Below are 70773 nucleotides of genomic sequence, written 5' to 3' on the forward strand. Positions count from 1 at the left end.
ACCGACATTACAGGTGGAGCCGTGTCAATATAAAAAACCGACCACAATTGATCAAGTCGTGCAAAACAAAACAGATTTCAATCTGAAAACAGAACATTTAATATATGTTTTTGGTCAAAGTTGGCTTCACCACTAAAAAAGGAAATTAAATTTAAAGAAAATATTAATTCAGTTGGGAATTACATGCGTCATATTATTATATTTAGAGGTTAATATGCAAACCGTAAGGTCACTACCCGTTTATCAAAAAATCAAAAGTGAAGGGAAAAGTGATACAGATTTTCATATTGATGATTACGCTGACATTCTGCTAACGGCCCTGCATGAAAACCTAGATGACAATAAATATATTCAATTTCCTAACGGTAGAGTTTTAGTGTATCGTTTTTGCAAAAATATTATAAATAGTATAGTGCCGAAAGGAAATAAAATAAAAATATTTTTTGATGCAACCAGTTCACTGGTACGTCCTTACGTTACAGAAAAGGGCCGTCGTGTATATTACTATGCTGGAGTTGTAAATGTGAAAGGACAAATAATCCCTACTTTTGAAATAATCTCTTCCATGCACGATGCCGTAACAATCTCTTCCTTTTTATGTCATTTTAAAAAATTTGTCATTGCAAGGTGTCATCGAAAATGGCCTATAATTTCTGAAATTGTGACGTATTGGAGCTTTGCTTTAATCACAGGTGTTTGTCTCGCTCTCAATAATATGTCGCTATATGCGTATTTAAAGGTATGTTATAAATATGTGTGCGATCAAGACCAGAGCATACGCGACATTATTATTTTAAGAACATGTGCCGCTTATTTCATGAAAACGATGTCAAATTACCTACATAAAGGAAAAATTAATAAAAACTGCTAAGGTATAATATAGGACATGGTCGGTGTATTAATACAAAGTCGAAATGTTCAAGAACTAACTGCCCATTTTAGAAGCTTTTTAATTGTAGTAATTAGTCCTGTAATTAACAGTGAAACAATTCAACATTTGAAATTGCTTACTAAATTTAACTTGCAATATTTAAAATTAGATGAATTTGACATAATTAATAACAAGGATGAAGAAGACGTCGATACTATCACAGCTTCTTATGCAGATACACCATTTTATAAACATTTTCATCAAATTTATACTGAAGTTGAGAACACAGTCCCAAAATGGAATAAGGATAGTGATGAGAAAAATAGTCTGCAATGTATCCCATTTGGCTAGTTAAGAACAGAAGTGATCCAATTAAAATTTTGTTATTATTGATATAATAAGCAAAACGTGTTTTTACGATTATTAAAACTGAGGCAATATATTTTTGATACAATATGTTAAATTATGATAGGTACTAACTCATAATATCTTTACTAGTGTGAAGGTAGATTGCATTGTAGGTAAAAGCTGAGGTGTATTGAACTCGGGTAAAATATATGGAAATTCATGGTATCCTCATTAGTAGATTAAATATTCAAGAAACAATGGGTGAAGCTTTTGATTTAAAAGTAGCTGGTAGTTTACTGCCGTCGATGGACGGAAATGAGGATACCACGAAAAAGTTGATTGATGGTATAAGTTATATTCAGATATGGTAAAAGTTGAAGACCGTCTGTTAATAAATTTCATATTAAAAACTCGACTCTCTGAAAATGCAAAAATTCGGTTAAATAGTACTTATACATCGGTAGGAGACGTTAGGTCTAGCGATCTAAGAGCTAATTTTGTTACACAAAAGTGTGCGGTAGTTTTATCTAACCAACTAATTGAATAACCGAAATATCAGCTCCCGTATCATTTAAAAAATAAAATTTAGTTTGTCGAAACCTGTATTTGTTTTTTGACAATTGTTTTTGTGAGAGTTGTGTTTGTAAAATTTGAATGAAATGTTGATAAAATATACACCAAGAGCCCTGAATCAGAGCTATAGAAACTGGTCGATTTCTGGAATTTGAAGGAGATTTACGTGAGTATCGACAATGTTAGCAAAAATTAGATCGCATAAAGGTAGTCTTGTTAAGGGTTACGGTGTTTTGACGGTTGATTTAAATCACTAAAGGCACCCTCTAAATCATTCTAAAGTTGCAACAATTTCGGAAGTGCCCATCGGAGTCAAATCACCCCCAAAGTCTGTGTCGCGCTATGTACGTATGGAATGCAAATTTTTTTCTCGAAAACCGGTAAAAGTTATGGTGTTTTGAAAATTGATAAAAATACTTAGGAGTGTGTTCTACTATGTGGTAGAATTTGGCGTAATTCGAAACCATCCCTTTTTCGGGGGTGGGGGTAGAACATTTTTTTACCAAATGAGGATATTAAGTTGTTCTTGATGGTTAAATTGTCCCGTATGTGAAATTTAGTGACCCAAACCGTACTGGTTACGAAATTATGAATGTTTTAAATTTATGGTTAAGATTTATGGATAACTTAAAACTAAATCGTTTCTTATTTCCTATAAATAAAGTCGGTATGGTTTTTATAGTTTAACAAATATTTTATTTTAGTGGTTTCTGTAACAACACTTAAAAACATTAAATACGTCAAAACATTATTTGAAAGGTTTAAAATGGGTACGGCTGGAGAATGTATACTTGTAACAATAACAATAATAATGCTTTTAACCGGAATTGCAATGGCTGTTTGCGTCTTTATGGTTGTGGATAAAGCAAAACCAGCGACCGAAAAATCTTTCACTGAACCAAGTTTCGGAAAAATTAAACCAAGGCTTGGAAATGATTTTGAAAGTCCCTCAAGAGAAACTGAAGAAAGTGCTATACACAAGGATGGAAAAAATCCGAGTATTTTAACACGAACGGTTCTCTCCCCGAAAGGTTTAACTATCATGGATTTGTACAAAGAATGCGGATGTCCACCAGAAGCGGCGTTAGATTATCGATATTCATCGAGGATGGAACGCGCTGAAAAACGGTCTGGATTTTTAGGCATTCTTAACGTCAAAGCATTCCAAGATAATTTAAAGAACCACAAAATATTCAAAAATAAAACTCAAAAGAATTTGAAAAGTTTTATTAAAAATCTTTAACAATATATCAATGTATTAATAATCAAAACATGTTAAATGTTAGAGTTTAGTTTAAGAGTGTTGATGAAGTTTAAAATTTTCTTAATAAACATCGATTGATAAAAAATATTTGTATTTAAGAATTGATATTTCAAGAACTAAATGATATTTTAGAAAACGGCTTTTTAAGCTTATAATTACATTAATAAACTCTGATGATTTCGAAGCGATTTATTAAAATCTTGGTCGTTATAATATAGTAAATGTGGAAATCCTGGGAATCGACCATACAAGGGCATTAAAACAAAGTTGTCATTTTTTCCTTTAACAGAGCTTTCGGAATAATTTTATTCCTTCTTCAGGACAAAACTAATCAATTAAAACAATACAAAGGCCAAGACTTACAATTAAAGAAGAATTAAAATTGAACAATACTTACAAATGGAAGCATAAATAACCAAATACATAACGTAAACCTGGATACTCAGTTTAACACTTCAATACTCAAAAATATGATAGTAAACAAATACATTATCAAAGTTACAAAAATTAAGCACAAAATAACGTAAAACTACAATTTAAAATTATAACCGTCTAAATTATAAAGTTCGGCACGAGCCACGTTAAAAGTTGAAAAAACCAGATTTACATGTAAGAACCAAAGGAACAAGGAAGGGAAAAAACTATCTTTATTTCAGAAAAATAACAAAAGGTGGCGTCGGAAATATGAAACATTACAATTCCAAATTTAATAACAAAAACAATAAAATGAATTATGTCTAAAACTGTACAAATATCAAAAAAGCCAAATAAGTTAAAAAAAGCAACAACTAGAGTTATCTCTGGAGTTGTTACTGGAAGACCAATTATTAGTAACTAGAAAAGCATATACAGAAGCATATACAGAACTTAAATTTTCAGTATCCGTTCTAAAATTCACCGATCCAACTGACCTATTAATATAAACCATTTCTAGAAAGAGTCTCTTATTGTAATTCAATTCCTTTTCAAGGATAGAGATATTGTCAAAATCAAAGTGATGTCCTTCCTTAACGTGATGCGCAACTAAAGCACTCTTTCTTTCTTGGCGTGCTTGACAATCTCTCTTATGCTGGTTGATATAATAATAATAATAATGTTTATTAATCTGATAAGACGTATGTACAATTAGAAAAAATAACAATAAAATTATAACAAGGCAGTTCCGATTAAAGAGGGTCATGTCAGGTTGGCCAAGTGACCAAGGCCCTTGGTCACTTGACCTTTGTCGGACTGTTTTTCAATGACCCTCAGCAAAATAATAAGACAAAAGGTGAAAAAAAAATAATTGAACACTTACATATAACAAGCGTATACAGGTGTCCCGTTAAGCGTACGGAGCGGCTGTATCTCTAGAACGGTAAGGCCTAGAGGTTTGGGAAAAAAATCCTTATAAGCAAAGTGACCAAGAGAAATAGCTGGAAATTATTTTGAAGTTCGTAATTCTACCGCTAGGGGGCGTAGCTGCCATTGAGAAACATAAAGTTCCCGCTATCTCAGAAACTTAGACGATGAGCTATAACTTTGACAACATCATTTAATAGCTTGGATAATACCGCATCACTTTTGTTTTGCGATATTTCTCATATCTGTCATGATAAGGGAGGGGGAGGCCAATGCGTTTTCATATGTTTACATTTTAATATCTCCTAGACCATTCAACCGATTTGAATATTTTCGGTGTTGTTTGAAAGAGCATTTTATGCTCTTTTTAAAGATATTTTCAGTAAGACCGTCTGCTTTAAAACAAATGAGCTAGAGGACGTTATCTGCAGCGATTACATATTTTTGTGATTTTTGAAGAAAAGTTAAATGGAACGATACTATTTACCTCACAGACCCTTAGTCACCTTAAAATTTGCTAAATTTTAGTGAAAACCGCATCTCGATATCGCCACCCGTTCTCGAGTTATAGAAGAAAATGTTAAAAACTCGAGTGCCATCAATCGGATCCAGTTACCTCATCGAGAAAAACAAATCACATAACCATGGTAACTGTAAACATGTCATTTACTAACGTAGAAGCGTATGATAGAGCGTATGATGATTTATTTTCAATGTTTCGAATACGATGCAATTGCATGGCAAAAATGTGCAATGTAATTACGACAAAGAAAGACATTTTTCTCTAGAAGTGTTTTTAAGATTGACTTAGCGATTACGGAAAACTGGCAACGTGTAGCCCATTCAGACAACTCTATGAATTCGTAAATCACATTGGTGCGCAATGTGATCCCACATAATCTGGGAACTCCGAAAACAATTGTCCACAAGAGTTCTCAAAAGAATAATATCTCCACCACGTTGTTTTACATCACGCCTTAACTGATACCGATTATGATAACAGATTGAACTATTACCATTGACTTTTAAATATGATTTGGGCAAATTCAAACCTTTTATCACAAATGCTATGGATGCATGAAGCATCTGTCTACAAGCTGATGTAACCTTGCATAATATGCATTCTTGGTTCGAGCAAAACCCATATTGCTTTCACCCCTTTATCTATTGGGTAGACTAAACGACCTGACTTTTCAAGAAAAACCAATAACCAGGGAAAATATGACAAAACACTAAATACCAGTAGAAACGTGTCCAGGGCCGAGACTTAAGCAGCGCTTTTTTTTCGTCGAAACTAGATTAAATAAATGCATCGAGGTTTATGGAAGGCATTTCGCACATTAGTGAGTTATTTTTGCCAAAAATTTAAGTTATTCTAAGTGTTTATTTTGTTTTATTATCATTGATGTTTCATTGATCCGTTGGCTTTTCAATACGCCTCAAAAGTAGTTTTGAAGCAGTTCTAAGCTTGGATAAAGTGTGAAGGAAGGTTCTAGATAATAAAATTTTTGTTCTCTCTTATTTGTTTCCTAATGTAACTTGATCCGATTAAGATATACGAATTTTTAACATTTTCTTTTATAGTTCGAGAATGGATGGAGATATCGAGATGCGGTTTTCACTAATATTTAGCAAATTTTATGGTGGTTAACGGTCTGCGAAGTAAATAGTACCGTTCCATTTAACTTTTTTTCAAAAATCACAAAAACATGTAACCGCTGCAGATAACGCCCTCTAGCTTATTTGTTTTAAACCAAGCGGGCTTACTGAAAATATCTTTTAAAAGAGCATAAAATGCTCTTTCAAACAAGACCAAAAATATTCAAATCGGTTGAATGGCCCAGGAGATATTAAAATGTAAACATTTGAAAACGCATTGGCCTCCCCCTCCCTTATTATGAGAGATATGAGAAATATTGCAAAACAAAAACGATGCGGTATTATCCAAGCTACTAAATGATGTTGTCAACGTTATAGCTCATCGTCTAACTTTCTAAGATAGCGGGAATTTTATGTTTCTCAATGGCAGTTACGCCCCCTAGCGGTCGAATTACGAACTTCAAAATAATTTCCAGCTATTTCTCTTGGTCACTTTGCTTATAAGGATTTTTTTCCCAAACCTCTAGGCTTTACCGTTCTAGAGATACAGCCGCTCCGTACGCTTAACGGGACACCCTGTATATGTATATACTGTTATTAGACGCGTAGAGAGGATGACACCAACAACTGGCTGTAATCCGAAACCACGAAAGAGATAAACAGTAAAAAGTATAAAGACACGTACAAATCTATTGTTTATTCAGTTATTAATCAACCTCTTAATAACCCGCATCGTAATTCGTTAAAATTGTAATTCGTAGTTACTTTAAACTTCTATGTATTGTTTTCTGAAAATGAAACTTTTTTTAAAAGCAAACCAACGCGGTCAGTTATTGTAATTATATATATATATATATATATATATATATATATATAAATCTCAATCGCTGCCAGCACCCAATCCTCCCCCCGGCTATGAAACCATTTCAAAATAAACAAAGAAGAAGAGTGCTCAGTTAACTTGTCGCCCATTTAAATAAGTCCTAACCCTTGCCGTATATAAAGGAGACTTTTTATAATTTTTGAATTTTAGCGGTGTGAACGCTGTCAAGACAGGAGTGATATATTACGTCATCGTAATTGAAGATGGACAACACCAAGGTATCGCACATGCGTTCTAAGGTTCTGATTCAAAACATATCTGTTGTTGTAAAGCAACTTAATGTAGAGTAAGCTCTGCGTAGAAGGGACCGAACATGCCCTTCAAAGCGAATCCGCTTATCAAAGCAGATACCCAACTTTCTTACATTTTCCCCAAAGCTAAAACGACTTCCACCCATCACCAATTGCAAGTTAGTTTTTACAAACTCAGCCGAAGCTCTATCCCCAAAAATCATAACCGACGACTTACTAGAATTAATGCATAGACAATTGCCAGTAAGTTCTTCAACCTTAACTAAGTCATGATTAATTTTGCTTTCAGCATCTTCCATATCACATAGTTTAAAAGAGTAGAGCAGTTGAGTATCATCAGCATAAAAGTATGGCATACAGTGATCCAAAACATTAGCGAACCCAATTGTAGATATCAGATACAACAGAGGACCCAAAATAGAGCCCTGTGGGACACCCGATATAACATCTGCAGTATTGGGTGTACCACCATTAAGTTTAACCACCTGCTTTCGTCCAGACAAATAACTTTGTACTAAATGAATGGAACCTAAAGATAAACCTATATAATGGAGCGCAGCCACTAGAGTATCATGATGTATTCTATCAAAGGCCTTAGAAAAATCCGAAAGTGTTAAGATAGTAACCCGTTTGTCGTCAATTGAAAAATCATGCCGGAAATAAAAACTTACCGCAATCTAAAAAAATTAATATGCAAGCGTTTGACTCGGACCTTGAAAATTTGCCTTTTGGGTTAATATATGACTTGTCTGATGTTAATGTGAAGGTTAATTACTTTAATAATTTAATTATATCCCTGTTTGACAGGTACGCACCTAACATTACTATCAGTTGGTCTAAAAAGCCTGCACCCTGGTTGTTTCCAGATCTCAAGGAGATGATGAAGATCCAGGATCGAGCTCTTTAAAAGTACAAGTCCACTAAATCTGCAAATGATCTCGATAGAATGCATTAAAAAATAGATGCTTTGAATTCTAACACTTTGGCACTGCCGAACTGTTTGAATGATGTTGAAGCAATAAATGATCACTTCATTCAGACGTCGGTGTGGACTACTGTGGTAAGTCAAGATCTACTAAGTCATTATCTACACAATAAAAAATGTAATGACGATGTGGAGTTTGAATTTACGCCAGTTGAGGAGTACGTTGTGGTGAAATATTTACTCGAGATTAAGTCGATGGCAGTGGGCTCGGTTGGTATATCTATACATATGTTGCGATTGTGTTGCCCATTCATTTTTCCATTCGTTACACATATAGTCAATTTTTGCTTGAAGAACTCAGTATTTCCATCGTGTTGGAAAACGGCACTAGCGACACCATTGCCAAAGAAGACATTGCCCAAGACATAATGAATTGAGACCAATTAGTATTTTGCCGGCAATATCAAAGGTAATTGAAAAAATAATGCATTTCCAAATAAGTTTATTCTTGAACAAGTATGGTATCCTGCCACATACACAATCTGTCTTCCGAAAGCATTTCAGTTGCGAGACGACGCTGATGCATATCGTGGATGATTGTTTAAGAGCATGTGATAAAAACTATCTGACTACATTAGTAACTTTGGATTATTCCAAGGCATTTGACAGAGTAAATCATAAAATTTTAGTATCGTTATTACACTATATAGGTTTCAGTTCTCACTCTCAAGCGTTGATATCGAGCTATTTGAATGATAGGTGTCTTCATAGGGCACGGTAAATGTGCCCTTCGCACTGCCACAGGTCTCCTCACGGGATACTGTAAAGTAAATAAGCACCTTCAAAACATGAAGCTTGCTGACTCCCCTCTCTGTCGAGCCTGTGAACAGGATGACGAGACGGTTAAACACATCTTGTGTTATTGCCCCTCTCTGACCGACCTCAGAATGAGGACCTTCGGGGAGGAATGGCCAACCACAGATGACATCAGGAATGCACCTCTAGGAGCTGTCCTAGCCTTTGGTAAATCCTTAGGCTGGTTGATGTGACCAGAGTGTGTAATGGGAGGATGCACAAGGGGCCCAATGGGCCCTAAGTGTGGCGTGCGGTTTTGCATGCACTCCCCAATCCATACATACATGATAGGTGTCAAATTGAACAATGTATTGTCCACACCAAAACAACTTCAAGCCGGAGTTCCACAAGGTTCAATACTGGGGCCTCTTTTATATTGTATATATACCTGTAATTTTCTTTGAACATTATCAAACTCCGAGGTGCACTTCTACGCAGACGACTCGCAAATTTATTTATCGTTTCCTCCTGAAAATATAACCTCGGCTAGGTTAACGCTTGAGAGTGATATACGTATTGATTGACATATCCATAGAACATTGCTTGAGTATAAACCCAGACAAGTCTATGGTGATGCTCTTTGGGAGACAAAAAGCACGTATGCTAGCTCTTTCTTTCTTCATAAATATTAACAAGAAACCAATAAAGGTCAGTAACACCTCTCGCAACTTGGGTTTAATGCTTGATAGCGATTTAAGATTCCGTGAACATATTACTAATAAAGTTGGGAAATCGTTTGCTGCTCTGAAAATGATATATGCTAGTAGATATTTGTTGACGACATCAAATAAGATAAGATTATGCGACAGTTTAATACTTAGTAATTTTGATTATAGTAGTACTGTATATGGTCCTTGTCTTGATACTGATACGGCATGTCAAATACAGCGTGTACAAAATTCCTGTTTACGAATGATTTATAAACTTATTCGACGAGAACATGTTTCTCATATGTTACAGGTTGCTGGCTGGTTAAACATGGCTAATAGAAGAAAGTTTAGATTGCTTACTTTTTATCATAAACTTTTAATGTTGCGAGAACCACGTTATTTAAGTGATAAAATAAGGTTCAGAACGGATATCCACAATCTAAATGTTAGAAATAAGGGCCTAATTTTTCCTCCGCAGCATACAACAGCACTATTTCAAAGATCATTTACTTTCACCCCTGCAATCCCCTACCGGGAACTTTGAAATCGGCACCACCAGCGGTATTTGCACGCAACTTGAGATCTATTTTATTCAGTGAACAGACTTTGTTATGATGAGTGAGCACTATAATTAAAATTTTAACGTAAGATGTAGGCAAGATATAGAAAAGGGAATATTTTTGTTTTGTTTTTCCGTATTATAGATTAGTTTTCTTTAGTTATTTTTAGTTTATAACTCTTTGTCTTTTGGTTTTATTTTTAAGAATATTTGTTTTTTTTTCATTTGTTTATTAATTTTGTGTTTTTTTTTGTTTATGTTTGTATATAAAACAGGGTTGAGTGGAAGAGAAGGACTTAGGTCCTTAACTACGCCCTGTATACTTATACTTTCATTATTAAGTTATAGATAATGTAATGATTTCAATTAATACAAGGCATTATTATTATTATTATTAAGTCTGACCGCCATGACCCTCTCACAAACCTTGGATAATATAGGCAATATACTAATTGGCCTCAAGTCCCCCCAATTCATGAGGTTACGGCTAGATAAGAATGGAGAAGTAGTTCCTATATATGAACCATCGCAATTGCTACATGAGATCTTAATTTTTTGTCCTTGGGTCCAAAATTTGGTTGGTACCTGATACGACTTCGATTTCGGTTCTCAAATTGCTTGCAGAGGTTGAATTAGTTATTAAGCTGGCCCCTAAATGCGAACAAAATGTAAAGAGGGCACGTTGCACCAAGTTCTGTATATGCCTTTCTAGTTACTAATAATTGGTCCTCCAGTAACAACTCCAGAGATAACTCTAGTTGTTGCCTATCCGAGGTTATGTATCATCGGAGTTGGCCATTAATTAAAGAAGAAACTGCTCGTTTTCCCATACAAAGTACTCGAATTTCGGGGGCAATTGAGGGAAAAACAAATAAAATTAGTTATCATTTATCATTAGAATTTAAGATAGGTGATTTGAATACGTGTGACGACTTATGAACACAAAAAAAAAGGAACGATATAGTCGATTAGCAGTTTAATAACTAACGCAGGTCCTCGGCCGGCCCAGTGAAGACGGGTAGGGTTATTTATAAGGCGCCACACAGTTAACCCTGCGTTGTCCACGAACTGTGACGTGAGGTGGTAAAATGATGCTATCGACACAAGTGGACACAAACACAAAAAAAAATAACAAAACAAAAAAAAGTTCGAGATATTTTAAGTTGCAAAAAAAAAATATTTATTCGGTAAAAAAAAAATAATAATAATGTAAATAAAAAAATATTATTATGATATACGTAAGAAAAAAAATGTTGTTGTCCAACGAACGTGAAGCAACAAAAAAAGAAACGAATTGTTGGCGTACCAAAAAAAAAAAAAAATTGTAATAAATGACCAAAACAACTACGCAAAAGAAAATAATAAATTGAATTGAATTACGCGTACGACCCGTACCCCTGATATCAGTGTGGCGTCGAGAAAGAAAATAAAAAAAAACTAATTCGTGAAACAAAAAAAAAGTACGCCAAAATTTTACAATAAAAATTATTTTGTTTGATTTAACAGACAAAAATACTGAATATTCTCAATCTATGATAATTTAAAAATATAAAAAAAATATATTTAATTAATTTAATTGATTTAAGATTTAAAGAATTTAATTTAAATTGTACTAATTAATTGAACAAAAGCTCACCGGGAAGCGGTATATAACAAAAAAAAAAAACAAACGTTTAGGTCTGACCTTGTCTTGACCACGTGTAGACGATCCAAGCAAATTCTTCCAGCTCCAGCGACAATCTCCTCCGATTCAGGGAAAGGAAAACTTAATAGGTGGTGGCAATGCAACCTCGACCAAAATCCTCAAGGAAGAACCCCTCCGAAAAGGTAGAACTTCGAAAATGGATTGAAAATCTCACAAAATAACCAAACTTCTGTCTCGAAAATGTTACAGAAAGGTTGCCAAAATTTATGCTTTTCAATTAAAATCTCAGATCTTCGAGGTTTAGTCAGAAAAACTTAGAAAAGTTTCAAAATACGGTTTAATCCGGAGTAATCCGATAATTGGACGTGCAAAAACGTTACCAATAAGTTGCACAACACGTAGATGAATCCCAAAAATTTGGATTAGGAACCAATCACCACGCGAAAAATTCAAAATGGCTTTACCAAAAATCCTAACTCTACGTGCGTACACGTACTGATCTGACTTGAAAAGAGGAAGAGAAAATCTTACACAGACGATAAATATCCTCAAAAAATCACAAAAAATTGATACTTGCGCACAAGCAAGAATAACGAAAGAATTAACACCATCTTTTAGGGGAAACGAAGAAGTAAAATAAGTTTAGAGGAAAATAAATTGAAAATGAAAAAGGAAAATTATGAAAGGAGATCTTCGGAGAATTGTCGCTGAAAAGAAAAATTAATTAAACAAAAATTCAACAAAATAAACAAAAATAAACAAAATAAATCATCGCGAAATTTATGCAACTCAAAATACTCGATAACAAAATAAAATATCTAACCCAAAATAAAATTAAAACGAAGAATTAGGAAAGTAAAGGTTAAACACTCAAATGAAACATTAAGGAAAAATACAACCGTAACATTCCCCCCCTTACTTCAAGAAAGTTTACTCAGTAAACTTTTATCAACCTAGGAACTATCTAGTTCCTCCTCATCAATCAAACTACAAACGGCTGTCTCCAAATTAGGGATAAAGAGAGGAAATCAAAACAAACAACCCAACCCCCAAATATAACAACAAGATTTCGGAACCATCCACCTGGTCCACCACTTGCCCAAAGCCACCAGGTCTTCGGCAAATCGGCCGGAAGGATAAGAATAAAAATAATAAGAAAAAAATAATAAACAAAAGATTAGGGAGATTAATGTGGATTTGGCTACGTACGCGCAACGGCTACTCAAATCTCTTGCGTCCATAAACAAAAAAAAAATGGAAATCATAAGATAGTATAAAAAGAGAAGATTAGAAAAAGAACAATTAACAGGCCTACCCGGATTTACAATTGACCGCAGTCTTCAAGACCGGTAAAGGCGAAGAGATACCTAGAGAAGGTAGAAATGAAAAAGAAAATTATACAAAACAATACGGCTTACAAGAGATCGAGCCACGGTCACACAACGCTCCAAACCACACACCGCAAACCAAAATCCGTAAAACAGAACTCTTCGTGAAGCGAAGATATTCCAAAAACAAAAAAAAACGACTCTAAAAGGACAACAAAAAAAGGTTTATTACTACAATTAAGGATACAAAGTGGAAAAGGATTGGGAAAACAAAGAAGGGTTGATGATCCGAACCCACCCCTTACAAAAATAAGGCACCCCCACAATAGTAAACATAAATCCACCAAGTGGATTAACCAATGACAAACTACCAAATCAGAAAACGAGGATAAAGATGGATACGGAAACCAAACTGTACTCGTAAGTACCAAAAAGCTGAAGGCTACAATAATTTTCGTCCCAAACAAAAACTCAACGGGGACTACGAGGTTACAAACGTGCTGTACGTGCATGGGGACAAGGCGTAAAATTTTTTAAAAGTTATAATAAGCAAACACGGAGGGATATAAAAGGGGAATACTTAGGGCTGCACAAAACCCTTTACAAGTCTGAGTTGAAAATCAAACGAAAATAAGGAAATCTCAAAAGAAACTTCTTTAAATGACCCAAAATTCCTAAGAATAGCTTACAAACGGGAATGGAAACATCCGGTCTTCTGGCGTATTATAAGGCCCCAACCAGGTGAGCCAAATCATACAGAAAAACATACAAAAGTCTAACACCTAATACAATAAAAGAAAAGAAGGAATCTACCAAACTAATCCCGTAAGGCATAAAGTTATACAAAAAACTTCAACAAAAGATTGACCGCAGAATCCCCGAAAGAAATACTAATAAAAAAAAGAATCCAAAATAACTCCAAAAGAATCAAAACCAACGCGAATCAACCTAAAAGTGGTAACCTTCCTACTCAACAGGACAATCACAACCTACATAACCATCAAACAAAACAATTCAATCCTCATTTTCTGGGACATTGGAAGAAGGTTTCAAATCCTTAGCATGCCAAACACCCTTGACAACACCACGTTCATCCCTCAACTCATACGTCCATGGAGACACTCTACGATGAATATAAAATGGTCCTACAAACTTAGGTGCAAGTTTCGCGCTATAAAACTTAGCGGCATCGGAAAGGACAAAGTTTCTACGCCAAACAGGTTGATTTAACCAGTATTCAACATTACGTCGTCTAAGATTATAACTATTTTTCGATCTTTCAGCAGCTCTCCGAATCCTGACCTGAATATCCTTAAATAATTCCTGAAATTGATGAGCACGGGCATTAACATCCAACACACCCTGATTTGTATCTACCAACTGCTGAAAATCAGAACCACACAACACCATCTCACGACCATGGTTGACAAAATACGGAGTTACACCAGTGACCTCATGACGAGCGGTCCTAAGAGCACAAGCTATATGAGCAAGATGATCATCCCATACACGATGATTATCGGATACATAGGAAGCAAGCATTGTTTTAATAACACGATTCGTCCGTTCTATGGGATTAGCCTGAGGATGATAATGAGCATTAAACCGAATACGCACACCATAACGCTTCATCAGCTGACCAAATTCCCTGCTACGCATCTGAACACCGTTGTCACATATGAGAACCTGCGGAGCACCATATAAAAGAAATACATTCTCCTCGATAAGTCGACAGATCGCCGGGGCAGTAGCACGTCGAAGGGGAAAACACAAAGTGAATTTACTAAAATAATCGCCTATGACCAAAATAAAGGCATGTCCACGATTTGACCTGGGGAGAGGACCTACTAAGTCTAAAGATATCATCCTCCAGGGACGGTCTACCTCGGGCTGAGTCGCAAACAACCCTGCCGGCCGTTTCTGCTCGGGTTTAACAGCCAGACAAGTCTCACATCGCCGAACATAAGAGGCAACATCCGAGCGCATTTTCGGCCAATAACACTTCTGAGCTAAACGAAAATAGGTTTTGTAAATCCCCAAATGACCAGAAGTAGGGGCATCATGAACCGCTCGCAGTTTCTCTAACCTGTGTTCCTTAGGTATAACTAACTTCCAACTATCCCCACCATCCAAACCAGGAAACTTAGACTCAACATACTTATAGAGCTGACCGTCGGACACTCTCCAATTAGGAAATTTCAAAGGCTCACCTAAAACCGACTCATACACTCTTTTCCACCATTTGTCCTGAATCTGCTCAATCTGCACACAATCAACAATCGGAACTGCACGTGAAAGAGCATCGGGAACTACGTTATCCTTCCCCCTACGATGAATTATACGGAAGTCATACTGCTGTAATCTTACTGCCCAACGCGCTAAACGACCTACCGGATCCCTGAGATTCTGAAGCCAAGCAAGGGAAGCGTGATCAGTGATAACCTGAAACTGAACACCTTCGAGATAAGGACGCAACTTTTCGATAGCCCAAAGGACAGCGAGACACTCCCGTTCAGTCGTGGAATAATTACGCTCTGTACGCAAAAGGGACCGACTCAAATAACACACAACATGTTCCTCGCCATTGACAACCTGCGACAGAACCGCGCCAATACCGTAACCTGAAGCGTCAGTCTGAAGAATGAACGGCCGATCAAAGTCGGGGCAAGACAAAATAGGAGCAGAAATAAGTTTCTCCTTCAGAACTCGAAAAGAATCCTCACATTCCGGAGACCAGACAAATTTCCGGTTTTTCCTCAATAAATCCGTGATGGGAGCTGTATAGGTGGAAAACTGGGGAACAAACTTCCGATACCAAGACATCATACCAAGGATTCGACGCACTTCTCTGACATTTTTAGGAACAGGAAGCTCTATAATGGACTTAATCTTTTCCGGATCAACCTGAAGACCTCTACTGCTCACAACATAACCTAAGTACTTCAGTTCCGGGCGAACCCATTGACATTTCTCACGACTCACCGTGAGCCCAGCAACCCGAAGTCGTCTCAAAACCTCCCGCAACGTCTCGACATGTTCCTGGAACGTCGACGTAACCACCACAATATCGTCAAGATACACAAAAGCTCTCGGCTCCAAATCCGCTCCAATCACCTGATCAATAAGACGCTGCCAAGTAGCCGGCGCATTGTGGAGCCCAAACGGCATCCTCGTAAATTGGAAAAGACCCCTATTCGGAACAGTAAAAGCTGTAAATTTTTTGGAATTCTCGTCGACCGGAATTTGCCAGTAAGCAGACTTAATGTCCAGAGTGGATAGGTATTTCGCGTTTCTCAATTTATTTAGGGTGTCGGACACATATGGTATAGGGTAAGCATCACGCTCAGTGACGCCGTTGAGTCTACGGAAATCAACACAAAAACGAAAACTACCATCTTTTTTTTTAACTAACAGGATTGGACTACTCCAGGGACTATCTGATGGCTCTACAACACCTAAATCCAACATATTCTGAAGTTCCTCGTCAATGTGTCTCTGAACAATAGGATTTACAGGGTAGTAACGTTGTTTTATAGGTTCCGCGGAAGTACGAATCACATGTTTAACCAAGCTGGTACATCCCAAACCATTCCTTTGGCCCTTAAAATGATCATTAAGCATGTCGTCGAGTTGTCGTCTCTGCTCGTCGCTAAGACTCGATAAAGAATCAGTACTTTGCGCTTCGATGGAATCACAAAACGTCCACTCTCCGCTACGCAAATCAGGAACTATACCCATGGCTCGCCAGAAATCAACACCTAACACCAACTCATGTTCCACTCCAGGAACCACCAAGACATTCAAGATCCTCACTCTACCACGGAGTACAATCGGTAAAGAACAACTTCCCAACGACTCACATTTCTGACCATTCGCAACAGTACAGCAACCCCTTGCAGTATGCATCACTACTGCCACAGACTGTAAACGACTCCAACCAGATCTTCCCAAAATAGTACGCGACGCTCCACTATCCAACAATCCCTTAAACCCCTGACCTAAAATAACGACATCAAGATAAGGTCGCTCATCACCCCTTGCACTATCGACAATAAAACTCAAAACACTCTGCATACGGATATCAAGATCGGTCGATTTTGATGACTCATAGGAAGGACGACCATTCACTTCCGCCGATTCCCGTTTCCCGAACACGATGGACAACTCCTAATAGTAAAATCTAATTTTCCACACCCATAACACCTTTTCTGGAACCGTTCTGGACAAGAATTTTTCATATGACCCGCCTTACGACAGTTAAAACAAATAATGGATGAACGTGTTCTAACAGGCGATTGAATTGTCTCGCAGACCTTGTCGACCACTACAGTCGCCGAAGAACAACCCGGTGAAGAAATCACCTCCATACAGGCCAAATCGGTCTCCATCACCTTGGATCTCGCCGGAGGAGGATGATAGGTTTCCACAACCGCACGCTTATACTCTAATTGTCTACAAACACGGCGAAGTTCGTCTAATGATTTCACCTCCACCATAGCCAAATGATGTTGATAATACGGAGCAAGGTTTTTCAGGATTAACTTCAGTTTCACGGACTCACGCAACTCATGACCAGCCTGTTCCAACCGCTCGAAAAACACATTCATGACGGCTAAATACATGCCAATCGACTCACTCACACCTTGTGTACGTTGCCTAATTTCCTCGAAAAGTCGTTCCTCGTAATCGAAGGGCTGAAATTCCTCACGCAAAAGCTCGACCAATTCTTTCCAGTCGGAAACGCGCTTACGTGTAGACTGATACCACACCAAGGCCCTGCCACTAAATAAATCATACGCAGAAGCGAACAATTCACCCGCACAAACATTCCTAGCCACTCGAAGCTCCTCCACCTGAGATAAAAATGCACTGAGGGACAACCCCGAAGAAGAACCATCAAAAGTTAAACCCCATTTGGCCACCGGTATCGATTTCCTAGCTGGCGTAACCATCACACCAGAAGCACCACCTGAAACGTTTCGAGAATCAGTATCGTCGTCGTCGGAACCAGAACCTTCAGAACTCGTTGGCAATTCAATCGGCGAGAGATCCAAGACCCCACCAACTGCTGACGTACTACGTACGGAAACCGCTTTCGCTCGAGAATCCAGATCCGCTCGAAGCTTATGAAATTTAACCAATAATTGAGTTCGAGATGTTTTCTCGGTGTTCAAGGCCGGACGTGATCGCTCAATCCGCCCAATGTAATGCACCAACTGAGCAGCTAACCTCCTGTAAGACGGCGAAGACTTAAGATCAGCGAAGTCAGCCACCAACGGTCTAATTTCATCGTAACCCTCATTAAGAGCCTGTAAATCAACATCAAAAGAAAACGGGTGAGCGGGGTAATCCATTTTCCGTCCAGTTTTCTCCAAGGAAATCATACTTCTCAGCACACCACGCATCTCTTTCACCGTGGCGACATCACTCACACCCCTTACAGCAAGCTCGTACGTTAACATAGACTGAGTCAAACGGGAAATATCTAAGGGCTTTGCCATGGCTCCTGTGCGAAAATGTTATTACAAACAAAAAAAAAATAACGAAACCTCTACAAAGGAAAATCAACAAATAGATTTCCGGTGCTTTCCCCGAAATACCAAAAGAACAATCGTCCACCTGAAAGAACGCTATCAAAAAAAAAAAATTGTGCCTGCAAAAGTGGCCCAAATGGCCCCCAAAAAAAAATGATATGTCCCCACGTTGGGCGCCAAAAATTGTGACGACTTATGAACACAAAAAAAAAGGAACGATATAGTCGATTAGCAGTTTAATAACTAACGCAGGTCCTCGGCCGGCCCAGTGAAGACGGGTAGGGTTATTTATAAGGCGCCACACAGTTAACCCTGCGTTGTCCACGAACTGTGACGTGAGGTGGTAAAATGATGCTATCGACACAAGTGGACACAAACACAAAAAAAAATAACAAAACAAAAAAAAGTTCGAGATATTTTAAGTTGCAAAAAAAAAATATTTATTCGGTAAAAAAAAAATAATAATAATGTAAATAAAAAAATATTATTATGATATACGTAAGAAAAAAAATGTTGTTGTCCAACGAACGTGAAGCAACAAAAAAAGAAACGAATTGTTGGCGTACCAAAAAAAAAAAAAAAAAAAAAATTGTAATAAATGACCAAAACAACTACGCAAAAGAAAATAATAAATTGAATTGAATTACGCGTACGACCCGTACCCCTGATATCAGTGTGGCGTCGAGAAAGAAAATAAAAAAAAACTAATTCGTGAAACAAAAAAAAAGTACGCCAAAATTTTACAATAAAAATTATTTTGTTTGATTTAACAGACAAAAATACTGAATATTCTCAATCTATGATAATTTAATAATATAAAAAAAATATATTTAATTAATTTAATTGATTTAAGATTTAAAGAATTTAATTTAAATTGTACTAATTAATTGAACAAAAGCTCACCGGGAAGCGGTATATAACAAAAAAAAAAAAACAAACGTTTAGGTCTGACCTTGTCTTGACCACGTGTAGACGATCCAAGCAAATTCTTCCAGCTCCAGCGACAATCTCCTCCGATTCAGGGAAAGGAAAACTTAATAGGTGGTGGCAATGCAACCTCGACCAAAATCCTCAAGGAAGAACCCCTCCGAAAAGGTAGAACTTCGAAAATGGATTGAAAATCTCACAAAATAACCAAACTTCTGTCTCGAAAATGTTACAGAAAGGTTGCCAAAATTTATGCTTTTCAATTAAAACCTCAGATCTTCGAGGTTTAGTCAGAAAAACTTAGAAAAGTTTCAAAATACGGTTTAATCCGGAGTAATCCGATAATTGGACGTGCAAAAACGTTACCAATAAGTTGCACAACACGTAGATGAATCCCAAAAATTTGGATTAGGAACCAATCACCACGCGAAAAATTCAAAATGGCTTTACCAAAAATCCTAACTCTACGTGCGTACACGTACTGATCTGACTTGAAAAGAGGAAGAGAAAATCTTACACAGACGATAAATATCCTCAAAAAATCACAAAAAATTGATACTTGCGCACAAGCAAGAATAACGAAAGAATTAACACCATCTTTTAGGGGAAACGAAGAAGTAAAATAAGTTTAGAGGAAAATAAATTGAAAATGAAAAAGGAAAATTATGAAAGGAGATCTTCGGAGAATTGTCGCTGAAAAGAAAAATTAATTAAACAAAAATTCAACAAAATAAACAAAAATAAACAAAATAAATCATCGCGAAATTTATGCAACTCAAAATACTCGATAACAAAATAAAATATCTAACCCAAAATAAAATTAAAACGAAGAATTAGGAAAGTAAAGGTTAAACACTCAAATGAAACATTAAGGAAAAATACAACCGTAACATACGAGATACGAATTTTTCATAGTACCTAATTTATCATACCTGATTATTTTCGGCATTGATTTTTTAGGGGCTCACAAGTTAAGATTTCATTTTGAAAAACGGGAATTGTTTCGGTGTCATCACAACCGGCAATTTTTGTATCTCAGAAACAGTTTTTTGTTATGAATTGGTACCTCCGTTGGCATCTACTTTGCGTTTATGTGCAGTAAAGCATCCAGTTAATTATTATTCTTCGGTGTTAAAGGGTGCACCGGTCAGAAGTGATAAATCGGAATTAGTTAACAGTCTCTAGAATGATTTAATATAACTTTTAATATTATTTTTAATATTTAATATCTAATATAACGCCTATAGAAAAGTATCTATGAAAAGTACCAAATAATACATATTTAAGTTATTATAGTTAGGATAAAAAAAAAATAATAAATTTTACGTATGTTACGTTGAAGCTTTTTGCCGTTATGGGGTGGGGGAGGCCGGCTCGTTTTCTAGCTCAAAGCACGCACTCCAGTAAACATAGTATATCTCGATGGTGTCGGGAGTCCTTTGTCTAGACCAAAAAGATGCGCTGCCCAGATGGCCGGAGAAAGTTTTTTTGAAAGGTTTGGAAAGTTCTCTGGCGTCCAGATGTTCGCCACAGAGACACCCCTGCCAGTGTTTGACCGTGGGTGGGAAAGCACGATACTAGAGACCTGCCTGAAAATGGTCAGGGAATCTAACGCGTCTCCCATATCGCGTTCTTAGCGGAGCAGGGTCTGTCTGCTGGGGTCCTGGATCATTCCGCGTAGCCTCTGGTCGTTGTGGATCCTCTCGGCGTTGTTCCTCTCCGGACTGGATGTAGGCTGGTTTCAATCGACCGCTTGAAACGTTAATTTGCTTCCATTTCTTCTCCCGGGTGAACGGCCTGTCGTTCCGGGTGATGACGGGATATGGGCCCTCGTATGGGACTTCCAACGACGAGTGATGTTCTCCACCCAAGCGATTTCAAACATGTGTACAGGTGGCTAGGTCTCTAAAGACGAAGATCTTTTTACTTCCGTGCCTGGTTCCGTGAACCGGTTGAAGTGTTGAAAGTGCCTTTTCAATTCTTGGGTGAAGTTCGTCGCACCATCCCCGTTTCTGCGCAATTCTTTAGGTGCCAAAAATTCGCCCGGGAGTCTGAGAGCTTCGCCGTAAACTAGTTCCGCTGTCGTTGCCGAGAGATCGTCTCGCCAGGCTGACCTGATGCCCAGCAGGACCACGGGTAAGATATCGACCCATTTTTCAGTGGCTTGGCATCGGATAGCGCGATCGAGTTGGCCATAGAATCTTTCCACGAGACCGTTGGCAGCGGGGTGGTAAGCGGTCGTCCGAAACTCCCCGGTCGTCCCTTGGTCCTAGCATGGCGTTGAGCTCCATGAAAAGCTGTGACTGGAATTGCCTGCCTTGATCCGTTGTTCGCAGGGTTTATCAGGATTCCGTATTTCTTTAAGCGTTGGAAAATCTGCTTCAGGTGTTCCAGGTGCTCTTCTTCCGAGGCCGAGGCGATGAGGATATCGTCGATGTACACGTAAGCGAAATCCAGACCCCGTAGAACTTCGTCCACTAGTCTTTGACAGGTTTGTGCCGCGTTGCGAAGACGAAAGGACATGAACGTGAACTCGTACAAGTCGAAGGGTGTGGTATTGCCGTTTTTTAATTATCTTCCTGGGCGACCGGAATTTGGTTGTAGGCACACACCAGGTCGATGATGGAGAAGATTTTCTTCCCATGTAGGGATTGCGAGAAGTCCTGCATGTGAGGTATCGGATATTTGTCCGGCACCGTTCTCGCGTTTACGCGCGGTAATCTCCGCAGGGCCTCTAAAGGTCGCCTTTCTTGGGGACCATGTGCAGGGGCGGTGACCAACTACTTTTTGAAATTTTGTTTTAAAATCATTTTCCACGTGGGCTTTTGTTTGGGACGCTACTTTTGAATGACCTGTATTTAGTATTTTAATTAGAATGAATAATTTATTTTTAGTTTAAATATTTGTTTAAAGTTATGATAGAGTTTTAATATGTATTGTTAATGTAAACTCCTTTGTGTAAGGTTTAGAACTGTCTTTATTTTAAATCAACTTAAAGATACATATATACAAAATGTACAGTTGGTTGTCTATATTAAAACAAATTGACTACAAATATAACAACACCCTTCTTAAGCTAAATTAATATTATTTATGTTTTATTATTATAATTTTTTTTTAATCTTTAAACTTATTTACAATTTTACAGGGTGCGGCTAAACTCCCTCCCTAATGGGGTCATACACGATTTTTTTTTTATTATATTTTCTGAAAGTTTATATAAAAATATAGTTACCGTTATTTTTTTTTTTAATATTTTCGAACAAAGTCATTGTTAAAAAAATTATTGAAAATTTATATACCCATTTGCGCTTTTAAAATTCCCGCGTTGATGACGTACGATTCTCACTTTTGCGTCCCCTGCTCCCCGCTCAAATGCGAGAAAGAGATGAACGTCATTTAGGTTGTATTGAAAAGAGATAGAGTGTTTGTAGGTTATGTTTATTATGTTTTGTTCATGGATGTAATAGAGACACTGTATTACATCCATGGTTTTATTTTGACACTGTCACACCGCAAGCGCTATCTAACGGACAATTTAACTTGTTTTAGGCAGTGCGGTTCCTACGTCACAGAAAAGCCGCGAAATTATTTCGTTTGAATATTTATTATTTTTCACTTCAAATTACGCAAAATATAAAATTGATCAAAATATTTCTTTTACTTTGTGTTCATGCATATACTTGCATATATCGTTTGACATAAAAATTTTCTCTCAATTTAATAAGTGTGTATGACCCCATTTGAAAGTTGAATAAAAAACAGACGGTACAAATTAACGAAACTGTATTAACACGTATCAAATTTACAGAATGGGAAGTTACGTTATTATGTTTTACAAGTTTCTTTTTTTGAACAGTATATCGCTCAAGTGTTTTCCTTCGTTATCAATGCATTGCCGAATACGAGTTCTGAGTGTTGGGATCATCGGCCCGTACTTTTTTGAAGAAAAAGGAGTGACAGTGACCGTTAACTCGGATCGATACATTCAAATGCTTCAAAGTTTTATGGCAGGTGTTTCTCTCAAAATTAATTGGTTCTTCTAATATCATCTGATTATATTGTCCTGCTTCAGCAACATCTCTCCATAATATATCTGCTACATATAAATATTTCCCTGGAACATGTACCATTTTAAATGTGTATGGTTGAAATTTAAGCATCAGTCTTTGCAATCTTGAAATTAATTTATATAATGGTTTCTCACATATAATGGCTTATGATCCGTTTCGATTATTATATTTTGTCCATAAATATATTGTTTATATTTTTCACAACCAAACACTACCGCTAATAATTCTTTTTCAATTTGAGCATATCTTTGCTGTGCTTCAATCAAAACTTTTGATGCATAAGCAACTGGTTTATTGTTTTGCATAACACATGCGCCTAATCCTTTAGAACTAGCGTCTACTGATAAAGTAACTTTATCTGTCAGACTGAAAAGTTTCAATTGTGGAGAATTTATTATTTTATTTTTAGCATTTATCATTTTATTTAAAGCATTTAAATCTTTTTCTAAGTGTTGATTCCATTCAAATATTATATTATCTTTTAAAAGTGCACGCATATTTGCCGTTTCTGCTGGTGATCTGTTGGTAATTTCAACTCTTTTGCTGCTTTTATTTTGTCATTATCAGGCTTTATTCCTTCTTTATTAAAAATATGTCCCAAATAAATAATATACATTTTTCTTTATTAAATTTTATTTTTTATTTATGAGAAATTTTTCCTAATTTCTAATTCCTCCCAATTTTTGGCATGTATCAAAATATCATCTTGAAATACTATAACACCTTCTATTCTTTCAAACATTTGCGAAATGATACGATGAAATATTTCACTAGCACAATTAAGACCAACAGGCATTCTTAAAAATTTATATCGCCCAAAAGGTGTTTGAAAAGTACAAATGTTAGTACTTTCCTCATCTAAAGGTAACATCCAATAACCACAATTTGCATTACATTATTGTAGGAAAAGGAAATGGGATCTTTTAAGAGCTTTGTATAATTGCTGTGGATCCAAACAAATTCTTATTTTACCACTCGGTTTTTTTACAATTACGATATTATGTACCCACTCGGTCGGTATATCTACCGGACTAATTATTTTTAATTTAACAAGGTTATTTAATTCATCTTTTAATTGATTGTGTAGTAAAAACGGTATTCTTCTAAAAGGAGCAACTTTAGGTTTTACCAATTTATCTAATGATAAATGAATAATTTCTTTTGTATAGGTTGTAATGCAGTCGCGCGTTTTATTTATAGTTTGATTTTCCAAATTTAAATTATTATAATTAGAAATTGTAAGTAATTTACAATCAGCTGAAGTATCAAGTTTTAAACTAATATTTATATTATTTATTTTTAAAGTGACATATCAATGCTTTTTTCTCTCGCCTACGTTGACGTTATTTATTGATTCTATTACGTGATCGCTTTCGTTACTTTCGTCTTCCCAGGAGTCGACTTCGTTTATTTTTCTGTAGTTTTTAAACCCTCTTTCTTCTCTGTCTCTACTGAATGGTTTGTTATCGCACTAGGTCCGTACAGCTACACCCCCCTTTCAAGATATCAGCATTTTGATACTACTATAATTATCTACTATTTACTAGTTTTGTACTACATTAAAAAAATTTATACTAATCATTTAGTATTTTTTTATACAGGGTGTCACACAAAAAACGCCCCAAGCTGTAACTCTGTCATTTTCCTTCTGATTTTCATGAGCGAGGTGTCAAATGAAATGGTTTGATGAATACTATAATTCATGCTACAAATAAACTTTTTCCAACGCCATCTTCAATTTCAAGCGATTATCAACTTTTGATTTTCATAGTGCCCGGTATGTACAATACACTGATGTACAATACTGTTAGCTTCCTGGGACCCGATGACGTCGATGGGGAGCGTCGATGACGAACTCCAAGAAGAGAGAGAGAGAGAGACGTTAGTTAGTCAGTTAAGAATCGGCCGCAGAACGGAATAGATTTTGGGTGTGGTTCGAGACAATTATTGAAATAGTTATTATTGTTTTTTGGTTAAAAAAGTCGTTTATTGTGAACAAAGTTGTGTTTGACTGATTACTGAACGCTCGGCCTTAAGCCTACAGTTATCAGAAGTGGGATTTTACCGAAATAAACACAAAGAAATAGATTGGAAGTAGTATAAAAACGAGAGTTCCCGACCGGAAGTTAATCCCCCCAATCCCCCTGTGACGTCTGCGCATGCGCGCGCAGGAAGTGACGTCACCGCGCGCGGGAAATTTGAAATGCATGTGGCGCCATCTGGTGGTGTGTAGTGAAACTAAAGCATGTCATGTTGGTTGCCTGGCTCGTGGGGCGCCACCTAGCGGCGGATAGCGGAACTAACCTACCGGTGGTTGGTGGAACTAACGCTATGTTGGTTGCCTACTTCATGGGACGCCACCTAGCGGTGGATGGTGGAAGTAGCGTCATGGGGCTCCACCTAGCGGTGGAACTCGCTTGGTGGATAGACGACGCGCGCCCACTTAGCGGTGGCCTGATGGGCGATAGGTGGCGCGCGTAAATTTTTAAAAATTCATGAGACGTTTTAGAATTAAGAGCGGTGCATGGTGGAACTAGCATCACGGGACGCCACCTAGCGGTGGATGGTGGAAGTAACGCCAAACGGCGGTGGACAGTTAAGCGGGGGGGTCTGATGGGCGATAGATGGCGCGCGTAAATTTTTAAAAATTCATGTGACGTTATAGAATTTAGATACAATTAATATAAAAAAGGTTTCGGTGGTGTAACTTAACGGAATATACATAATACTTACTTATTATAGGAATTGAACTGATAGCTGCAAGGAGAAATCTAGAAACTTTAAAGTCAATAAACCACCGAACCACCGAAACCTTTCCAGTTTAATGCAGTTGAACAGAACAAAAAATAAAAAAACAAAAATAAATATTAATTTATTAATTAAAACATAAATTTAATAATACAATAAGATTAATACTTTAAAGTCAATAAACCACCGAAACCTTTCCAGTTTAATGCAGTTGAACAGAACAAAAAATAAAAAAACAAAAATAAATATTAATTTATTAATTAAAACATAAATTTAATAATACAATTAGATTAATAAACCTCCGCTATACGTTTTGGTAAAAATACAAATAAACTATCCTACAAATCAACAACTGATGGCCATGTAGACGATGCTGACGATGTAATCCGCTTCACAGATGTAAATCACATATAATTTATTCACTTCTAATTCAGATATGTTCTTCTTCGGGGCAAATTGATACTGCTCTGAAACTGATTTAAACGTGACATACTAGCTTGAGTTGCTTTATAACGTGAGCGAGCGGTGTGAGCAGTAGTAGGAGGTAACAACTGACTTCTATATGAAAATTTTAACCGTTTATACCATCGGGAACAACCTTGAAAAATGTTAGAATGTGTGTTGCACAACAACAATAACTTAAACGTTTATACGTAATTAGACGAATATAAAGTTGTTATACAATGCAAATAATATATTATGCATTTTATTTTCTCGAATCTTCGCCGCACCTTGATTTATTGACAGTGTATGCAAATAGAAATGCAAATGAAAATAGAAATTTAAAATGCAATAAAATAAAGTTGACTATAATACAATGTATGACGTGTTTTAACTGGAATAAATATGAAATCGGTATGAATAAATTATGAAGTAGAGTGTGATGATGTATATAAAAGAGCAAGAAGTGGACGGGAATGGTTAGAGGCGGTAATTGATAGACAACGATTTCAAAGACGTATTAAAGAAATTGAACGAATTGTTGATAAAATATTGCGTGAAAAATTGTTAAAAATGAATGAATAAATAAAACATAATAAAATATATTGTTTTAATTACTTTAGTTTTAGTATACAGTTGTATAAAACCTATTGATGCACAAAAGAAACGTTTAAACAAAACATATAATTTGAAGGCGGAGGAGATAAGTATACTACTAAAATAAGGGCCAGATAACATATTAAAAAAGTTGTTTTATTTAAAAAAATCTAATTACTACTACACAATATCTGATTTCTTAATCCAACTTCTTTCATCTATTCCAAACCACTTGACGTACATTCTGTTTCCTTTCCGTTTTAGAATCTTTTCAATCAACTGTATGTCAGGATAATGAGTCCGTTGTAATTCTTCAGTATAGAAAGCTCCTTTAATGTCATCACCTTTCAAATCTTGTAATAAATACGTCACTGGATTACTATATTGAATCTTAACAATTTTAAAAGCTTCATTGCTCCAGTTAGGAGTATACCCTTTGGTGAACACACCACGATGTTTAGATATTCTTACAAAGTCATTCAAATGAAATTTTGTATGTAATGTTTGACTTTGATAATGTGTTTTTCTATTATAAACAGTACGCAATAGCTTTTCCTCATCCGCCTCTATTGGTTTCATACCTGTAGTGGAATGTTGCGGTAATAAATTTAACCATTTAAAAGATCCCTGAACACAATTCTTTCCACATTAAACCTTTTAAAGTTCTATTTAAACGTTCAACGATAGATGCTTTTAACGAGCTAAACGTAGAGTAATGATTAATTTTTAATTTACTCATAAGTGACATAAAATCTTTATTATAAAACTCTTTTCCTTGATCGGTTTGAAGGTTTTTTGGTACGTTTGCATCCTTTAAAATACTTTTCATTGCTTTAGTAACATCTTTACCTGATTTAGTTTTTACCGGAACAGCCCATGCATATTTGCTAAAGACATCAATTACAACGAGTATATAACGATAACCACTATTTTGTCGTGCATAAGGTATCATCTCTACTAAATCAGCCTGGTATAAATCATTTATCCCTTTAGTAAGTACATGTCTTCTTTTAAAATGTATTCCAGCAGGTTTATGAAGTTCTTCAGCTAATTTTCTTTTAATATCAGAGGACATGTTAGTACGATTTCTACAAACAGTGTATTAATCGTCGCAGTAGGAGATGGAATGAATTTTAATCTGTCACCTTTCTTCAATTTGATACCCTTCCCATTTGAGCTATCATAAATCCTATTGTTTACTATAAGAGTGGTGTCCGACGGCACAATAGTGATAGAGTAAATTTCTCCTGATTCAATAGGAAAAATATAATATCTGTTGAAATTACTCAGCGCATAACTATGTCCAGCTTTCGCACCAGTCAAAGTAATATTCAAATAAGAATAATATTTATGTTCTATTGAGGAGGAGGAAGAAGAAGAAGAAATATGATGTCCGAACTTGTGGATAGTCATAACTAAAATGATATAATGTATTGTAGGTTTATACAATTATATGAGCTTCTCGTAACTCTTCTATAATACTATTAATTTCATTACCATGTGACGTATTACCGGCAAGCTGAGAGGCTATTAAAAGTTTTAATCTATCTACTAATTCATTAGGATCATCCCAATAAATAAAATTTGACCGTTGATTATTGTACTGCTGCTGCATGAGACCTTCAACAGTTCCCATACGAACAGGAACGCTTTTTACTCTAGTCCGTCGTACAACTCCTTCCGTTGTATTTAAAACAGGTGCAATTATTTGACGATACTTGTCCGACTTGTCACCCATAATTTATTTGCTTTTATCTTGATTTTTGTTTAATGCTGCTGTTGTTTTAAGTATTTCAACGTAATTCTTTTGATCATCACTGGTATATTGTTCTGGTTCCCTCTTGAAGATTAGCTCATACAGACCTTTCGTACCCTTATAAGTTTTATTTGCAATGGTTATATCATTCGTTTTACTACTAAAGAATATTTCACTATTTCCAATGGTATATTTATCAGTTAAAATATCAACATGAACTCCCTTGTTGCTGGAATCGAATTCATTGCTATCATCTCTTACATAGCCTTCAATGTAAGATCTTGTTAGAGGAGCAAATTGTTCCAAGTATAAGAAAAATGATTCTTCAGGAATATTCATAGTTTCGCTGCTGGTGCTGCAGGTGGTGATGTTTGCGTTGGTTGCGGTGGTGGTGATGGAGATGATGCAAAAACATCTTCATCATCATCGCTTAATATTGATATTGTTGGTGATTGAGGCGCTTGTTGTTGTTGTTGTTGTCGATGAAGTTCTGGTAGACGTGATGCTTGTACTGCTTCTGATACTCTTCTTTTCTTTGTAGGTATTACTGTTTTAAATTCTTCTTCTTTAACTTCCTCCGATTTAAGCTCCTCCTCCTCCTCCTTCTTAACTTTAATAGGATGTTTAATTGTGGAAATTATTTTGTTCTAAAGGGGTTGTTACTGCTTTATATTGCTGTTGAAGCAAATGTTCAGATTTATGTTTCCTTGCTTTTAATGTATCCAATTTCTTTTTCACATTTGCTCTTGTTTTAATAAGCTTTCGTGTTAATTGTTTTGAGTCCATGTTTTCTGTACAATGAATTAACGGTTACTGACTAATGCATGTGCTTACTGTAGAGTTTTATTGAAACTATTCAGGCCGGTTTTAACCGATCCGTTTTATCCGATCGGTTTTATCCGACCAACCGCATTTATCGGTTGTAACACCGATACTTTTTCGGATTCTTCAAACCGAAACCTAACTTTCGTTTTACTTTCATCGCATTAGTAACAAACCATGCGTTAGCTTTTTCACCAATCGATGAATCTTTCGCCAATACTCTTTTCCATGCTTCTTCAGCTAATACTTTATCTGCTTTATGTCGATTGTGTAAATCTGTGTATTGTGTATAGGCTAAATCGTGACGTTTACATGCTCTATCAAGGTCATTAATACCAGGATCTCCACGTGCTAAGCGTTTCATGAGATTTGTCCCGGGTCCACAGAACTGATAGCCGGGTAAATGCAGCTCTCCACCTGTTCGTATCACTAACATGACTGATATAGAAACATACACAATCACAGTTTTATATAGTAATGAGACCCATTACGATATCTATCATTGTTCATATCGTCCTCCTTACTGATTACAAAAAATCCAAATCTATCTTTCCAACACATTGAACACATTTTCTTAAAGACATTGAATTTCATATCGGTTGTTACATGATCATTATAAATATGTTTTAAATTTAGATCATCTTGTTTGAAAAGTATTAAAAAGTTTGCATTATCACGTATTAAATGCTTTGGAATATGTGTGTAACTCTGACATAAATAAAAACTATCTATTGCCTTATGTCGTCCCATACAAAAATAATCACGAATAATTGATTGTTTATCGCATGCTACATCATCAAATATAAAAACCGAATCTTCATTCGCTTTGGAAGGATGCATTATGTCATCACTACTGCTATACTCATAATATCCTAAACCTTTTATAGGCTGCAGCAATTTTCTCAAATATTCATATTTGTTTTGATACAATGACTTTGAATACACATACACATTTTTAAATGATAGTCCATTAGGATCCTGTAATAAGCTAATTATCAGATTTGTTTTACCAGAGTTAGAAGGTCCGGATATAATGCAACGTAGATTATTTGGAAATAAATAACTATGCTTTCTGTTTTGAGGTGATTGATTATTATTACATTGCATTGTTACATCATCAACATTTAATGTGTAAGGTTGTTTTATCACTTTCATGTTTATTGTATAACTATTATATAAGTTTGATTTTGAATATATAATGTTCATTTGTCTGTTGACCATTGAAGCGATTATCAATATCATCAATATTTAATGTGTAAGGTTGTTTTATCACTTTCATGTTTATGGTATAACTGACTCCTTTATAAGACTGAATTTAAACATATAATATTCATTTGTCTGTTGACCATTGAAGTGATTGGATGACCATGAAGAAAGGAGCAAGTGGAAAAGCGATTTCTTTTAATAGAGCCGTTAAAAATGCTAAAATAAAATTAAAAGAGTCAAGCACTAATGATTTGAAATCTGCTGCAAAGTTAGCTTTACGTGCCGTAAAGGGTATTGTCAAAAAGAAACTTCGTTCTAGAGTTATTACAATTCCAAGAAGCGGTGGTATACTTCCGCTCATTCCAATTTTTGCTGGTTTAAGTGCATTAGGAGCTCTAGCAGGTGGAACTGCTTCCGTTATAAGTGCTGTCAATAAAACGAAGCAAGCACAAGCGGCACTCAAGGAAAGTCAAAGACATAATCAAACGATGGAATCAATAGCTTTAGGTAAAGGTCTGTATTTAAAACCATATAAAAAAGGATTAGGTGTTTTTTTAAAGACACGCCAAGAAAAACCATACAACAGCAGAAAGCGCTAACAAACGTTGACTTGATGCGTTATGTGAAAATATTAGGGATACCTGAGTTTAGAGGGATATTCATGCAAGATAAATTACCTGTGCGTATTAATAATAATGAAAGAGGTATTATTAACTTGGATAGTGTGAAAGGACCTGGTACTCATTGGACAGCCTATATTAAAAAGGGAAATATAATTACTTATTTCGATAGTTTTGGTAATTTAAAACCAAGTAAAGAAATTGTCAATTATTTCAAGAGTGCAGGAAATAATGTAATTATTAAATATAATCACCATCAATATCAAACCTATAACACAAGTAATTGTGGTCATTTATGTTTAAATTTCTTATCATCAGACGCATTATAGCTTCAACAATCAAAGGATGTGGACGTTTGATTTAGTAGGAAAAACATCTGTTCTAACAGCAAATTACCACCCTGCAATAGAACTGAATCCTAATTATCAATATGAACTGGCACTTGTAAGCTTTGATGGATACAACTCAATTCCAAATATTGATGAAACAAATAATTGCTTAAAAATTGATAATGAATTGATAGCACTACCAATTGGATCTTATGAATTAATACACATTTCGAATGCTATTAATAAACAACTTAAAGAAAAGAATATTAATGCTGTGAACTTTAGACTACAAGCAAATGAGGATACGCTACAAGCAGTGATCACATGTAACAAAACTATTGATTTTAATGTAAACAACTCCATCTCAACAATATTAGGATTTAATAAATCAGATGTACTGGATCCAATAAAATCCCCGCACAGAGCTCGAAATATTGTAGATATATTTAAAGTAAATTCTATACAAGTACTATGTAACATAACACAAGGAGCTTATCACAACGACATACCTGCGCACACTATCTACTCATTTTTCCCTACAGTACCTAAAGGTTATAAAATATCAGAAACTCCCCACAATTTAATATATATGCCTTTGAATACACAAATAATTATTAATATTACCCTTAAAATAGTTGATCAAAACGGATTGTTGGTCAATTTCAGAGGAGAAGTCATCAAGATAAGACTACATTTAAAGCTCTCTAGTAATAATGGTTCTTAAGGTAAAAGGTAATATAAACCCACAAAATCAAACCAATACTTTTAGTTCTCTTCACACTGTGAAACAGTTAACACCTCAAAACAAACAATTTCTTGAATCATTAGGTTTACAATTAATAAAATAATAACAATATGAGTATCTTAAACGTCTCTGATAAAGTACAATTTTATAATTCACTCGTACGGATTCAGTATCATAATCATTTACCATACTCATCAAATTCTTTTAACAATAGCGATGAAATTCGTATTGCAATTCAACAACAGGACGTTTACACGTTACCAAGTCAATCTTTTATTTATGTACAAGGGAAACTATTGAAAGATGACGGAACCGTTGATAAAGATTCAAAATTGTCAGCAAATCCGATCGCTCATATGTTTAGTGAAGTACGATTTGAATGTGGAGAGAACGTAATTGACAGAGTAAGAAATCCAGGAATAGCTAGCACATTAAAAAATCTTTGCTCATTAACAAGATCGGAATACTATCATGCCTCTAACGCAGGTTTCGAATATCCAAATGTTAAAGTAAATGAAAATACAGGAGATTTTAATTTTTGTGTTCCCTTGAAATATTTTCTTGGGTTCGCAGAAGATTATAATAAAATTTTGATAAATCTCCGTCAAGAATTTGTTTTAGTACGCAGTAATTCAGACAAGAATGTTATCGAAAGTCTTTTACCTAATGTGACGATTACTATTAATAAAATAGTATGGAAAGTTCCTCATGTTTCTGTAGCCGATGTTGAACGTTTAAAACTTTTAGAGTACATTGAACAAGGAATTGAATTAGACATGGGATTTAGATCATTTGATTTACATGAATACCCATCATTACCAAAAAATAGACAACACACATGGACAATTAAAACATCTACTCAATTAGAAAAGCCCAGATACTTTATATTAGGGTTTCAAATCAATAGAAAAGATAATCCGTTACGTTCTGCATCACAATTTGACCACTGTAATTTAACAAATATGAAAGTGTTTTTAAATAGTGAGAAATATCCCTATGAAGCTTTAAATTTAAATTTTAAGACAGGTCAATTTGCAGTTTTATATGAAATGTATTGTAATTTCGCAAAGACCTATTACGATCGAGAACTTGCAGAACCAATGTTTAACAGAGATACATTTTTAGCACATACACCGATTATTGTAATTGATTGTTCACGGCAAAATGATATTTTAAATGTTGGAACAGTTGATATTCGCATTGAATTTGAAACGAGTGAAGAGATACCTAATGCTACTTCCCTCTACTGTTTAATCTTACACGATCGTGTTTTCAAATATGTTCCTTTAACTGGTATGATTAATCAAATATAGATCAGTTTGTAAACAACTCTATCTCATCAACATAACGTTTTAGTAAATTAGATATACTGGATCCAATAAAATTCCCACACAGCGTTCGAAATATTGTAGATATATTTAAAGTAACTTACATGCAAGTATAATGTAACATAACACATACCTGCATAATTTTACTGAAACATAAATAACTTTGGAATTCGAAATACTCAGAAGTTGTTTATAATCATTACGTACATTCTTTAATAATTTTACAAAAACCTTTGAGTGGGGAGGTATCTATAGTTATAAATTACATTTCACATATTAGTTTACAATATGAAGTTCAGATGTGCGGTTGTAGACGTTCAAGGGTTTTACGTCAACTCTAAATTCGAAGTTAAAGAATTTACTCTTCTGGATATTACCGCCACCGGCTACATTATACATTTACACCTAAAGCCGAGCGTACCATTCCAACGATTAAACGTTGAAGATCAGAGGCCAGTAAGATATTTAGAACGCAACCATCATAGGTTGATATATAACGATGGGTGGATAAATCAATCGGAAGGTCTAAATGTAATTGATGGTTTAATTTCCTCCTACGATCAAATATTTGTTAAGGGAAATCAAAAGAAGCAGTTTTTGGAAACACGTAACCATAATAATAATTCAATAATAACAGATATTGCGTTAGAATTTGCGGAAGAGGATGAAACTAAATTAAATTCAACCTCCAATCAATGTTGGTTTCACGTCGGCTGTTGTCCAGCGGTATGTTCACAGAACAATGTTTTAATTTTAAAAAAATTTTTATGTAAACAAAATAAAGTTACTTGTATTTAAGTTGCCTGAATTATTATTAGAAATATTCCTATTGTATTATTAAATTTATGTTTTAATCAATAAATTAATATTTATTTTTGTTAAAAAATATGTATTTTAATACTATCAAAATAATTGTATCTTTATTCTCTTTTACCACCATCACCAGATGGCGTCACATGAATTTTAAATTTACGCGCGCCATCTATCGCCCATCAGGCAACACCCCCCCACCTAGTGCGCGTCATTTATCGCTCAACGCTTTGTGTCCGCATGTATCGACGATGACGTCATCGTGATAAGGCCCGTCGATCTAGATAGCCTCATTCAAATTTCCCGCCAAAAAGAGGGTTCTTGGAGAATGCTGCGCTCTGATTGGTTGAATTTAAAATGTGGGCGTGGCCAGAAGGAGGTAGTGGTGGGGATAAAATGTGATTTCGGACCCCCCTATATTAAATCTTATGGGAGTTTGGTCCAGAACGCCTATAGCTATACGCGCGCTATCTATCGCTCATCAGATGAATTTAAAATGTGTACGTGGTCAGAAGGAGGTAGTGGTGGGGATAAAAAGTACTTTTGGACCCCCCTACGTTAAATCTTATGGGATTTTGATTTAGAACGCCCATAGCTATACGCGCGCCATTTGTCGCTCAATAAAAATTTTAAAGCTACATGTATTTTAATACTACGAAAATAATTGTATCTTAATTCTATAACGTCGCATGAATTTAAAAAAAAAATCTCAATCTCTTCCTTAAATCGAACCGATTTCATATTTATTCCAGTTAAAACGTCATACATTGTATTATAGTCAACTTTATTTTATTGCATTTTAAATTTCTATTTTCATTTGCATTTCTAGTTGCATACACTGTCAATAAATCAAGGTGCGGCGAAGATTCGAGAAAATAAAATGCATAATATATTATTTGCATTGTATAACAACTTTATATTCGTCTAATTACGTATAAACGTTTAAGTTATTGTTGTTGTGCAACACACATTCTAACATTTTTCAAGGTTGTTCCCGATGGTATAAACGGTTAAAATTTTCATATAGAAGTCAGTTGTTACCTTCTACTACTGCTCACACCGCTCGCTCACGTTATAAAGCAACTCAAGCTAATATGTCACGTTTAAATTAGTTATAGAGCAGTATCAATTTGCCCCGAAGAAGAACATATCTGAATTAGAAGTGAATAAATTATATGTGATTTACGTCTGTGAAGCGGATTACATCGTCTACATGGCCATCAGTTGTTGATTTGTAGGATGGTTTATTCGTATTTTTACCAAAACGTATCGCGGAGGTTTATTAATCTAATTTTATTATTAAATTTATGTTTTAATTAATAAATTAATATTTATTTTTGTTTTTTTATTTTTTGTTCTGTTCAACTGCATTAAACTGGAAAGGTTTCGGTGGTTTATTCACTTTAAAGTATTAATCTTATTGTATTATTAAATTTATGTTTTAACTAATAAATTAATATTTATTTTTGTTTTCTTATTTTTTGTTCTGTTCAACTGCATTAAACTGGAAAGGTTTCGGTGGTTCGGTGGTTTATTGACTTTAAAGTTTCTAGATTTCTCCTTGCAGCTATCAGTTCAATTCCTAGAACAAGTAAGTATTATGTATATTCCGTTAAGTTACACCACCGAAACCTTTTTTATATTAATTGTATCTAAATTCTATAACGTCACATGAATTTTTAAAAATTAACGCGCGCCATCTATCGCCCATCAGACCCCCCGCTTAACTGTCCACCGCCGTTTGGCGTTACTTCCACCATCCACCGCTAGGTGGCGTCCCGTGATGCTAGTTCCACCATGCACCGCTCTTAATTCTAAAACGTCTCATGAATTTTTAAAAATTTACGCGCGCCATCTATCGCCCATCAGGCCACCGCTAAGTGGGCTAGCGTCGTCTATCCACCATGCGAGTTCCACCGCTAGGTGGAGCCCCATGACGCTACTTCCACCATCCACCGCTAGGTGGCGTCCCATGAAGTAGGCAACCAACATAGCGGTAGTTCCACCAACCACCGCTAGGTTAGTTCCGCTACACACCACCAGATGGCGCCACATGCATTTCAAATTTCCCGCGCGCTGTGACGTCACTTCCTACACGCGCATGCGCAGACGTCACAGGGGGATTAGGGGGATTAACATCCGGTCGGGAACTCTCGTTTTTATACTACTATTGGAAAGACGCTTTCGCTGGACCCAATTGGTTATCGCGTGTTCGTTGAGTGGTGCCGGTTGGACGATTGTGTTTTTAACCGATTTACGTGGAAAATGGCGGAACCGAAAGAGCGACCTAGAAGAAAAATTGAAAAAACAGCTGATAAAACAAATGCCGATGTAGAGGCGAGTGGAAATGTAGAAATGACAAATAACCCGAAGTCAGGGCCGGATCTAGCTGAGCTTTCTAGCCAGTTGAGTTCGATTTTGATGTTGGTACAAGAAAAGGACAAGGAAATCCAAGCACTTAAGAAAAGTATGGATACAAATCGGTATGTTTCACAACCAAATATTCCATTTTCCGAAATTTCGTCACAGATACCGGAATTTTCTGGTGAAAAAGATTGTTTAAACATTGAGGAGTGGACTGAGAGGATCTATAACTTGATTCTGATATATGAGATACCTGATCGTGTTGTTAAAATATTAGCTACGAACAAATTAAAAGGAAACGCACGTAAGTTTTATGATTCAAGTGACCTGATTTCTAGTACATGGGACCAAGTGAAAACTGCTTTAGTAGAGATGTTCGAGGTGTACGAGGATGTTGCGTCATTGGTCGATAAGGTTAGAGCGAAGAGATGGAAACATGGAGAAAGATTTGAAGATTATTATCATGAAAAATGTAAATTGGCTAAACGTGCTGGTATGTCGGAAACAGAGACAATCAGTCACATTATCCGAGGTATCGATAACTTTTCATTGCGAACTCAGTTGGTAATGGCTCGACATGGTTCGTTGAAAGACTTGTTGGACACTATGAAACTTGTACAAAACGAAGCGGGTTATATTGGTCCGAGAAAGATGGAATCTACTGAGATACGTCAACCGAAGAAAGCAGAGAATAGCGGAAGTTACAATGCTGGAAGTAGGGGCACGACCAACATTACAGGAGCTGCACAACGAAATCAAGAAACGCGAGACATTATTTGTTTCAATTGTCGCAAACCAGGACACATAGCCCGTAAGTGTAGGGAACGTCGCGTCGAGAATCGCGAAACGGTTCAGGTGGTTACTGGTAAACTGATGACAAAGTACCATAAAACAATTTTGGTTGGTGATAAACAATTCGTGGGACTAGTAGACACGGGGTCTAATGCGAACTTAATTAAAAATAATTCGGCGAAACGAATTGGATGCGAATTTCAATACCAGCGAAACGTATTGACGGGACTGGGTGCGGTGCGCGTGGATAGTGAATGGGAAATAAATACCATAATTAAAATAGACAATTGCGAGTACGAGATCTGTTTTATTGTTGTTCCGGACTTCGCGATAGACACTGACACGATAATCGGGCGCAAATTTCTCGATTCGGTGATGTGGACAGTTACTAGAGACAATGTTGAATTTCGAGCGCCAAAATCTCAGTTAGAGGAGCATAATCAAATAGATATTTTTCAGATTGAGCTAGATGATTACAACATGGAAGAAGAATTATCCATTAATCAACAACTTCCAATGGAAAAGAAGAAAGAAATTGAAGAGATCGTGCGAAAATCCGACTTTTATGATTCCGAAACGAACTGGGATACGATTACAAAGACAAAGATGAAGATCAAAATGAATACTAATGAACCAATTTCATCAAAACCACGAAGAATGGGTTTCCATGAAAACAAAATAGTTAATGAAATAGTCGACAAATGGCTGAGGGACGGTGTGGTGCGTCCAAGCGTTTCAGAATATTCTAGTCCAGTTGTATTGGTTAAAAAGAAGAATGGAGAAAACCGGCTATGCATCGATTTTAGAAATATCAACAAGTATACCCTGAAAAGTCAATTTCCAATGCCTGTGATTGAAACTTTAATTGACAATTTAAGTGGATCCAAGTATTTTTCATTATTGGATCTGAAAAATGGTTATCACCATGTAGAGATGGACGACGAATCTGTTAAGTATACATCATTTGTTACATCTACGGGGCAGTACGAATTTTTGAAGATGCCGTTTGGGTTGTCAGGGGCACCAGCAGTGTTTTCGAAGTTTGTGGCAGAAATATTTAAGGACATTGTAAAGGATGGAGAACTTGAAATATACATCGATGATATACTGGTTCATACATCGACATTAGAAGATCATGTCTTGTTGTTTAAAAGAGTGATTGAAAGGATTAGAAAGACTAAATTGCGACTTCGTTTAGATAAATGTTATTTTGCCATGAAAGAGATTAATTTTTTAGGCTACCAAGTAAGAACAGGTGAGATAATGCCTGGAAAAGAAAAAACAAAAGTCATCGACAATTTTCCAATACCCGGAACGTTAAAGGAGATTCAAAGATTTCTTGGATTAACCGGATATTTTCGAAAGTTTATACAGGGTTATTCACGAATAGCAAGACCGTTATCAGATTTGTTAAGGAGTGACAAGAAATTTATGATGGGCGAAAATCAAAGAAATGCATTTGAGAAGTTGAAAACTTGTTTAACAGATAAACCAACGTTAAAGATATTTGACCAATCACTAGATACCGAACTCCATACAGATGCAAGTGTGGCGGGACTTGGTGCATGCTTATTACAGCGTCATAACGGAAAATTACATCCTGTTTACTTTGCAAGCTGGAAAACATCACCTGCTGAAGAGAAATACCATAGTTTTGAGTTGGAAGCTCTAGCTATTGTCAAATCGTTAGAAAAATTTAGAATTTATTTACTAGGAAAGAAATTTCGTATAATAACTGATTGTAATGCATTGCAGCAAACGTTAAAGAAAAGAGAGGTAAATAGACGAATATTAGGATGGAGTTTAATAATGCAAGAATATGAGTATGAAGTGGAACATCGAAATGCTGATAGAATGAAACATGTTGATTGTTTAAGTAGAGTATATAAGACTAATGTAATAAACGTCACAGAAGAAGTAATAGCAAATTTAGTGGCTAGTCAAGAGAGCGACAAAGATATCAAGGAATTAAAACGAAAAATTCTAGATGAAGAAGAACTCATTATGGAACAAGGGTATTCTATGTTAAATGATAAAGTGGTGAGGAAAATTGATGATAGAGTAGTATATGTTGTACCTAGAGCAATGAGAAAATCATTAGTAATGGAGACTCATGGACGACTTGCGCACATGGGATTAGATAAAACATATCAAGAATTAAGACAAAATTACTATTTTAAAAATATGAAGAAATACATTAAGAAAGCTTTGCAAAATTGTATTAGTTGCATTGAGCACAATCGAAAGCAAAATGTGAAGGAGGGTTATTTATACAATATTGATAAAGGAGAAATTCCTTGAAAAAACAACTGCAGGAAACCAACATATTTTGGCAATGATTGATTCATTCACAAAGTTTATATTTTTGGAAGCAGTGAAAACAACAAAAACAGAAGAAGCATTAAAAATATTGCAAAGATTATTCAAAATTTTTGGATATCCTAAGCGAATAATTACAGATAGAGGAACATGTTTTACGAGCGAGAAATTTAGACAATTTTGTGATAAGAATGATATAAAATTAGTACAAGTGGCAGTAAGAGCACCGAGGGGAAATGGGCAGATTGAGAGATATAACAGAACATTTTTACCATCATTATTAAAATTAGTAGAAGATAAACCTGAAACATGGGACGAGCAAGCATTGACAGATGTACAAATAGCTATTAACTCGACTTGGCAGAAAAGTACCGGTAAGATACCATCGGAAATCATGATGGGCTACAAGCTCAGAACAAGAGAATCGTCTACTATACCAGAACAAATAAAAGAAGAAAATGTCATAAAAGATTATACCCATGTCCAAATTACGACAAAATCAAGAAAAATCGAAACAATATTATGATTCCCGACGAAAACCGCATATGAGATATAAAGAAGGAGATTTGGTTATGGTCGAAAGGGTGGCAGCACCTACTGATCGAGTGGCTAAGATGGGAAGTAAATTTATTGGACCATATCGCATTAATAAAGTATTGGACAAAGACCGATACATTGTGAAAAGTATTCCTGGGTGTGAAGTAACTCAAAAACTTATGAAGGCGTTATTCCGCCGGAACGACTAAAACTGTGGATTAGACATGAGGATAGTGAAAGTGAAGATGAAGAGGAAGGCGAGGATGAAGAAGTTAAAGACGGAGAGGAGGAAAATGTTGAAGACGGAGAAAAAGATGTGAACGGGGACGTCACAGGATCAGGAGAGGCCGAGCTGTTAGCTTCCTGGGACCCGATGACGTCGATGGGGAGCGTCGATGACGAACTCCAAGAAGAGAGAGAGAGCGAGAGACGTTAGTTAGTCAGTTAAGAATCGGTCACAGAACGGAATAGATTTTGGGTGTGGTTCGAGACAATTATTGAAATAGTTATTGTTGTTTTTTCGTTAAAAAAGTCGTTTATTGTGAACAAAGTTGTGTTTGACTGATTACTGAACGCTCGGCCTTAAGCCTACAATACATTAACGTTAATTGCAATTTTAGCAGAGAAAAACAATTAAAACATTTTCCGAACATTGTCTTAGTCACTTCTGTAATACTGTGTGTCATGGAAAAAAATAACGCGCAAAACTGATAACAGTCATTAAATGATATTTCAATGCCCGAAGCAGTTGTAAATGATACTTATAAGTTGTTTTCTTTATTTTTTCCCATGGCACACTACAGTATACCGAAGTGACTAAGACAATGTTCGGAAAACGTTTGAATTGTTTTTCTCAGTTAAAATTACAATCAATGTCAGTGGATTCAGAAAAAAAATCTTTATCTAATAACCTGAAGAAAAACATACCGAGCAATTTGAAGACCAAAGTTGATTATCTCTTGAAATTGAAGATGGCATTGGAAAAAGTTTGTTTGTAGCATGAATCATAGTATTCATCAATCCTTTTCATTTCGATGTGGATCTGACAAAACGATGTAAGCGCCATTTGTCAAATTTTGCAGTAACTTAATAAAAATGATTTCTATGTATAATTATAATTGAATTATAACGCCAATACATTTTTCTTGTTTTGTTTAACTACCATAACCGTTCTGGTACGACAAAGTTAGCAACAAATACTTGGATTTCCAGTAAAAAAGGTTTTCATGTCGCTTAAGTCGTTTTAAGATTACAAATGGCGCTTAAGTCTTAAATACATGTAGTTACGCCATTCACTTTGTATGAAATTGTGATCAAAGTGGTACTTACGTCAAACTTACGTCGTAGATAATTTTTTCCATTGATCACTTGTTGCCTCTTACGCAGCTGTATGTTTCGTTGCTTAAGCAAAGTGTTTACTAAGGCCAATTGATTTAGTGATGCATAACACTCACATTGCTGCCAATGGTTATTATTTTTTGAATACTCTATCAATAACTAAATCATACAAATTATGATCTTAATATGAAAAAAAGAATATTTATTCAGTAACATAGTAAGAATCAAAGTAAGAAAAATATAAAATTTTTGCTTATGTACCTACGCAATAACATAAAATAAAAAATACTTTTTTAAACAAATAAAAATTGTAAATGACTCTTTAACAACAAAAATAAAAATATTCATTAGTGACATAAATAATACTAAACTAAAAATCACATTTTAAGTAGGTATAGACACGAATACAATAAGGTAATAAATTCAGTTCTGCTGGAAGTCTTCAATATCAGTGTCAGGTAAGATGTCCGGGATATTAGCTTTCGTTTTTAATGAAAAATATTCATGATGATATTGGGGCTCTATTACAAACTTTTTACACAGGTCAGTAAGATCATCATATTTGTTTTTATTGATTGGCAATTCAGAGTTGTAGGCACGTTGTGGGACAGCTTTACCCAAGTTTTTAGTCTGGAAGGGGACTTCGTCTGCATTTCCATCGTCCTCCTCATAAGTGTCCTTTATTTTAATACTATTTGAACAGCGCTTGTCAAAAAGTATTTCTACTATATCAGATATTTTAATATCAATGCCGGACGACGTTTTAAGTTTTTTATTTGGAATTATGCTCTTCCAATCGAAAATTGCATCATATTTGGTAACAATCACATTATAGGGCTTTGGTTTCGTTCGAGAATTTCTTATTACTGTCGGCCATTCTGAAGGAGCTTGAATGAACATGTTCTTTGATCTTTGTTCGATTACTGCGTGGACACTATCAACTGGCATGTATGTATGCCCGGATACCAAGTAAGTAAAAGGCCTTTTCTCAACGATTCTAATGATATACCACTTCACATAGATATTTTTATTAATAAATAAATTATGGCCATTTATTCTTTTAATTGGCAAACTGTTCAGGTAGTACGCTATGAAAACAATTGATAGATACGTCGGTTATGACAGCTTAAGGCAAAAGTATGTTTCGTTTAGTTTCTAATTAACGTTGATTGAGGTTTTGTAAATTATTATCAACATGAATTTTTCTAGTCAAGAAAGGCGTGATATCATTGAGTGTTAATTTTATGCTATAAAAATGCAATACAAGCTGCAGAACAGTATTTTGAACAATATTTTGATCGTCGCCAGCCTTCTCTACCTACTTTTAAGAGACTACCTACTATGATAATTATGGCGAGTATGGCTAAATCGTTAGCTTAACTATCCAAGAATACGATGTCGAAATTACAAACAGAAATTCGCATTCCTTTAGATTTTATGAGCATGAAACCAAGCTGTCTGCCGTAGCCTATACTAGAGATGTGCGCGTGAGTGATTTTTTATTCCCGCTCACGATCTATACCACGCGGGTCACGCATACCACTTACGTGAATATATGAATCACGTGACTCACGCGTGATTCACTTGTGACATCATTAGCGAAAAATCTCAGCACTTACTATGGACTAGCAATTCGAAGACATATACATCGATAGTGTAGAAAATATGAAAACAGCGATTATGGCGACATACTATCATATGATATCCACCGATGAAAATCTTCGACATGAGTGTTGCCCACAGGGAGAAGACAACTGGTGCGTTTGGCAGAAACGAACAGCTCTTGGTATGGAGCTTGCACCGCATCCTACTCTAATGCATCCTGACATACAGCAGGAAATTCTGCATATATATGAAGATTTATCAAAGGATGAATTACTGGAAAGATGTTTAGGTGGTCACCAGTAGGTACGCAAAGCTTCAAGTACGCTGAACAAATAGATAACCAGCGCGTGAGTCGACAGAATCGACGTAGTTCATTGAAATCGAAGGAAAGTCGGGAAGCTCGAAAAGCACTGGTGCAGGCGCAAAATGAAGCCTATGAGGAAGAAGAAGGACTGATGTATGGTGCTGGAATCGAGGATTAATCGGTGACTACTTTATATTATTGTTAACTTTTCAAAATTTCTAGTTGTCGAGATTTTTTTTTCAAACGCGTTTTTGTCAAAATGAGTTTTTTTACCTTTGCGGGAACTCTAACTCAAAAAGTAATGAACCAATCATTATGTAAATTGATAGTATGATTCTTTATAAAATTACGAAATATATGAAACCAACTTTTCAGATGATATCATGATTTTAAGAGAGTTTTCTTTTGCATAATTAGTAAAAAAAAAAAGTTAAATTTTAAGTAAATTTTTCCAATACCTGCAAAATTTTTAATTTTCGTTACATTTACCTGCATTGAGGTTCATATTCTTAGAAAATAAGTTATTAACCTAAAATGAAAAGCTTTTTGATATCAGATGAAAATTGAAATGGCTTCGCAATTGGAGAACCTTAAGTACGACGTCCAGCGGACATCAGTGAATAACTTTGTTATTTTTCGATAAAATTATTCAAAAAAATTCACAAAAGTTGTTCGAAATATAAACAAAATAGTGTCAAAATTTGATTAAATTCTAATTAATTCTTCCCACCCAAAAAATCCTAAAAAATCGATGAAAATGAGCCTTCTAATGTGGTTTCCCCACTTAATAGACATAATCAACATTTATGGATGCTGGAAAATCCGCATCATGTTCAAGAGAGAAGACCTAAAGTTAAGTTTGGTTTTAATGTTTGGTGCGGTGTTATTTGTTCAAGAATTCTTGGTACGTACATTTTTATGGTACGTTAATGGGAGATCGTTATCTTCACTTTCTACAAAACGAGTTCGATAATAAGTTGGATGAATTGCTCCTGCAGACACGTCATTTGCTTAAATGGTTTCAACACGATGGGGCACCACCACATAATAAGCTGACGGTACGAAATCATGGAAACTTACGTTTGCCTTAAGTAGTATAGTAATGAGAGTTCAGGACCGGAAACGATCTTTAAGGATCGTGTAATGTCTTTACTTTATATCAGTTTATCAGATTTTTATTTAAACACAAAGTGTTAATTTTAAAACATATTTTATTTCCCTTATAATACAATTACACCGGTCGCGAGTTTTATCGATGAGAGCTTGCTTAAGACTTCTTATACTATTCTATTCTACTTATTCCTATTACCTACGTCGACGGCCGAATTGCTGTCGTCAACAATGTATGATATTTCCTTTCTTTGGCATAAGATTGCACATGGTTTAATTTATAGAATCTATTAAGGTATTTTTCCATTACACCTTCAAGCCAAAGAAAGAAAAAAAAAATCATTTGACATATTTTTTTTTCTTAATTCTACACTTCTTATTATTTTCACTGAATATATTACTTAACACATTGTTTATGCCCTAATATTTCTTTGTTTTTAATTTTAATTAGCACATTTGGAGCTTTTTCTTCCACTACTTCATAAGGTCTATCGTACAAAGGCTCCAATTTATTTCCGCACTCATTTTTTAATAACACCTTATCTCCTAACTTATAGCTAACATCGTGAGCTCTACTATCTAACTTACATTTTCTATTTATCTTTGATACCACTAAATTTTCTCTAGCTTCATTACAAGCAATTTGTAACTTATAGCTCAATTGATTTGGATAGTCATCAAAATTATACAGGGGTTCAAAATCATATTCTAAATTTAGAGGTAATTGACATTTCTTTCCAAATACATGCTCATATGGTGTAAACTTTGTTTCCATATGAACAGTATTGTTAAAAGCAAAGCACCAAAACTGAATCCAAGAACTCCATGTATCTACATTTTTGGAAGCATGTATTTTTAGAAAAGATCCTAAATTTTTATGGGTGTTCTCTAATGCACCCAATGTGATATGCTGTAGATTGCATTTGATTAATCTTGAGCATAGTACAACAGTCTTTGAATACTGAAGCTAAGAATTCAGTTCCTTGGTTACTATTGCTTTCGGAATTCCGTACCTCAAGATAAAATTTTCAACAAATGATTTAGCCACTGTTGCTGCTTCTTTATTTTCAAGAGGGTAAGCCTCTACACACTTTGACAATTCACACTGCAATGTCAAAATGTATTTGTTTCCAAGAACATCTTGATTAAGGGGCCCTACTAAATCAAGATAAACTTTTTGAAATGCCGAATTTGCAGTAGACGTAATAACTAAAGGTTCTTTATGCGGAATTGAATATTTATACCGCTGACAACTATCGCACTTTTTTATGAAGACTTCAATATCATGTTTAAGATTTGGCCAAAAGAAATAACGTTTTATGTTAGCATATGTGCGACTAATTCCCGCATGACCGCCAGTGGGTAAATTATGAAAATCATTTCTAATTGTTGCTGTTCTCTGTTTTCAATAAGCTAGGCGTCAGTAACAACATTTATTTGTAATTTGTATTCTTTAATTTTATTTACGAACTTATACAGTCGGTTAATGAGCTCATTGTTCATTTTATTTTTATTATCTTTCAAGATATATATATTTTCAATCTCATTTTGAATGCATATTGAATGCAGGTCTCTCAACGACACATCTAATGCTGACGTTGATCGAGGTATCTGCTGCATAATAATTTTTCGTGCGCGCTTATCAAAATATATGTTTTCCGATTTATTTTTAACTCTACAAATATTTAATTGTACTGCATTAGGGGGGCAATTCAATAACTCCACTATGCCTGGGTGATCAGTCCAGTCAGTAGAATCATTTTCATTGTTTCCCGTATTCAAATTTTGTTTCAATCTAGCTTGTGCCCGTGTTGTTACTAACACGTTAGTACCCAGTTCCTTTAATTGTGTGGATTCAATTCTCGATAGAGCATCCGCAACTACATTTTCAGTTCCTTTTATATATTTTACAGTAAAGTCAAATTCTTCTAATACTAAGCGAAATTTTGTTAGTCGACTTGTTGGATTAGTCATACCAAATAAGTAAACCAGCGGTCTATGGTCAGTAAATATATCAAATTTTTTCCCAAATAAATATGGCCTAAAGTGTTTTATTGCCCAGACAATTGCCAACAATTCCTTTTCTATAGTACAATAACTTTTATCTGCTTTATTTAATGTACGACTTGCATAAGCTATCGGTCTATGTGTTTCGTTAGACAAAACTGCACCTATTGCACTACTTGATGCATCCGTTTTTAATATAAATTTTGATGTATTCGAAAAATTTGGATAACCTAATACGGGTGGTGAGCTAAGTGAAGTCTTTAATAAATTAAATGCTTCTTAACATTCAGATGACCATTGAAATTCGATATTTTTCCGTGTTAATTTATTTAATGGGTGAGCAATTTTCGCAAAATTTGGAATAAAACGCCTGTAATAATTGACTAATGCCACAAATCGCTTTGTTTCGTTCGCTTTTCTCGGGGTAGGGTAGTTTTTAACAGCTGCAATTTCCTTTGATCTGGAGATACTCCTTCACCAGATATTACTTGCCCTAAATAAGGAAGCTCTTTTTTCAGGAAGTTACACTTACAATTAGACGGATTTAACTTTAAATTGACTTCTCTTAACCTTTGAAGTATTTTGTTTAAATTTTGATTATGGAGTTCTAAATTATTGCCAAAAACTATTATGTTGTCTAAATAAATAAAGCATGAGTCGTAATTTAAACCAGATGTTGCAATTGTGATGACTCTAGAAAAAGAACTCGGACTGACTTTTAGTCCCATTGGTAAACGTTTCATCTGGTAATGACCTTTGTCAGTTGTAAATACGGTACAAGGTCGGCTCCAATTCCACTTGATAGTACCCTTGCGTTAGGTAAAGATGCGAAAAGTAAACAGCTCCCGATAAAGAATCCAAAAGTTCATTAACGTTTGGTAAAGGAAATTTATCATGTTCCAGACACTTATTTACTAGCCTATAATATAATCTATGACCACACGCCATTGTTTATTTCCATTGTTATCCGGTTTCTTTGGTAGTAAAAGTGGAGACGACCATTGAGAACGAGCATTTTCGATAATTCCGTCGTCCAACATCTTTTGTACCTGTCTTTGTATTTCAGCTTTCTGTGTTTGAGATTGTCGAAAAGGTTTTACATATACTGGCACAGCATCTTTTTGCAAGTAAAGTTTTTGTTTGCAAATATTAGACACTTCGAGAGGATCTCCTTCTAAATGAAAAACATCTGCAAACTTTGCACATATTTTTGGAATAGCTGTTTCTTCTTCTTTATTCAGATTTTTAGTGTATATTAAGTTAAGTACTTTATCTATACGATTAACCGATATATTTTGTTCTTGAAAATTATAAAAATCATAATTTGAGAGTACTTCGACAACTGGTTTAAAATTTCTAATTCGAACCTCTTTGTCATTAACGTTTAGTATTCTAACTGGAATTAAATTTTGTTGTGGTCTAGCAAGGATACCGGCTGTAAAAACTTCTTTGCAAATTTCGGTTGGTAAAATTACACAATCGTTTTCTATTGATGTTTTAATATATTTAATGATTTCGCACCGTGGTGGAATAACTGTATATTGTTTATGTTTCGATAATAATGGAATGCAAATTTTTCTTTGATTGATTTGTAAAGACATTGTAAAAGTTTCATAGTTTAGATCAGCGTTGCATTTTAATAAAAAGTCTAAGCCTATAATTCCATGAATAGAATCGTGAGAACAACTAATAACGTGAAATGGGATGAAGTGGGATATCGTATTATTCTGAAATTTAATTGTCATTTTACATATCCCTTCCGAAAACATAGAACCGCAGATACCGTTTAGTTTAATTTTTTGAGAACTATCTATATAAGAGTTATTAACAAATTTTGAAAAAACAGCTCTTATTTTAGCGCCTGTATCAATTAACAATCGTAATAATTGTCCTTCACATTCCACTTCTATGAAATTAGCGTCATTGACTTGTAATATTTTTTCCGACACATTATTGTTGACGAAAAAATGTGGCGGTGTTATTTTCTGTTTCCTGTGACTCGTCTTGTTGTACCGCATAGATCCGATTGCCTACACGAACATTACCCCATTCGTTGCCTCCTCCTTGCGCGTGTATAACCTCGAGTATTACCGCGATTGTTATTTTGATGTCTCAGATTTTGCTGATGATTATTATTAAATTTATGATTATAATAAGTATTATTTTGTGAATTTCCACGATTGCCGCGATTTCCATGATAGCCAAAATGTCCACGATAGCCACGACATCCACGGTTTTCTCTCCAACTACCTCTAAAATGAAAAATGTGGGTGTCTTGCCCTAAATTATTCCTACTTTCATCAACCGCAACGGTTATAGCTTCCTTTAACGATGCATAGTTTCTAGCTTTGACAATTGTTCTTAAATCATTATTTTTTAAGCCGTTACAAAACACGTTTATTGCCAATGTTACATTGACGACTGATAACACATTTGTGCTTTCTCTGTTACCTTTCGCTTGCTCAATAGTTAAATTGTTCATAAGGTTTTCAATTTCTGAACCAAAGTCGTTTAGTGATTTTGAGTTTTGACGCGCTTGGTGCAATTTTAAAGAAAGTGTTGAGGCCGATTATTTACTTAACAAATGAGTTTTTAGGTCCTTTAGTAGGTCTGCTACAGTAGTATAACTTTCATTTAATTTAATTTTTGCGTTCTCGGATAAACGGGGTTTGATGACATATCGAATCAATTGAGTTTTACTTGGTTCATCGAGTGTATCAGAATAAAATTCAATGACATCAATCAAATGTTTAGTTGTGTCCTCCTTGCCATCCATTACTGGCAGTAATGATGACGCAATTTTAAGATCAAATTTATCAGCCATGTTTACATATATTTATTATTTCAAAAGATGTAATTAATTTATATTTCCTATCAATCAATACTAACCTAGTGGACTCTATTGTATTTCTAATCTTAATTTTACATTCATATATAACCTTCTGAACTTTATCCTCTAAATTACCTATTTCTATCGTATAATTTGTTTCTAATTCTCCTAATTCTCCTTCTAATTGATCTAGTGATTCTCCTAAGCTTTCTTAAAATTAAATCTAAATTTGCTCGCTGATCTTTATTATCCTTTCCAACGTTTGTTGCAAACTTCTCTAACTTTTCAGCCAACTCATTAAATCTATCTATCATATCTATACGCTTGATTCTATCTGATCTAATCTATTTTTTCCCAAATAAATATGGCCTAAAGTGTTTTATTGCCCAGACAATTGCCAACAATTCCTTTTCTATAGTACAATAACTTTTCTCTGCTTTATTTAATGTACGACTTGCATAAGCTATCGGTCTATGTGTTTCGTTAGACAAAACTGCACCTATTTGATGCATCCGTTTTTAATATAAATTTTGATGTATTCGAAAAATTTGGATAACCTAATACGGGTGGTGAGCTAAGTGAAGTCTTTAATAAATTAAATGCTTCTTGACATTCAGATAACCATTGAAATTCGATATTTTTCCGTGTTAATTTATTTAATGGGTGAGCAATTTTCGCAAAATTTGGAATAAAACGCCTGTAATAATTGACTAATGCCACAAATCGCTTTGTTTCGTTCGCGTTTCTCGGGGTAGGGTAGTTTTTAACAGCTGCAATTTTCTTTGGATCTGGAGATACTCCTTCACCAGATATTACATGCCCTAAATAAGGAAGCTCTCTTTTCAGGAAGTTACACTTACAATTAGACGGATTTAACTTTAAATTGACTTCTCTTAACCTTTGAAGTATTTTGGTTAAATTTTGATTATGGAGTTCTAAATTATTGCCAAAAACTATTATGTTGTCTAAATAAATAAAGCATGAGTCGTAATAAATTACGACTCATCTGGTTTAAAAACCAGATGTTGCAATTGTGATGACTCTAGAAAAAGAACTCGGACTGACTTTTAGTCCCATTGGTAAACGTTTCATCTGGTAATGACCTTTGTCAGTTGTAAATACGGTACAAGGTCGGCTCCAATTCCACTTGATAGTACCCTTGCGTTAGGTAAAGATGCGAAAAGTAAACAGCTCCCGATAAAGAATCCAAAATTTCATTAACGTTTGGTAAAGGAAATTTATCATGTTCCAGACACTTATTTACTAGTCTATAATATAATCTATGACCACACGCCATTGTTTATTTCCATTGTTATCCGGTTTCTTTGGTACTAGTAAAAGTGGAGACGACCATTGAGAACGAGCATTTTCGATAATTCCGTCGTCCAACATTTTTTGTACCTGTCTTTGTATTTCAGCTTTCTGTGTTTGAGGTTGTCGATAAGGTTTTACATATACTGGCACAGCATCTTTTTGCAAGTAAAGTTTTTGTTTGCAAATATTAGTCACTTCGAGAGGATCTCCTTCTAAATGAAAAACATCTTCAAACTTTGCACATATTTTTTGAATAGCTGTTTCTTCTTCTTTATTCAGATTTTTAGTGCATATTAAGTTAAGTACTTTATCTATACGATTAACCGATATATTTTGTTCTTGAAAATTATAAAAATCATAATTTGAGAGTACTTCGACAACTGGTTTAAAATTTCTAATTCGAACCTCTTTGTCTTTAACGTTTAGTATTCTAACTGGAATTTAATTTTGTTGTGGTCTAGCAAGGATACCGGTTGTAAAAACTTCTTTGCAAATTTCGGTTGGTAAAATTACACAATCGTTTTCTATTGATGTTTTAATATATTTAATGATTTCGCACCGTGGTGGAATAACTGTATATTGTTTATGTTTCGATAATAACGGAATGCAAATTTTTCTTTGATTGATTTGTAAAGACATTGTAAAAGTTTCATAGTTTAGATCAGCGTTGCATTTTAATAAAAAGTCTAAGCCTATAATTCCATGAATAGAATCGTGAGAACAACTAATAACGTGAAATGGGATGAAGTGGGATATCGTATTATTCTGAAATTGAATTGTCATTTTACATATCCCTTCCGAAAACATAGAACTGCAGATATCGTTTAGTTTAATTTTTTGAGAACTATCTATATAAGAGTTATTAACAAATTTTGAAAAAACAGCTCTTATTGTAGCGCCTGTATCAGTTAACAATCGTAATAATTGTCCTTCACATTCCACTTCTATGAAATTAGCGCCATTGACTTGTAATATTTTTTCCGACACATTATTGTTGACGAAAAAATGTGGCGGTATTATTTTCTGTTTCCTGTGACTCGTCTTGTTGTACCGCATAGATCCGATTGCCTACGCGAACATTACCCCGTTCGTTGCCTCTTCCGGCGCGTGTATAACCTCGAGTATTACCGCGATTGTTATTTTGATGTCTCAGATTTTGCTGATGATTATTATTAAATTTATGATTATAATAAGTATTATTTTGTGAATTTCCACGATTGTCGCGATTTCCATGATAGCCAAAATGTCCACGATAGCCACGACATCCACGGTTTTCTCTCCAACTACCTCTAAAATGAAAAATGTGGGTGTCTTGCCCTAAATTATTCCTACTTTCATCAACCGCAATGGTTATAGCTTCCTTTAACGATGCATAGTTTCTAGCTTTGACAATTGTTCTTAAATCATTATTTTTTAAGCCGTTACAAAACACGTTTATTGCCAATGTTTCATTGACGACTGATAACACATTTGTGCTTTCTCTGTTACCTTTCGCTTGCGCAATAGTTAAATTGTTCATAAGGTTTTCAATTTCTGAACCAAAGTCGTTTAGTGATTTTGAGTTTTGACGTGCTTGGTGCAATTTTAGAGAAAGTGTTGAGGCCGATTGTTTACTTAACAAATGAGTTTTTAGGTCCTTTAGTAGGTCTGCTACAGTAGTATAACTTTCATTTAATTTAATTTTTGCGTTCTCGGATAAACGGGGTTTGATGACATATCGAATCAATTGAGTTTTACTTGGTTCATCGAGTGTATCAGAATAAAATTCAATGACATCAATCAAATGTTTAGTTGTGTCCTCCTTGCCATCCATTACTGGCAGTAATGATGACGCAATTTTAAGATCAAATTTATCAGCCATGTTTACATATATTTATTATTTCAAAAGATGTAATTAATTTATATTTCCTATCAATCAATACTAACCTAGTGGACTCTATTGTATTTCTAATCTTAATTTTACATTCATATATAACCTTCTGAACTTTATCCTCTAAATTACCTATTTCTAACGTATAATTTGTTTCTAATTCTCCTAATTCTGCTTCTAATTGATCTAGTCTCCTAAGCTTTCTTAAAATTAAATCTAAATTTGCTCGCTGATCTTTATTACCCTTTCCAACGTTTGTTGCAAACTTCTCTAACTTTTCAGCCAACTCATTAAATCTATCTATCATATCTATATTTACCCTATCATATCTATACGCTCCTTCTAGTTACTTCTTGTCGTATTTTCTTAATTAAACATCTTTTACAATAGTTATAAAAACAACGTATCATACCGATTACAATGAAGATACGAATAAAAAAATGTCGTATTTCTTTCCATTTTCCACCGTTGTTCCTCCACTGTTTCCAGCTTGAGAAATGATAACCTCTTCCCTAGTGTTAGTTGAACCCATTTTTCCGTTTTAATTTGTGTATTTTTTACAGAAAACGCAAACTACTGTTAATATTATGAAGACAGTAACGCTCAATGTTGTTGCAGCTATCCAAATCACTACGATTAATTGTTGGACTATTTCTTCTGATCTCAGTGTATAATCTTCATCCGTATATGACATTTTCAACAGTTTTTATTACTTTCTTTTTACACATAATATTACTAGTTTTTAATGTCCAGGGCTGGCAGGATCGCCATGTAATGTCTTTACTTTATAGTTTATCAGATTTTTATTTAAACATAAAGTGTTAATTTTAAAACGTATTTTATTTCCTTTATAATACAATTACACTGGTCGCGAGTTTTATCGATGAGAGCTTGCTTAAGACTTCTTATACTATTCTATTCTACTTATTCCTATTACCTACGTCGACAGCCGAACTGCTGTCGTCAACAATGTATGATATTTCCTTTCTTTGGCGTAAGATTGCACATGGTTTAATTTATAGAATCTTTTAAGGCATTTTTCCATTGCCATCGTAGGATCAGTCGACGGTGGCGCCACCTAGCGACGAGCGGCGGAACTAAGCACAAAAAAGCGGCGGACGGCGGAACTAAGCAGAAAGAAGATTCTACAAGCGGCCATTTTTAAAATTTACCTGATGATCAATAGATGGCGCAGCTTAAAATTTACCTGATAATCGATAGATGGCGTTGTCATATTTTTAAGTTGAACCAGAAATTGCTCCCTCTGTTACGTCACGCGCCAATGTCAGCGCGGGAAATTTGAAATTAGAAAAAGAGATTGAACAGACTTTGAATGCTTAAAGGCGACGCGCGCGCGCAGGATCTTAGGAATATTTCGGAAATAACAATAACACAATTTAATTCCCATAATCAAGCCAATATATTGAAAAGTATTAATAAGCGTTTTTACAATAAAAATTACAGAATATTAAAAAAATGATAATAAAAAGCTTAATGTTATGACACTTTTTTTTACAAATTCAATTATATTGACAGTTAAATAAAAATAACAAAAATGATGTACGTGAAAAATACATTTAAGGTAAAGAAGGAAAAGATTTCGGCGGCTCACAACGATAAAACAGAAACTCAATAAAAACTACGTACAAAATAATTAAAATTATCTATAATTAAATGCTATTGTTAATACTATGATGACCCCAAGCTAAAGTATTAACCCCATCATCACAAATATATCGCTTGGAGTCCTTTGGTGAAAGAACCAATTTGTCTTGTATGATAGTAAAAATCCTATGACTAAAGCTTCTAAACGATAATTGCTTTTTAAATAAAATTGATTTAGAATTTAGACAATCTAGATAATTCTCAAATGAAATGTTACGTTTAACAACGGCTTTCTTTACACCTTTGGATTTTTTAGTAACTCGCCCATCAGCGTCCATATTAGCATACACTTTTGACCTGAAACCGATAAATTCAACCATTATGTTTCCACAATTCTCATCTTTCATTTTACCTAAAACAGCTTTATTATGTAACGGTATGTCAAACTGATTATCAGGACTGTAGTTCGATGTGTCAAATTTATCTAAATTCAATTTCACATCTTTATAAACATCATCCGAATCAATTAGTACAGTGAAGCTATCGATATCCATGTAACATAACGAAATACAGTCACCGTACTTTGGTTTTAAGAAATCATAATAAAATTCGTACATTAATAATTTTGAAAGCACTAAAACCGTAAAAACTATGTATAGAGGTTTATCGTAAATCACGTAGAGATGATCCATTTGAATAGCCGAAAATATTTCAGTAAAAATTTGTATGCATTTAAAATTTAATTTTACGATTAAGTTGTGAGCACAAAGACGTAGTCGACCTGCGGTTTTACCAGTATGCACATCATCCCAACTGGTCACTAATCTTACATCGACCCGCTTATCAACCTTTTCCATTGTCTTGCCGAATACGGAATTATTCATCAATTTAAAAAAATCTTTTTCAAACACATTCTTAGCGGATTGACGTAATTCCGTATTTTTATCGATGTAAGATTTCAATCAAGCTACCTGTTTGAACGATAAAACTCTATTAATTTTACTAACCAGAAGACCGTGAGCAACAGCCTGTTTTAAATTTCTGTAATGGATCACATAGTTTTTTTTATTAAATAAATTTGGAATGAATCTTTTATCGTTTTCACATTTACCGTTAGGTGGTACAATGTTTTCAGATAGAAAAGGTAAATCATTATGTGCATCATGTAAATACTCCGGGTATTCGATATCCACATCTAAAATGTAGCCGTAATCTGAAGTATCTGATATATTATTAAAATTAAAATTTAGAATTTGGGTTTTATTTTACTCGAAATTGGAAACGGATAAATATTGAGACATACATGTATTTAATGTGTTGATGGAAAATTGGGGTTATAATCATCCATATATTTATTATTGGCTTTAGCAGACCGTAGGAAGCATTGAGAAATACTTCCACGGATTTCTTAATAAAATGGACTTGATCTATATCCGTCAATAATTCTAATTTAATTTTGGTGAATTTCAACATGACATCCCAAGACAGTCCTGGCGCCTTATAATAATGAGCGGGATCTAAACCGTAAGTTTTAAAACAAACTTGCCTGAATTTTTCAAATACATCAGCCAATAAAAGAACATCAGTCTTTAAGTACAAGTCGGAATATTGTTTCAAATTTTGACAATTAAATTTTTCCTACACACATTGAGCGTGCAAATTGCTCATCGCTTATATCTTCTAAATTTAATTTGTTGTAAAACATGCTCTTAGGTGGTAGTGATGTATTATTTAGTTTATCGAAAGAGGTTATATAATTATATGGAAATATACCCTTTTTCGTTAACAATTTAAAATGTTCCGGATGTGGAAAGAATTTACGTATATTGATAAAGTCATATATTTCGTGGTTACCGGCTAAAGAATCTAATGAAGATGCCATAAATCTATATAAATCCACAAATCTTAATTTAAAAAAAATATTTTTAACGGGTTTATCTTTATTGATTACTTTATCGACCAACACTCTTTTACTGAAAGTGATATATTTTTCTTTATTGTTCGGCAATACATAAAGTCCATCTTCATCCGCATAAGCCATTTCTTTAATAAATAAATGACAATCGTAACCGCTAAAATTATGAAAGAATTGGAATAAAATTTTGAAATTAAGATTACAATTTGTATGCGCGGGTGATCGGAATTTACCGCTAATATAACAATGATCGTGCACCTTAATCTGGTCAGATGTGAAAGGATTTTGACAAATAAGAAATTTTCAGTCGAATCGAAATTACGTTGCTCATCGGTTGTTAAAGGTATCATTGGTTTTACGGTTTTCAAGTATTTGTTATAAATAAATTTAACATCATCGATTAATTTTGTGATAAAAACTTGAGATAAATCAAGTCCCGTATACGTTTCAAATTTATTAAAACTGCTAATAAGCGAAACTGTACGGTTGATGCATCTCAACTTTTTCAGAAAAAGATTTGCATAAATTGGGCTCACAAAAGTTGATGGGGTGTAAAATCGATTCGAAGTCAGCATATATAACGAACGGGGTCATCTGTCCGAATTTATAATTATTAAATTCTAAAATATTTTCGAGGGTATATAAGCCGAAACAATTGGGTTTTGATTTTAAATTTTTAGTAGGGATAATTGTTCTTATGTGATTACAATCTTTACTCTGATGTGCGACTAAATTTTCAAAGATGTATAGAGCCGTACGATTCGTACATTGACTTGAAATTAGTCTAGAAAGATATTTAATTAAAACAAAATGTCCTTTCTCGTTTTCATATAAATAAAGCAAATTTATATGAATATCACGTCTTGTTGGTAAAATAAATTGGTCCTTCCACCGTATACTAATTCGAATTCTTAACTAACTCATAAACATTAACGCGTAAATTATTTAATTTTTCCACTTTAATTATATCTTTTAAACTAACAGGGAAACGAATACCTTCTAAATTAAGAGCATTTGAAAAATGAGGGTAGCTCGAAGTCCGGTCTGAATGTCGATCGGTGGGATGAAGAGCTGCCGTTAAACACCATGCTAAACACGCATCATCTTCATAATTTTTTATGTTGATGCACGCGTGTTTACCATCGATTTGATGAGGTAAACGAATATAGGATGATCCAACCAGAGGTTCAAATTTGTTGATGTTAAGGAGCAGGTAAGATATTGAGTGGAAAGCCCACCCCGATCCACGCTCCTGAAGCTCTTCACTTTGACTCAAAATCCCCTGAATCATCTCATTGTAAACCTCATAAAAATTTGTGCCTTCTGTAATAACATGAAATTTTGTATTAAAATTCTTTTCCGAAAAAATCCTCTGCGCCGTTTTCATCAAAGCCGGACTTAACAAAATTAGCAATTACTTCATTTGTACTTTAATTGAACCGAACTGACAAATATTGCTATCAATGAGTCGATCTACTACACATCGTGATCTTTGGAGGTACGAAGGTATATCGTCCCCCGATAACACACCTGTTAATTTATAACAACTAACCCTACTTTTAAAATAACTACTTATTTTCTCAACATCACATCCTCCAATATTTTTCTCAGTGTGATGCATACGAAAATGCGCTTGAAGAGCATTTATTGAAGGATACGCGTTTTCGCATACTTCACATACCCTACATTTCATTCCCAAACCTGTAGATACTGAAGGGGATGGAAGTTCGATGAAGTTTTGATGATTTCCAACCTCCAAAGATGTTGAAGTAGATGGATGAGCGATGGAAATTTGATGATTTCCAACCTCGAAATTTCGTGTAATTGATGGTGACGGTTCACGTGTAACCACAACGGGAGCTAGCGCTGGTTGACGTGCTTTCACGTTTACTCCATGCACTTTTCGTTGGTGTAGAATTAGATTGTCCGACCTCGTAAATTGTTTATCACAAGTTAAACACCTAAAGTTAGGTTCACCCACGTGTGAATTTCGAATGTGCCGATTTAAATTACTTTTAAATGAAAATGACTTTCCACAAACCTCACATACGAACATTTTTAATATACGTTATAAGTTATTTCGATGGAACTGAATGTCTGAATTATGACTGATGTAAGCGTTGTGTTGATGATGTTAAACTGAATCATAAATTACGAGTTACAACACATATATCTTTTCAAATTCCATAAAATGCAAATTAAGCAGTTTTTATTAAGTCGCCGAGGACAAGTAGAGTCAAGTTACACTGTGACAATCGGCGCCCAGCTGCAATAACGCTGAGTAATCGAATTATTGGTGTAAAGGAAATTATTAAGGAAGCAATAAATTAAAAGTTTAAATTTAAAATAATATGATTTATTAACATTTAACATAAGCGCTTGCCCAAGAAATTAGAAAAATTTCGGGAATAATACAACTTAATTTTTCCCAATTAATCCAACACAAATATATTGAAACGTTTTAAACTAAAAATTACAAATAGATATGCATTTACATACAGTAAAAATAATTATTTTCGGTTAACATTTTAAAAGTTTATACACAATTAAACAAATATAAGATTTAACAATTGGTAAAAGTAGCAAATATAGTATTTGCATTACGAAAAACCTGTCAATAGTGATAATTGTAATAACAATCGTTAATATACTCAAACTCATTAAAACTAATACGGTCATCAATAATTAATTTAGCAGATTCGCTATCGGGAAAGTATCCATTAACTTTTAGGAAATCTTTAAATTTTCGATGATCTTCAAAGTCTTCATCACTATCAACATACAAAATTTCACACTTTCGATAAACTCTCCATATATTGTTTTCAAATTTACAGTAAAAGAAAAAATAACGATTTACAATCACGCATCTGCATCTCATCAATAATCCGCTTAACGGTGGAGGAGAAGGAGGAGGAAGACTCATCATCATCTCCTCCACATTCCGCTAAGAAAAAAAGAAAAATTAATAATAATATTGTAAAGCAAAAGAAAAAACAAGGACTTACAATCAACCTCCTCCATCAGATTAAATATCACCCCTCGTCGTGGGGGTGGAAGTGGAGACGGGGATCGGGGGCTATCATATACCCCCCACTATGAAAAAATAGTGAGAAAATAAATAATACTTAAAGCAAAAGAAAAAATAACGACTTACAATCACGCATCTATCGACGGAGATCTAGGGGAATCTCTTTCAAATCCCCCACATTCCGCTAAAAAAGAAAAAATAAAAAATAAATTCGAGAAACTTGTTGTTTATAAATCTTTTTTAACAATTCGAAAGTTCAGGACTTCAAAATTTATCGAAAATATAGATGATATATTTTGCAAAACTTACCTACAACTACTTCCATCTCGAATTTATATTTCCGGATGGTCATTGTACCATCCGGATTTTCTTGAACATGCAGCAAATATTCGCGATCCTTTTCGCTTTAACTCACATTAACAATGAAAGATGAAAATGATCACATCGTATTTATACTTAATTTTTTACGTAAGAGAGAGGAAAAATATTTCTCCTCTTTATATATTAGACTAGCAATATAAAGATCGGATTTGGTTTATTACATGACACACATGAAACAGGATCCTAGAAACAAGATCTATTGTTACCGTATAAATTGTAAATTAATCAGTTTTTGTTATTAGAATAGTGAGAAAGCATCAGATTTAGTTTATTACGAGAAATTGTAAACCAATGTCTTTTGAATTTCCATAAAATATTATTCCATGCGCTATCGGTATAATTTGATCAGAAGCCGATTTGTTTTATTCCTAAGTTCCCGCGCGTGACAATTACATCTGTGGATTTATATATCTTTATCAATATACGTAAATTCTTTCCACACCCGGAGCATTTTAAATTGTTAACGAAAAAGGGATATTTCCATATAATTATATAACTTCTTTCGATAAACTAAATGATATATCACTACCACATAAGAGCATGTTTTACAACAAATTAAATTTAGAAGATATAAGCGATGACCAATATTTGCACGCTCAATGTGTGTGGGAAAAATTTAATTGTCAAAATTGGAAACAATATTCCGACTTGTACTTAAAGACTGATGTTCTTTTATTGGCTGATGTATTTGAAAAATTCAGGCAAGTTTGTTTTAAAATTTACGGTTTAGATCCCGCTCATTATTATACGGCGCCAGGACTGTCTTGGGATGCCATGTTGAAATTCACCAAAATTAAATTAGAATTATTGACGGATATAGATCAAGTCCATTTTATTAAGAAAGGTATCCGTGGAAGTATTTCTCAATGCTCCCTACGGTCTGCTAAAGCCAATAATAAATATGTGGATGATTATAACCCCAATTTTCCATCAACATATTTAATGTATGTCTCAATATTTATCCGTTTCCAATTTCGAGTGGTTAAATAAATTCAAATTCTAAATTTTAATTTTAATGATATATCGGATACTTCAGATTAAAGGCTACATTTTAGATGTGGATATCGAATACCCCGAGTATTTACATGATGCACATAATGATTTACCTTTTCTATCTGAAAACATTGTACCACCCAACGGTAAATGTGAAAGCGATAAAAGATTGATTTCAAATTTATTTAATAAAAAAACTATGTGATCCATTACACAAATTAAAAACAGGCTGTTGCTCACGGTCTTATCGTTAGTAAAAATAATAGGTTGGTTGAAAGCTTGGTTGAAATCTTACATCGATAAAAATACTGATTTACGTCAATCCGCTAAGAATGCGTTTGAAAAAGATTTTTTTAAATTAATGAAGAATTCCATATTCGGCAAGACAATGGAAAACGTTGATAAGCGGGTCGATGTAAGATTAGTGACCAGTTGGGATGATGTGCATACTGGTAAAACCGAAGGCCGACTACGTCTTTGTGCTCACAACTTAATCGTAAAATTAAATTTTAAATGCATAAAAATTTTTACTGAAATATTTTCGGCTATTCAACTGGATCATCTCTACGTGATTTACGATAAACCTCTATACATAGTTTTTACGGTTTTAGTGCTTTCAAAATTATTAATGTACGAATTTTATTATGATTTCTTAAAACCAAAGTACGGTGACTGTATTTCGTTATGTTACATGGATATCGATAGCTTACTGTACTAATTGATTCGGATGATGTTTATAAAGATGTGAAATTGAATTTAGATCAATTTGACACATCGAACTACAGTCCTGATAATCAGTTTGACATACCGTTACATAATAAAGCTGTTTTAGGTAAAATGAAAGATGAGAATTGTGGAAACATAATGGTTGAATTTATCGGTTTCAGCTCAAAAGTGTATGCTAATAGGGTCGCTGATGGGCGAGTTACTAAAAAATCTAAAGGTGTAAAGAAAGCCGTTGTTAAACGTAACATTTCATTTGAGAATTATCTAGATTGTTTAAATTCTAAATCAATTTTATTTAAAAAGCAAATATAGTTTAAAAGCTTTAGTCATAGGATTTTTACTATCATACAGAATAAATTGGTTCTTTCACCAAATGACTCCAAGCGATATATTTGTGATGATGGGTTAATACTTTAGCTTGGGGTCATCATAGTATTAACAATAGCATTTAGTTATAGATAATTTTAATTATTTTGTGCGTAGTTTTTATTGAGTTTCTGTTTTATCGTTGTGAGCCGCCGAAATCTTTTCCTTCTTTACCTTAAATGTATTTTTCACGTACATCATTTTTGTTATTTTTATTTAACTGTTAATATAATTGAATTTGTAAAAAAAAGTATCAAAACATTAAGGTTTTTGTTATCATTTTTTTAATATTCTGTAATTTTTATTGTAAAAACGCTTATTAATACTTTTCAATATATTGGCTAGATTGGGGGAACTAAATTGTGTTAAAACTTATTTCCGGAATATTCCTAAGATCCTGCGCGCGCGCGTCGCCTTTAAGCATTCAAAGTCTGTTCAATCTCTTTTTCTAATTTCAAATTTCCCGCGCTGACATTGGCGCGTGACGTAACAGAGGGAGTAATTTCCGGTTCAACTTTAAAATATGACAGCGCCATCTATCGATCATCAGGTAAATTTTAAACTGCGCCATTATCGATCATCAGGTAAATTTTAAAAAATGGCCGTGTGTAATATTCTTCTTTCTGCCTAACAGTTACTACCTGAACAGTTTGCAAATTAAAAGAATAAATGGCTATAATTTATTTATTAATAAAAATATCCATGTCAAGTGGTATATCATTAGAATCGTTGAGAAAAGACCTTTTTTTTAAAGTCATGGTCATAATGTGTCTCATTATATAACTCAAAAATTACTGTTTAAATAAAAAATTCAGCTTTTTATCCAAAAAACAAAAAAGTCATTAAATTGAGTTCATGAAACTGCAATTCTTACCCTAGTTAATCGTCTCTCTATCTCCGCTAGTTTTGGAAATCTCCATACTAAACATGGAAAAAAACTCACCCTGTATAAAATAAATACTAAATGATTAGCACCAAAAATTTTAATGTAGTACAAAATTAGCACTAAATGATGGCACCAATGTTGTCGCAAACAGGTTATAAATATGAATTAAAATTAAAACGAAAAAGAGTCGGAACTAAAACTAAGGAAAATCTAATGCTTTAAAAAAGCGTACAAAGGTTCATAAAAATTTTCAAATTGATCATTCAGTAGGTGAGAATCATTTCTATGTTTAACTTTATGGATTTCAAAACCCTCCAAAAAATCCATTTTCACACCCTTATCGCATTTGTGAAGGAATTTCACACTTTCAAAATTAATGTTATGTTCAGTCTCACACATATGCTTAAACATATTGGAAGTATTCTTTGTTTTGTGTTCATATAATCTTTTATGATGTAAACAACGGCACAATCACAACATCCGATAGAATAAACACCACTACAGTCCAAAATGTCTTCTTTCTATAAGTACGAAGACTTTCACGGCCGGTGTGAATTAAACTAAAATTAGAACTAAAACTAGAAAGTAGAACTGGTTCGAAGTGACACTTCGAAGTAAGTTCTGAAGAAGGTTGCAACATGGCATCCGAAACGTCAAACCTTTTATTAAAAGACGCACGGCAAAACCCGAAAGTTTCTAGTGTTAGTTCTAGTTTTAGTTCTAATTTTAGTTTAATGTCTTCTTTCTGTTTATGATTGGCCAATATATCATTGATCTGTCCACTAGACTTGAAACCAACATAAAAACCGTATGATTGTAGAATAGACTTAATCTTGCAGTTGATCTTATTGTATGTCAGTGATCTAAAATTGTCAAATATGTCTTTGCCATAATTATAAAGAGGAGCACGATCCTCTTTATAATTATTAATGATAATATTGGAGAGATATTAAAAAACACAAGGATACCTTGAATAAATTAGGCCAAAATATATATTTTCTCACTCCTATGAACTCCTACATATTCCTCAGTTATATTCTCTCATTAAACTTCATAAAGACAACGTCGTAATCTGTTCTGTTTTCGAAAGAAATCGTAAGAATCTCGGTTATGTACTTAGAAAGATCGTAGGTGGCCGCATCGACAGATGAAATTATCGGTCTCATTGGACCCTCTTTGTACATTTTTGGGAGACAGTATGCTTTAAATAAGGTAGACTTTTAAGTGGTTTATGATTTTCTTTTAACTTCATCTATGAACCCTTTATCAAAGAGATTTTTAACTTGTTTGTTTACTTTGTTTTGAATGGAATTAATAGGGTTAGTATTTAGCTTTTTATAAACTTTTTGTCTTTAAACAAGTTGTTAGATTTCTCGATATAATCATCTTTATCCATTATAACAGTGATAGAACCTTTATCTGCCCTAGTAACAATCAAAGTAGGATTCTCCTTTAGAAACCTTCTTGTTTTATTGTAAAGATTTATAAGATAACCGTGCAACCAATCAGAAATCCGCTTTTGATTTATGTAATTAGTAACAGTATTAGTGATCCTAGCTCTGAGAATGTTTCTATCATTAACGTCAACCGTTTTAATAACGTTTTCAATTTCCATTATCAATTTATAAGGTTTAACGTTAGTTTGGGGTTCGTATATAGGAAATTTACAGTACGTCGCGCCTTTATCTTACCTACATAAAGAAATAAGGCGCGAAGTCCTGACTGGGATGCACCATCTGTTCCGATTGGACGGAACCCCCGTTACCCGCAGAGCTTATTTTTGTTTCTCTTTAATTTGTAATTCCATTAAATCACTCTTAAAAAATTAGGAAGTTCTAATTTTGAAAAACTGATAACGGAATCCAACAACCGACATTATTTGACATATTTTGGTCAAATCCGAGAGGAAATCCACCCAGCCGTTTTCGACATAACGGCTTCTTACTAAACCGCCATTTTCCACGAAACTGTATGGAATATCGAAAAAAATACAATATGCCACTCATTAAGAACACATCAGGCTACCACCTGTTCAAAATTCAAATTTTTTCGTACGATAGTTTTCGAGAAAAAAAATCGAAAAGTTGACAAAGTTGCCGGTACCGTAAAAAATCGGGTACTTTTTTCAGTTAACTCGCGATAAAAAGAAAACCATGGATCCGAAAATTTCAAAAAATTTCAAATTAACATATGTTACGTAGAAATGTTCAGTGATTACAACAAACTTTGTCGCAATTTTATTTATCGGGCGGTTGCGAAGGTATCGATCTCTAAATTGAGGCCTTGCTTTTTGCACGGATAGTAGTCTGATTTTTTGCGTTATTTCCCATTACCATTTCGTTTTCACAAAATAAATTTTTTTGTTTATTGTTCACGTTATTTCATTCTGACAAAATTAGTTGAAATGTAGGTTACTCAGAAACCGTTGCTTTAATCATAGTTTTGTAAGAGACCAATTAATAGATAAGATCACTACACGAATATACTGCCCGTTTGACAAGATTAGCAGTGTAGTAGAACATATTTTTAACAAAGGGTTTTTATTGCAGATAATGTGTAATTTTAAAGAAACTTTTTGAATAACACCGTATTTGTTTACAGAAAAAAATAGGCCATAGCCAACTACGGTTTGTATTTAAAAAAATAAAGTGTCCTGTAAAAACTCGAAAATAAAGCATAGGAAAAAAAACTACCTACGCCACTGAATTTTTCGTAAAAAGTTCCTCATACAATGTTTTAATTATAATACTTCATCTTTGGAAATAAGTGAGATATTCGATAGGGCGAAAACAAAAGATCATAGGAGTTCGTAGTTTTCGGCTACTTTTTTTTGTAGCTCTTTTAGTTATGGAAATAGCCTATGCGACAATGAATTTGGGACGCCTGTACATCAACTAATATTGTCGTCTCAAAACACACACGTGACTATTTGAAAAAGTATTGTTTTTGTTGGTCAAAGGTCGACATTTGTTAGAACACATATTCATTTCTGCTGTATTTGTAATAAAACAAAAGATAGCAGTGAGATTTCGCACTTTAAAAACTCTTCTGTCAACTCAAACAAGGTTTCAAACTCAATAAGTTCATGAAATCTTGAATTTTTAAAAAATCGTCTCTTAAAAATCATATGTCCACCCTTGTATTCATTTGCAGAGTCCAAGTAAAATATATTATGTCGAACATTTAAATTCTTGAAAAATTAATATATTAGCAGTATACTTTGAAAACGACTGAAAACCCGCACAGAGACTAAAAATTAGGCTAAACAATTATTACTTACTCCTCTTTATTAAGGAACATAGACGAAACTAGTAAAACTTATAAATTTGTTAATTAAAGACCAGTTTAAAAGTACCAAACTATATATTTTTTTTTCTTATTGTAAATACGGGCAGAATGGATTTCGATTATAATTCTTCTCCTCTTTAGTTCTCGCCAGTGTTGTTAAATACCCGGGTATTTATTTTCAAGGGTAAATATCCTGGATATATACCCGGGGGTATTTACCCAAGATGGGTATTTTGAAGTATTTATAAATTTAATTTAAATTGAGTTGATGGCAGTTTTGCAAGCACTTCAAGAATGCAGAGTCGCCTATCGACATACCAAACTTATTTATAACATCTACAAGAATGGTACAATGACGGTAAAATTGCATGAAAGTATTGAAGAGAGTAAAAGTAGTAAAGTACTGATTGTGAGTAAAACAAGGCGGGACACTGTTGAACTCAAATTGTTCATCACAGTCCTCAGAGTGCATTTAAACAACTGGATTGGACCCAAAAAGGCATAAACATTGATTGCAAATGCTTAAATAATTTGCGCTACGCGGACGATATAGTTCTTATATTGGATAGCCTTAGAGAGATTAAACTAATGATGAACGACTTAAAGGAGGTGTGTGCAAGAGTCGTGCTAAATATCAACAAGAAGAAATCAAAATTTATGATAAATCTTGCTCCCAGCTCTGACATCAACATTGGGGATAATGAGATTGAGAGGGTTCACAGCTATGTATATCTTGGCTATGAGGTTCGTGTATCGAGAGATAATCAAACAAGCAAACTAAACAGAAGGATCTTAGAGACATCTTCAAGAGAAAAGGCCAAGAAAGGCTTTCAATCAATGCGTGTTTCCGGTTATGACATAAGGCTCCGAAACTTTAACATTAACGGTAACCACTGCCAAGAGGGTCCCAGTTGCGCAAAGATAGATGGAGAGGTCGATCCTGGGTCTAACTCTGAGGGACTACATACGAAATGAAGACCTATGAAGAAGAACTGGCGTAAATGATGTGGTCAACATTGTGGCAAAGCTTAAGTGGAACTGGACGGGTTATGTCGTGCGAATGAAGAATGAGCAGTGGACAAAACGGTTGCTTGAGAGTGGAGACCACTAGCGAACAGACAAAGTAGACGTCAAAAGAATGACTAACAATTGGATTCAAACAGCACAGAATAGGGAAGGTCTATGTCCAACAATGGACGCAGAGGGCTGCTTGGTGATAATAATCATAATAACATGATCTAATCGAAATTACGACAGATTCGTCTTTGATTGTTGACAATTCCTCGTCTTCAACGTCCTCATCGTCTTCCTCTTGAATTTTATTGGAATCGATATATTTTTACTGGTATCACTTTTATACCCACTGTTTGGGTATTTACCCTGGGCCGGGGTAAATACCCGGATAAATACCCATTTTAGAAATACCTACCCGCCGGGTATTTACCCAGCGCCCATCACTGGTTCTCGTAGAACCTTTCGTTGTCGAAACCTGAGCTTACAAATTGGTTTTTTTAATTAATTCTAATTATGAATTATTAATTAATCTAATTAATTTTAATCATGTGGAATAAAACATCATATTATTAAAGGTTATTTTAAAATAACTCCACTTTTCGTATTATTACTTTATTTAATATTTAACTGAACACACATACAAAACATATATCAAGAACTTCTTTCTCTAACTGTCACGTCTCCCTCTTTTTCTCTCCCTCTTCTTAGTACCAACCTTTACCTTCTCTAACACTCCCCCTCAATTCATATTTTGTTTTTAAATTTATTTAACATAGAATTGAATTGTCAATTAAAAGTCTTTTTACAAAGTTCTGAAATTTTTCTTTACATAAAGGTTTTGTAAAACCATCAGCAACATTTTCTTCAGTATTAACATATTTAACTATTATTTCTTTCTTCAACACTAAATCTTTAATAAAATTAAACTTTATATCAATGTGTTTTGTTCTCTTTGAATTTTCAGAATTTTTAATTAAACTTAAAGCACTTTGATTATCAATCATTAAATTATTGTCTCTCGTTCTTACTTTAAAGTCTTTTAATAGTCCCTTCACAAAAATAATTTCCTGTGCTGCATTTGATGCTGCCACAAACTCTGCCTCTGCTGTTGATAATGCCACACAACTTTGTTTACGACTGTTCCAAGTAACGATATTAGTTCCATAAAACACTACTACTCCACTGGTACTCTTTCGATCCGATTTATCACCAGCCCAATCTGAATCAGAAAATCCATCAACCACATCACCACTCTCCTTCTTGTACAATATACAATAACTTTTAGTTTCCTTCAAATATCTCAAAACTCTTTTTGCAGCTTCCCAGTCACTCTTTTTAGGTGTGTTTACATTTCTACTTAAAAATGATGTTGCAAAAGCTATATCAGGTCTTGTACATGTAGCTATGTGCATAAGACTTCCCACTACTTCTCTATATGGAATATCTTTCAACTGCTCCCCCTCACTAAAATAACCAGTTATCATGGGAGTTAACTTTCCTTTACTTTCCTTCATACCATATCTGTCCACAATTTTATCTATGTATCTTGATTGTTTGATAAACATTTTGTCCTTTTCGTGTATAATTTCCATTCCTAAAAATTCATTTATCTTTCCCAAATCTATTGCCTTAAATTCACTTTTCAAATTTTCTAGAACTTTCTCGTATCTTCCAGTCAATAATATATCGTCCACGTATAATAACATCCATGCATCGTCACTTATATATAAGCAATAATCCACTTCTGATCTTTTGAAACCATTTTCTAATGCAAATCTATTAAATCTTTTGTTCCAACATCTTGGGGATTCTTTTAAACCATACAGTGATTTATTCAACTTTAAAACCCTTCCTGGAATCTCTTCAATACCTTCAGGTATTTTTATATACACATCTGACTGTAATTGTCCATTCAAGAAAGCAGATGGAATATCTATTTGTTGTATTGTCCAACCATTATTTAAAGCGTTTATTAAAAATAGTCTTATTGATGACATTCTAGATACAGGTGCATACAATGTTATATCCGAATTTCCCTTGTATTGAAAACCTTTAGCCACTAATCTGGCTTTCTTTGAACCATCTCTTTTCTCTGTAAATACCCATCTTGTATCTATTAGTTTTGCTTGTTCCGGCAATTTCGTTACTTTCCATGTTTGTTGTTCTTTCAACGAATTAATTTCCTTTTCTATTGCTTGCCTCCATCTTTTCTGTATAGCCTCCCTGAAATTTTTGGGTTCTTCTATTGATGTTAAATAGGCACTGTACACTTCATATTCATCTAAATATTTTGGCTTATTAACTTGTCTACCAGATCTCGATTCATTTTTTAATATTTCATTTTCAACGTTCTCTTCATTGTTTTCTTCTGTATTATCATCTATTGTTTTCTCTTTTATTTTCTTAATAAATGGTTCTTTATTTTCTTCACCTTCTTCTTCGAATTTATTTTCTATATATTGAATATTCCTTTCATCAAAAATAACATCTCTGGTCACTAGTATTTTATTCTCAATTGCATTCCATACTCGGTATCCTACATTATGATAACCTACAAATCTTGATCGTGTTCCTTTTCCTTCAATACAAATACTACATTTTTCTTCACTAAATGGTAATCCCAAAAGTTTCAACCCTTTTATATTTAAGTGACCCAATCTTTTATGCCATAAATTTCTATCTTTGTGTACAGAACTTGTGTAAACCATATCATCACTCATTCTTATTTGTAAGTTGAGTATATAAGCTCCATTCAATTGATTAGCAAATATTTCAAAATTATCTTTCTCGATTTTAACCTTATTTTCCATGAATGATACCAAAAATCCTTTCTTTGTTAAACTTCTTACTGATAATAAGTTTTGATATAAACCATCCACTACCATAACCTCGATTTTAATACTTTTTCCTTTATAATCTGCTCTAATAATACCTTTGTGTGTTCCTTTTAAAATTTTACCATCGGCAATTGTTACTGATACTTCATTCTTTAATTTGTTAATGTTTTCAATATTGGACATTAATTTATTACTTACTAGATGATTTGTAGCTCCTGAATCAACAATAAACGAAGTATTTCCATAATTTTCAAGACAATTAAACTTTCATCATATCCTTTGCTGTTAAACAATCTTTAATTAAATCTATATGTTT

General features: G+C 34.4%; 3 protein-coding genes across 3 annotated transcripts; all 3 read right to left on the reverse strand.

Moving 5' to 3' along the window:
- Positions 1-15040: 15040 nt before the first annotated feature.
- On the reverse strand, positions 15041-18593 carry LOC139429551 (uncharacterized). Its single transcript, XM_071195373.1, has 3 exons — positions 17340-18593; positions 15179-17259; positions 15041-15101 (listed from the first exon to the last, which is right to left on the reverse strand). The coding sequence occupies exons 1-3, from the start codon at positions 18591-18593 to the stop codon at positions 15041-15043; spliced, it is 3396 nt and encodes a 1131-aa protein (XP_071051474.1).
- Positions 18594-20216: 1623 nt separating this feature from the next.
- Positions 20217-28487, reverse strand: LOC139428879 (uncharacterized). Its single transcript, XM_071195378.1, has 4 exons — positions 28067-28487; positions 27654-27993; positions 23761-23992; positions 20217-20246 (listed from the first exon to the last, which is right to left on the reverse strand). Exons 1-4 carry the CDS (start codon positions 28485-28487, stop codon positions 20217-20219), a joined length of 1023 nt encoding a protein of 340 aa, XP_071051479.1.
- Positions 28488-58352: 29865 nt separating this feature from the next.
- On the reverse strand, positions 58353-58994 carry LOC139429553 (oocyte zinc finger protein XlCOF15-like). The gene has a single exon (XM_071195386.1). The coding sequence runs from the start codon at positions 58992-58994 to the stop codon at positions 58353-58355; it is 642 nt and encodes a 213-aa protein (XP_071051487.1).
- Between the last annotated feature and the right edge of the window lie 11779 nt (positions 58995-70773).

This window comes from Onthophagus taurus, chromosome 1 (genome assembly GCF_036711975.1).
Source record: "Onthophagus taurus isolate NC chromosome 1, IU_Otau_3.0, whole genome shotgun sequence".
Taxonomy (NCBI): domain Eukaryota; kingdom Metazoa; phylum Arthropoda; class Insecta; order Coleoptera; family Scarabaeidae; genus Onthophagus; species Onthophagus taurus.

Coding starts and splice junctions, on each gene's coding strand:
- LOC139429551 (XM_071195373.1), bottom strand. CDS start 18,593: ATGGCAAAGCCCTTAGATATTTCCCGTTTGACTCAGTCTATGTTAACG. Junction 17,260..17,339: donor TTTGTTTTAACTGTCGTAAG/GCGGGTCATATG, acceptor TTTTACTATTAG/GAGTTGTCCATCGTGTTCGG. Junction 15,102..15,178: donor GTTATACCTAAGGAACACAG/GTTAGAGAAACT, acceptor ATTTTCGTTTAG/CTCAGAAGTGTTATTGGCCG.
- LOC139428879 (XM_071195378.1), bottom strand. CDS start 28,487: ATGTCCTCTGATATTAAAAGAAAATTAGCTGAAGAACTTCATAAACCT. Junction 27,994..28,066: donor TTTAAATAGAACTTTAAAAG/GTTTAATGTGGA, acceptor ATTCCACTACAG/GTATGAAACCAATAGAGGCG. Junction 23,993..27,653: donor AAACGGAAAGGAAACAGAAT/GTACGTCAAGTG, acceptor GAAACTTTTCAG/TCTGACAGATAAAGTTACTT.
- LOC139429553 (XM_071195386.1), bottom strand. CDS start 58,994: ATGTTCGTATGTGAGGTTTGTGGAAAGTCATTTTCATTTAAAAGTAAT.